The 72,089-nt window shown below is 40.4% G+C and overlaps 5 protein-coding genes across 7 annotated transcripts; 4 read left to right on the top strand and 1 right to left on the bottom strand.

The window, feature by feature from the left end:
* The first annotated feature begins 459 nt into the window (after positions 1 to 459).
* On the top strand, positions 460 to 1,171 carry LOC119654475 (transcription factor MafK-like). The gene is made up of 2 exons (XM_038059893.1): positions 460 to 618; positions 679 to 1,171. The coding sequence occupies exons 1-2, from the start codon at positions 580 to 582 to the stop codon at positions 1,042 to 1,044; spliced, it is 405 nt and encodes a 134-aa protein (XP_037915821.1). The 5' UTR covers positions 460 to 579; the 3' UTR covers positions 1,045 to 1,171.
* A 17,238-nt stretch (positions 1,172 to 18,409) lies between these two features.
* LOC119654624 lies at positions 18,410 to 19,026 on the top strand. The gene has a single exon (XM_038060096.1). The coding sequence runs from the start codon at positions 18,431 to 18,433 to the stop codon at positions 18,863 to 18,865; it is 435 nt and encodes a 144-aa protein (XP_037916024.1). The 5' UTR covers positions 18,410 to 18,430; the 3' UTR covers positions 18,866 to 19,026.
* Positions 19,027 to 19,311: 285 nt separating this feature from the next.
* Positions 19,312 to 28,002, top strand: LOC119655387 (transcription factor E2F2). Its single transcript, XM_038061258.1, has 6 exons — positions 19,312 to 19,579; positions 19,805 to 19,914; positions 26,818 to 27,088; positions 27,152 to 27,271; positions 27,332 to 27,587; positions 27,724 to 28,002. Exons 1-6 carry the CDS (start codon positions 19,454 to 19,456, stop codon positions 27,822 to 27,824), a joined length of 984 nt encoding a protein of 327 aa, XP_037917186.1. The 5' UTR covers positions 19,312 to 19,453; the 3' UTR covers positions 27,825 to 28,002.
* On the bottom strand, positions 27,915 to 43,347 carry LOC119655386 (probable ATP-dependent RNA helicase DDX47). The gene is made up of 4 exons (XM_038061257.1): positions 43,140 to 43,347; positions 42,824 to 43,082; positions 28,526 to 29,153; positions 27,915 to 28,463 (listed from the first exon to the last, which is right to left on the bottom strand). The coding sequence occupies exons 1-4, from the start codon at positions 43,278 to 43,280 to the stop codon at positions 28,049 to 28,051; spliced, it is 1,443 nt and encodes a 480-aa protein (XP_037917185.1). The 5' UTR covers positions 43,281 to 43,347; the 3' UTR covers positions 27,915 to 28,048.
* A 312-nt stretch (positions 43,348 to 43,659) lies between these two features.
* LOC119653918 (intersectin-1) lies at positions 43,660 to 69,366 on the top strand. 3 transcript variants are annotated; one of them, XM_038059077.1, is made up of 13 exons: positions 43,660 to 43,807; positions 44,152 to 44,488; positions 44,555 to 45,262; positions 45,315 to 45,736; positions 55,490 to 55,763; positions 55,822 to 55,969; positions 56,025 to 56,282; positions 56,351 to 56,928; positions 57,066 to 57,366; positions 57,457 to 57,690; positions 57,753 to 58,026; positions 58,104 to 58,277; positions 68,229 to 69,366. In XM_038059077.1, exons 2-13 carry the CDS (start codon positions 44,322 to 44,324, stop codon positions 68,237 to 68,239), a joined length of 3,549 nt encoding a protein of 1,182 aa, XP_037915005.1. In that variant the 5' UTR covers positions 43,660 to 43,807; positions 44,152 to 44,321; the 3' UTR covers positions 68,240 to 69,366. The 3 variants fall into 3 exon arrangements, with proteins under 3 accessions (XP_037915005.1, XP_037915004.1, XP_037915002.1); XM_038059076.1 differs by lacking the exon at positions 68,229 to 69,366 and having other exon boundaries at positions 57,460 to 57,690; positions 58,104 to 58,600; XM_038059074.1 differs by lacking the exon at positions 68,229 to 69,366 and having other exon boundaries at positions 58,104 to 58,600.
* Positions 69,367 to 72,089: the final 2,723 nt, after the last annotated feature.

Genomic DNA, 72,089 nt, shown 5'->3' with positions numbered 1-72,089 from the left:
CAAGTTTTTTTTATTATTTCAAATAATTAATCGCTGGAAACACTGCATAATTAGACTCAGATAATAAATAAGTCTATACATATTTACTAGATTTGTATAGTGGGCAAGTAGTTTTCCAAGGAGTTTACTGCACAATATAAGCACCAAAACCGTGAATTCCACTTCTACTGTAACCAAGTTTCTTATCACCACTGTATTAGCTACGCGAATAGACCCGAAGCGAATAACATGTAAAATCCTCTTTTCAGTTGCATCATTTATCTCCTTCCATTCCACTCACCTAACCAAAAAAGTAAATATCCAATTATTTTTCAAAAACATAAACTTAATCTCTCCACTATTTTCATCAGGACGATGCCAGTTACCATTTAAATAGAACGATTTACCTGAACATTTTATTTTATCCAATACTCTGTCGTCCATTCGAGCCAACCAATTATTTAATTTTCGTTAATTCAAGAAGAAGATGGGTGCCAAACATAGTTGACATTTCATTGTTAAGAGAGAACGACTTGGAGTTTTGCGGAAATTCTGTTTCTGATTATATCAAATTTTATTTGTCAAAGTAATACGCAAAGCATGCCACACGACCATAAAAAAGAACGGAAGACCTTCTTGGTAAATGAGAAAATAGCCCATCTAATCACTCTTCAAGTTTTCTTCGTCGTATCTTTCCAGGCCCCGTTGTCACCATGCCCAATTCCCGACATCAGCGATGACGAGTTGATTTCGATATCTGTACGGGATTTGAATCGAACGCTGAAGCTGCGAGGGCTCACACGAGATGAAATCGTACGCATGAAACAACGGCGTAGGACACTGAAAAACCGAGGATATGCGGCCAGTTGTCGCATAAAACGGATCGAACAGAAGGACGTGCTAGAAACGGAGAAGTCTCAGGAATGGGTTGATCTAGAACAAATTCAGGACGAGAACGACTCAATCCATGGCGAAATCGAATCATGGAGGAGTAAATATGAAGCGCTCAAGAAATTCGCAACTGCGAATAAAATTCCATTGCCGCCTGAATTGGAGACGTGCTAGTTTCGAACATTTTAGATAATTCCTTATTGGGTTACTAACTGTAAGTTGAATAGTGTAGGTGAAAATCTTGAAGTAATTCTCACATTTTTACACCTAAGTAGATCTAAATAAAATTAATTATGGGAAAGCCCTGTTTTCATGTATGGCCATAGGTGGGTGCGATGAATATCGTGAAACACAGTCGCGCTATCCGTAAAATTTATAGCTCAGCAAAATAAAGAGTGGTTCTAAGATGAAATAATCAGGATTTATCGTTTTTATGCTGGCTACTCATGGAGAAACACCGTGAGAAGCATCGCCCTCTTTAAATTGCATTTCTGGATCTAGAGAAAGCGTTTGACCATGTGCCACACGAACTCATGCTTTACGACAACACTAAGTGTTAGAAGAACTCGTGCGCTGGATTCAATTGCTCTACCACGATCCGAAAAGTAAAGTTCGAAGTATGACGGGTGTATTAAAACCGCTTCGTGTCTCTGTTGGTGTTCATCAAAGAAGCACCCTCTCACCACTCCTCTTTGTTCTTGTTATGGACACCGTCACACGAGATATCCAACGTCTAGCGCCCTACACACTGCTTTATGCAGATGATGTTTTCCTAGCATCTGATAGCAAAAATGATCTCGAGCAACTTCTCCGAAAATGGAATGATTGCCTCATGCAACACGGTCTCAGATTGAATCTAAACAAAAGTGAATTCTTGACGGCCGATCCCCATGAAACAGGCACATCTGCCCAGAACTGAGCGATTCAAATACCTCGGGTCAACGCTATCAGCCAATGGAGAACTGCGTTATGAAATTGCTTCACGCATTAACGCAACCTGGATGAAGTGGCGTTCCTCAACTGGTGTTCTTTGTGATCAAGGTCTCAGGTCTAAAATTTACCGCAATGTCGTCCGTCCTGTCGCTCTCTATGGTTCTGAGTGTTGGCCGACTATAAAAGACAATGAACAGCGTCTTGCGGTAATGGAGACGAAGATGTTGCGTTGGGCTAGTGGCGTCACACGTTCTGATCACATCCGAAATGAGGATATCCGCGATCGTTATGGGGTTGCACCGATCGTGGAAAAATTGCGAGAGAGGTGTCTTCGATGGTATGGTCACGCAATTCGTGCTAACGAGAATTCACTTGCCGAGATTGGTCTAAACATCGAAGTCGATGGTAAAAGGTAGGCCTAAACAACGGATACGCTTGATGAGGATTTAAAAGCCTCAAGATTGTTCCCAGAACAGGCATTCGATAGAGCCAAATGGCGAAACCGATCACGACGAGCCGACCCCGCTTGTGAACGGGACAAAAGCTGAAGAAAAAGAAGAAGATTCCCTTCAAGCATTTACAAAAATAAGACTTTTGCCATTATGGAATGTAGACCTCACCAAGTGCACATAAATATGCTTAAGAAATATAGACCAAAACAAACTAGTCGGGAAACCGGAAGCTCGGCGCTTCAGGTAAGGTTTTCGTTGATGATTCATGTGATAATATTCGGGTACACGATGGTTTGTTTATACACAGCTCGTAGTGGAAATACGTTGAACGTACCCAATATCGAATGTGACTGACATTTTGTCTCTTATGGAGTACCAATCTTACCCAAAAGGGCAGCTTTGACCTACTGTACTAAATGTCATATAGGAGCGTCATCATGATTATTTTAGGATTTTTCTGGTGGGCAGTTGCTAAGAATGGCCCCTTTTTGACCCCCTTACGTCTCCACCTCGCAATTGGCTTCGAAAATAAGATCTGCTTTGGGAAGTACTAATCGAGATCTTTCATTTGATACCCTACATGACTATATTCAGCAAAAAAAATGTACACCCCTCTTTTGCATAATGGGGACCCCGTTTAGGTTCCACATAGAACGATATAACTCCCTACATGCGTGGACTTCACAGTCACCACATTTTATTATTAATCAGAACAACAGTTTCTGAGAAAGATGCGTGTGACAAACAGACAGTAAGTCAATTTTAATTTCAACAAAACCTTGTTGCTCCGAATTTGTTCGTTATTTCAAAACATTTCGAGAGAGATATTGTAAAATGCGCCAAATAAGAGAAGATATATACAGTTTCGTGATGATTGTGTAAGTATAGAGTAGTTCACGGAATTTCGAATGACGTGGAAAGCGAATTCCAGGATTCCAAATAGAGGCTAAAGTAACACTGAGGTGATGTACATAAAATAGTAAGGGAAGTATATTTTTTCTTTCGTTGGTAGATGTTAGATCTCACAAACAGAAATTTATACAGCATATCAAAAAATTTATAATTACACTTAAGAAGCAACTAAAAGTTTCATACAAGCTACTTTTAAGTTTTCTGACACTATGGAAGAACCGAGCCCTTTAATCATCATCAACGGCGCAACAACCGGTATCCGGTCTAGGCCGGCCTTAATAAGGAACTCCAGACATCCCGGTTTTGCGCCGAGGTCCACTAATTCGATATCCCTAAAAGCTGTCTGGCGTCCTGACCTACGCCATCGCTCCATCTTCGGCAGGGTCTGCCTCGTCTTCTTTTTCTACCATAGATATTGCCCTTTGCCCTAGACTTTCCGGGCTGGATCATCCTCATCCATACAGATTACGTGATCCGCCCACCGTAACCTATTGAGCCGGATTTTATCCACAACCTGACGGTCATGGTATCGTTCATAGATTTCGCCGTTATGTAGGCTACGGAATCGTCCATCCTCATGTAGAGGGCCAAAAATTCTTGGGAGGATTCTTCTCTCGAACGCTGGCCGCGTTCACAATTCTTCTTGAGAAGAACCCAAGTCTCCGAGGAGTACATGAGGACTGGCAAGATCATTGTCTTGTATACCAAGAGCTTTGATCCTATGGTGAGACGTTTCGAGCGGAACAGTTTTTGTAAGCTGAAATAGGCTCTGTTGGCTGACAACGGATTTCATCAGCGTAGCTGTTACCGGTTGTGATTTTCGACCCTAGATAGGAGAAATCAACGGTCTCAAAGTTGTATTCTCCTATCTTTATTCTTCCCGTTTGACCAGTGCGGTTTGATGTTGTTGATTGGTTGGTTTTCGGTGCTGACGTTGCCACCATATACTTTGTCTTGTCTTCATTGATATGCAGCCCAAGATCTCGCGCCGCCTGCTCGATCTGGATGAAGGCAATTTGGACGTCTCGGGTGGTTCTTCCCATGATGTCGATATCGTCAGCATAGGCTAGTAGTTGGGTGGACTTAAAGAGGATCGCACCTCTTGCATTTACCTCAGCGTCACGGATCACTTTCTCCTGGGCCAGGTTAAAGAGGACGCATGATAGGGCATCCCCTTGTCGTAGGACGTTGTTGATGTCAAATGGTGTTGAGAATGATCCTGCCGCTTATATTTGGCCTCGCACATTAGTCAGGGTCAGCGTAGTCAGTCTTATCAGTTTCGTCGAGATACTGAATTCTCTCATGGCCGTGTACAGTTTTATCCTGGCTATGCTATCATAGGCGGCTTTAAAATCGATGAATAGATGGTGCAACTGTTGTCCCTATTCCAACAGTTTTTCCATCGCTTGCGGCAGAAAGAAAATCTGATCTGATCAGCAGATTTGCCTGGAGTGAAGCCTCTTTGGTATGGGCCAATGATGTTTTGGGCGTATGGGGCTGTTCGGCCTAGCAAGATAGCGGAGGATATCTTATAGTTGGTACTCAGCAACGTGATACCTCTATCATTTCTGCACTGTGTGGTATCTCCCTTTTTATGTTTGAGACAGATAATGCCTCGTTGCCAATCGTCAGGCATTGACTCGCTGGCCCATACCTTGAGCATCAGTTGATGAACCACTTGGTGTAACTGGTCACCTCCATATTTAACCAATTCGGCTGTAATTCCATCGGCTCCTGGCGACTTATGATTTTTTAGCCGATGAATTGCACGGACTGTTTCTCCTATACTTGGTGGTGGTAGTATTTGTCCGTCGTCTTCAGTTGGCGGGACCTCCAATTCGCCGGTGTTCTGGTTCTTCCGTAGCTCATGAAAGTACTCAACCCATCGCTCTAATATGCCCATTCCGTCAGAAATCAGATTTCCCTCTTTGTCTCGGCAAGATGAGCATCGAGGTATATAAGGCTTCATTCTGTTGACTTGTTGGTAAAGCTTCCGCGTCTGGTGCGGTTGCTCCCTGTGCTTTTCGAGTTCACAGACCTGTTGGTTCTCCCAGGCTTCCTTTTTTCTGTCTGTGAAGTCGCTCCTCCGCTCGACGGAGTTCGTGATAAGTCTCTGCGCGTGCCCGGGTTCTTTCAGAATGCAGCATTAGTGGGTATGCGGCATTCTTCCACTCTATTGCTAGCTTACATTCATCGTCAAACCAGCCGTTCTGACTCCTTTTGCGGCTAGAGCCCTCTAATAGGGGGTAAAATTAACAAATATTCTGCACAAGCACAGGTCAATCTGTAGAAGGCCAACGCTCCCCACTTAGTTTCTATAGAAAATGTACGTTTGTCGCTCATTTGTCATATTGGTACATAGCTACAGCAGCTGCCTTCCTTGTCTGCGAAGTGTTTCCATTTGATGTGTTGAAAGTTCACATGAAGCTACGAAACCATAAATGAATAGAGGGTGAATTAGTTGTTTGTAGCAAAACAGTTTTGTGAGTATATGAAGTAGGGAGAAGCAAAGTCTCTGAGCACTCAGGCCGTAATTATCCATCACACTCGATTCCTCCTTCGGAATATCCTAGAGATGTATCGTAGCATTTCCATTAGTGGATGTGATGCGTTGGAGCACATCAGCACCAAAAATATGATATCTGATGCGTCCATAGGCGGGGTACTCACATAGCAAATGTTCCGTGGATCCCGCTTCCTCATTACAGGACGGATATTCTGAACATATTATATCTCCAACTAGTGGATTGTGACCAGTAATGACGCTCACTATACACCTGCAAGGTTTCCTGCTTTCCGACAGGATAAACTTTGAAATAGTAGCATTAAGGCTCTGCTACCTGCCATTAAGGGAAGCTTGCTCCCTGTTTTTGACATTCGGCATTGACTAACGCTGCTGACACCACAATTGCTGGTTTTGGTCCGGATATATGAGAAATTGAACCCCCTTTTGCTTAATCATCAGAGATTTCGTTTCCCTCTACACTACATTACAATCACCCAGGTTGCCGTCCTTAGAATTACATACTTCTCGTTTTCAGTTGAAAGGTAGACTTCTGCTCCAGAAATCTGTTCTATTTTTGAGCCATCGATGTAGAAGTCGGTTCTACCAAACAGATGAATTGCGATTCGAAAATCAGTAGGCAATGTGAAAACTAGATTCATTTCTCCCAGTAACTTTTTCAATACTCTGGGCACTCGACCTCCATTGTTTCCCCGTAGATCTCGAATTATTCCATGAGCTGCTCTCATTGCAGTGCTCTAAATATTCAAATCGAAGGGCTACAAATTAAGTAAAGGGGGAAACATAATATCGGAATGAATGCGCAGTGAGAGAGCTGTCAAATGAAGTTCATTACACGGACTTGTATGAAGCAATATACAACAAGTCGGATGCGCAATAGCGGCACGCAAAAAAATTCGGAAAATTGAACTTTTGCGTGACAGATAATAGTCGTGTTCATGCTTCACGTCATTTCCAATTTGCCGACGCTTTTCGTTGCCGGCTGTTACTTTTGAGTGAATTCGTTTTAAAAACTGCGGAAAGCATTATATGCGTTGCAAGTGCTAATTATTAATGTTACTTGCATTAGTCTCGTCGCTTCCATTCGTAAAAACTGGATTTAAGCCGCAGGTATGTGCACACTTAGTGGCATTTATTGTAGGAATTTCATAACATAAAATATAGGAAGATGCATGGACTAATTGCATAAACTTGAAAATTATGTGCAATGTCGTGATTTTGTACGCGGACAGTTGACTTGCGTGTATATTCAGTGCGTTTGTTAATATAATTTTAATGTCATTGTCTGGTCCAGAAGGTTTCTTATTATTTCTCGTGGTAATACAAATTGTATAAATGTGTCCGGATAGCTCAGTGGTTAAAGCACTAGGCTGTCATACGGAAGGTCGTGGTTCAAACCTCACTGGTGGCAGTGGAATTTGCATCGTGATTTGACGTCGGATACCAGTCGACTCAGCTGTGAATGAGTACCTGAGTCAAATCAGGGTAAAAATCTCGGGCGAGGGCAATGCTGACCACATTGCCTCCTAGTGTACCGTTACGGTCTTGAATGAAGTGCTCTAACACACTTCAAGGCCCTGATCCAATATGGTTGTTGCGCCAACGATTATTATTATTAATACAAAGTCTAACTCCTTCGATGGCGCTACAACCCAAATCGGGCTTGGCCTCCCAGATGCATCGCCTCCAATTATCTCAATTCAAAGACCACGTCCTCCAGTTAGAAAAACTTAGAGCTGATCTACAATCTGTGTCCCCTGAATCCTCCCAACGTTTCCTTGGCTTCCCTTTTAGCCGACTACCACCAACTCTGTCTTTCAGCGTTCATTTCGGAATTCTTCCTCGTGCATTCGTTCGATATGGCCAGTCCATTGCGATTTCCGGATTTTGAGTAGTGTCAATACTGGGTCGTCAAATAATTCATACAATTCATGATTGACTCCGGAAATTTTTCGGAGGACTTTTCTCTCGAAGATGTCGATTTGCTTTTCCGATATATATGTCGAGGTCCATGTCTCCCATCTACAGCACAGCAGTATGGGACGAATTAATATCTTGTAGGTGCGTAGCTTATTGCGTCTTTGAGCATTTCTTGATCTCATTATGGGGAGGATCGCCTAGCCACCCCGGTATCCTCCAATGATGTTGCCTGTATACTCTCTCAGTCGTCGTTCGATTATTATTATTATTATTCTGTTAAGGGCAAATCGCACCGCGCCCTTGAAGAACTATTGTGCCGCTTTTACTGGTTATAGTGTACCTATTGATCATAGTATCTCAAGCAGGCCTATAACCGTTAGGAACTTTAGTATGTTCCCTACTTCCAGACCTTCAACCTTGCATCTGATAGTAAGTGTTCTCCCAGATGCCTCGACCTACTTTGCACAAGTGCCGGACACTGTCCGAGGACGTGTATAGAGGTTTCGTCCTCCTCCTCACAAAACCTGAGGTGATAGTTCAGCCGACAATGACCAATGAGAATTTCCACTATGATTAGGAGGTTCTTTTTGGTGAGGTTTAAGCAATACTATGTGCATATGGGTTCGTATCCCCCGATAAGCACCCTGGACTGCTCCATCCCAGGTAGGCCCGCCCAGTATAGTTTTCTCAACCTTTCCTCTTCATTTCTTAGATTCATAGCCAACAAACCGTTTCCGATTCCACAGAAGGGTTCCGGCCCGTGTAAAGGCGTCCTTGCTCCCTTCTTGGCTAGTTCGTCCGCTGCCTCGTTGCCTTCCAACCCAGCATGGCCTGGAACCCAAAGTATCCAGACCTTGTTGGACGAGCCGAGTGTATTCAGTGTATCAAGGCATTCCCATACCAGTTTAGAGTTCACCTGGTTGGATCTAAATGCCTTGATCGCTGCTTGGCTGCTCCCCGCCTCACTCATACTACCGGCCATCCTGAATGTTGCCTCCTTGCCTGTATCTGTATGTGCAGATGGAGAGGGGTTAATCCCAGAAACACCTCCAGGGATGCCGTTGGGCATGTCCTCATTGCCCCACTGATACACACGCAAACTAGCCTTTGGAGCTTATGTAATTCTCTGGCTTGTGTGCTGAGTCCGGTTCTTTCTGCCCAGATTACCGCTCCATAGGTAATCATTGGGCTTACTATTGCAGTATTATCCAAAGTAGTATCTTCGGGGTGCAACCCCATTTTTCCTGCTATGGATCTGCAAGTCATCGGAGCCCTCGTGGCTTTCCGACATGTGTATTCCAGAGTAATTTTTGGTCTAGTGTAATTCCCAAATCTTTGACCTCTGTTTCTCGTTTCATCTCCATATCATGTAATATTATGGCTCTCAGATGATCAAGCTTACGCCTCCTGGTGAATGGTACTATGGTGGTTTTGGCTGGGTTGATCCGCATTCCCACCTTCCTGCACCAGGCACTAGTAACCCTTAGTCCAGTTTGGATTCTATCACATAGGGTATCTTCAGATTTGCCCCTACAGATTAAAAAAATGTCGTCCGCGTAACCCTGGACTTGTATTCCAGTATTTGTAACACGTCACGGAGTTCATCCACTACCATACTCCACATCAGCGGCAATAGCACCCCACCCTGTGGACAACTTTGGGTGGTGATCATGATAATAGAATTTGTACCTCTATTGCCTGTTTTCTAGCATTTTGCCCATCCAGAATGCCAGGGTGTTTCCCACTCCTTTGCGGCTCAGGGCATCTTGTATCTCTGTGTGCGATGTGTTGTCGAATGCTCCTTCGATATCCAAAAACGCGCATAGTGCAATTTCTTTTGTTTCTATGGCATCCCGTAGTACCTCTGTCAGCTGATACAGAGCAGTTTCGTTCGATTATATTCGTCAGCACCTTGTAGCACGTGCACAGCATTAAGATCCCCCTGTAATTTTCGCAACGCAGACGACTACACCTTTTGTACACTGAGAAAATTACACTTTTCCTCCAGTCTTCAGGTGTTTGTTCAGTTGTCCAGATTCTGCTGATAAGTTTGTAGAGTCGATTGGTGAGCTCTGTTTCCCTTCGTTTAAGAGCCCGGCTGGGAGGTTTATGTGATTTTAATTTGAACAAAGCTGTCTTTACTTCGTACAAAGTCGAAGGGGTTTGGGTCATCCGGAATGATAACGTGAAGGAAATATGTCGTCGTTACTTTCAAGGAAAATACTGAACCCAACCCCCATAGAGAGAAACGGGAGAGAGAATAATAATTGGATACATCAATAAACATTATAGCCTTTAAATGATCATCCTGGACATGCCTGCAATTGACGATCACTTAACTAGCTTGTGTTTGTTGATTTCGATGGACAATTTCCTTCGTCGATATTAAATAGTTTCTCCGGATCGCTCTGCATTATTTCTAGGCTCTCCCATATATCCAATGTGTCGACCTTATTCACATGTAATCCTCGCTTGTTCACTTATGTACCACTGAATTGTATGCCGCCATCTTATGTGTAGTAGTATGTGCCGGAATCGCTGTTATGGTTCTTTGTGTTCCTGTAGATTTCCTATTAACTTTGAGTTTGGCCTTGTTGTTCATAATCAACAATTCGAAAAACTGCTCCGTTTTCTTCTATTTTCAGGGTAAATTAGAATCTCGGCTAAAATGTTTTGTACTATAACGAATACGCTACCGATTCTTAACTTTGTGGTGTCCTTAAGATAGTACCTGCTTATTTAATCGGGCATTGGTTCCTTTTGCAAGTCCTCTTTGTGCAATTTAGTAGACATGGTCTTATTATATTCAATTTTGTCTATAATAACAACGTTATACCCATTGTTACCTAAGATAATACAAGGATTTTCCTCTTCGTTGGCGGGTTATATTTAGGTCTTTGCGATCGGAGTTGGCTCTACGCTGCTTTGTACTCCGAATGATTTTTGATATCTCACTTCGTATTTTATGTTGGGTCTCGTTACCTAGTCCTTTTATCCCCTACTTCGAAGTTGACCACGGTTTCTTCAGATGATAATATAGGGCGTAGCTCATTCTGAGTGAGTGCTCTTTATTTTTTCTAAGTGAAAGCCAGTCGATGTTTCTTTAACTAGTTTTAGGTACGATAGTCAACCCTAAATCTGCAAAGAACTTGTTGCAAGCAGGCCTTTAAAAAAATGGTTTGCTTACATACCGCAGTGGTATGTATGGTATCCCGTATACTTAGAAATATTACGGAAGATATTGATGATGAAGAGGTAATTATAAATATAATCCCTGCAAAGTGATGAGCGTGAACCATTTAAAGCGTAGAGTGGAAGGGAATAATTTTGTAAAGACAAATTAGTAAAAATATAATTTGAAGGGCAAGATCTCCCGCGAAAAGTGTGCATAGGGTACTGCGTTAGGAGTGTAGGATACTATAAGAAAAAAATACTTCAACCCCAAAAATGGGCACACTTGGCCACAAAAAAAAAGCGGTATCGTAGCATCACTGACATCTGCCAGTATAGTAGAGAAACACATGATTTACATGAGTCCTGCAAATAAAGAAAATGCCTTTTCTGTGATAGCAGTATTCACAAAGCAAAGGATGCCTTATAGCCAAAAAATAAAAAAAAAAAGAATTAATAGACTTATTGGAAGCTTCTGGGAAATTCAAAAGAGATCCTATGAATTGGATTTTGCCGCTTTCAAAAGCAAAAAACCAAGATCGTGACCAACAATATCAACGACAGGCAGAGGGTATTGTAATCCCTCCTCATTATATGCGCTGGTTACCATTGATTCAAATTCATCCAAACGTGAACTTCTCCCACAAGTTCCAAACACTGCAGGGAATTCGACCCCGGTGAGCAAACCTTTTTAGCCCTGGTAGTTCAGTAAAAGCAAAAAGGATGTATTGGAAATGATTGACTGGTTTTCCTCTTTCGCTGGTATTTTATATTGCGCATTAATGCCGATTCCGATATTTCGGGAATCACATGTTCCATTCTTCAGTGCTGTACGTCTGCACGATTTCGACCAAAAGGTTTTATTTCAAAACTCAAAATGTCTCCATTTCGGATGCCGGTCGGATCACAGATACTCTGGAAATAAAAAAAACCTAACAACAAGGAAATATGGAAAAACTTTTACAGATCATTGATCTGCTGCGAAGCAAGACAGATTAATTGCAAGAATATTAATATGATAACGTTCATAAATAACCTTCATTTTTATTATTTAGTTTTTTACTATTTATAATACGAATTGTAACCATTCACTAAATCTCCAAGTATTAAAAGCCACAAGAAAGCCTTGAACTTTATTCTTTCACAAACAAGATAGATGTCGCCTTCCCTCAAGAAACACATATTAAACCTAATGAAAGCCCCTTTTTTCTGTATTACTCCTTCTATAGTAGTCAGACAAATAAATTTTTTGGGGCAGGTATTCTCATCAGTAAAGCTCTGAGAGGGTATCGACTATCCACAAAAAGATTGTTACCAACTACCTTAGTTAAAACTACTAACATAATATCTAATGCTATGCTAACTATTGTACATATTCCCCCTGATATGAATATCAATCTAGTTAGAAAGGGACTCAATACCGTTCTAGTAGAGTGGTCAGGAGAAAATAATTCAATTTAGGCGAGGGATTTCATCATCATCAACGGCGCAACGACCTGTATCCGGTCTAGGCCTGCCTTAATAAGGAACTCCAGACATCCCGGTTTTGCGCCGAGGTCCACCAATTCGATATCCCTAAAAGCTGTCTGGAGGTATTTCAAGTCAGTTTAATAAAATGCGGTGTAGCTAGTAAACTACAAACCATTCTTGTAAATTCGAAGTCGCTATCGTCGCAATTTCAGGGCAGCTAATATCCATATTAAATCTTACCTTCTCTTCTTCAAGGTACCTAGTATCTAATTTACATGCGTTCCTCTCCATCCAGAAATTCAAATCTCAAAATTGTTAATTTTTATTTAGTTGAAACCGATCTAGTAAAAATCCAGGGTATCTTCTAGTGTAGCAACAGAAGGCTGCCACTATATGGTGCCTAGGCTCCGAAATACCCCATACCAATATCTGTTCAAATAAAGTTCATAATAGTATATTACTAAAATATTTAATAATTGGCTGCAAAACCCCCTTAAGTTCGTTCTAGCACCACGAAATTCTGCAATAATGGGGTATGATATAGAGCACGGTCCTACCAAGTTTGACGGAAATCGCACTATTATTAACAAAATTATGATAAGTCAAAATTGTCTTTTCTTTGCAAATTCAAGACTGAATGCCGATTTTCTCACATAATATTTGACTTGAATCGGATAATTCTAAGTATGTTAAATAAAGCGTTAAAATTCGATCACAAATACGACATTACTTTTTCCCCAACCCAATATATGTATATATTAGGTGCCACGTACTAATGGGTTAGATGCACACTCAAATGTCTTTATAAAAATATGCAAAAACCTTTCATACCTGAAATGTCCAGCTTCCCACTTGTTTCGTTTTCCAGTTCTTTCTCATCAGTTTGGTAAGTTACCTTCGGCACATTATCTAATTTTTCGTTGCAACGAACCCACGATTTCCTCCCCCTCCATTACGGTAGCCTAGGACACTTTATCATTTGTTTGGTTGATATTGAATTTTATCAGAATTGGCGCTTTCTCTGTTTGGGTCCATCTTGTTGGAATTTGGCCCAACGTTTTTCAATGATGTTCTTGGAAGGATCGACCTCTGGAGTGAGTGTATTTTCCAGTGTAACTGTGTTTATCCATTACCATCTAAGTATGACGGATTTCACTTTAATATAATTCGCACTCATATCGTGTTTGCGATTATACATAAATGTTACGATTATCATCTGTCGCCGCGGGAAAAGTGTGGAGAAAAGTTAACAGTGAACTGCAATCAAAGAAATATGCAGTATATGGATTTTGGGGATACATGCCAGCAGAAGGAGTTGAAAATATGTACATAATCGACGATATCATGGATCAGCACTCATATCTAAATATCTCTATATTTCTATACAGCTAGGTATCGAAGAGTTTTCCAACTACCGACAAGATAACCACATACTGCAAAGTTTGTTCAGAGTAGCCCGAATAAACTGAAAACACCACTACGGAGCTTCAATACGAAATCCATAGAGCAAAACTACTGAGTCGACTTTTTAAAACTTGCCACGCTTCTTCAATACATAAAAATGTAGAGTTTAATCTATTTTTTTTTTCGTTTTATATTTTTAAGGTTTTCTGTAAAACAAAACCTTATTAAAATTGATTTACTGTCTACCACGATCCAAACGAAATTTGGTGGACATATGGGAACATACAATGGCTGACGTATATTTACGTGGAGGGAGGGAGGATACATGCAAATTGGGATTTAAAAATTTGTTTCACCGAATAGGTTCAAGTGGAGTATTAAATGAAAGGCCTCGATCAGTACCTTATGAAACTGATATTAGTTTTTTTCCTGAATTATAAAGTGCACAATTAAGGTATCAAAATGTGCGCAATTAAAATGAGACAGGATTCATTTTCGGAAAATACCCAACCCAAAAATCAGGGTGATGCGCTTATACGAAATCTCGGCCTTAAAATAAGTCTTATTCCGATATCTGCTCAACTTACTAATAGTATATTACCAACTTTTAAAAATTGACTAAAAAACCCCCTTCAGTCCATTCTAGGAGTACTGCACCAGCATAGAGGACAGTATTGCGCATCGTAATTTTTTATTTTTTTTTTCCAGAGAATGGTCATGTGTGGTGTCGAATGAAAGAGCTCGATTAGTACTTTTCGAAACTGATCACATTTCTGATATAAAATGAAACATAGGGGAGTGAAGGCTCAAGATCTGTGCCCCAAACAGGTCTCGTTCGCAGAATCTATTCAACTGAAAAATCTGAAAAAAAATCACAATGACGAATCTATGCTAAATCTAGGCCTCAAAATACATCCCGTTCCAATATCTGCACAATGAAAGCTAATAATAGTATATTACCATGTTTCAGAAATTTACCTGAAAACCCCCCTTAAGTTCATCCTAGAAGTACAAAATTTGATGCGTGAAGATTTATGTTTTTAGTAAGTATGTGCATATGTATATTTTTTGGCAATATATGATGGAATATTTTGCACTCTTAGCTACATATGAATGGAAAAACGTTCATAGAGGGTTGCTCATATAAAATGGACACAAAACTTTTATACCTGAAGCGCCGAGCTTCCGAGTTCGTCACTGTTTTGGACACCGCAAAACATAAAAATACATTTTTTGCAGCTATTTATAACATAACTGTATAATATTTTTCAATGAGAAAATTACTGAAAGTTACTCATTGTATGCAGTTTAATGATTGTTCAAAAAATTTTCGCAGTTTTCTTTAAAAAATCATGAAAATGACTTATTATTATTATTTATCGCAACAAGAGGGGTTTGTTACTTAACGCAAGATTCGATTTACTGAGAAACAGATACTTATAGGATAGTTTATATTCCCTGAAAAAAAAACCTAACACCCACGTAGCTCTGGGGAGTTCTTATCAAATATGCAATCTCCATCGGTCGATAGATCAAATACAAGGTCGACTATAGAAGGCCGACAAGAAATAATTATGCGTCCAACTCAAGAAGATCTTTTCGACTAAACTTTTCAGGCGCCTACGCTGACAATGATGCGTTGAGCATTCCGATAGTGTGATGCCAGTCGAGAGAAAGCCATCGTTGGCTACTAAAGGCCCTACTATGACCTCGACGGAATGAAGAACTCCAAAAATTCCGTCATAACTGCAGGGAGATATTATTCTGCACATTCATTCACCTAGTAAACCGCGAGTATCCTGGAGATTCGACCGTCACATTGATGCGGAAGTCATCCCTTGAGGCCAAATCATTTTGGTCACAAATCAATAACAAAGAAATCATTTTCAGCCACATGTTCCTCTAGCGGTCAAAGGGTAGCACAAGACCAAGGGCGAAACGTGCATTGGTACCCACGATGGAGCATAAAATCTGGGAAACGCCTGCTGAATCAAAAACAACAGCTCTACTACCAAACCATATCTCCACCTCTCCACGTAGTGACCGCTAGGAGTTCTTTCTTAATGAGAAACTGCAGACGGAGAAGGATCAAGGCGAGTCTCCTGCGCCTAAAAACGGGGAAAAATATACCAACTGGTCCTCCAGGTTGGGGGTTGGGTAGGGCTGGCAACCCTACACGGAAAACTGAAACCGAACCGAACGAGATTTTACAACGACGAAAACGGAACAACGATTTGCGTACTTTCTAATGGAACATGCGCCCCCTGTACAAACCGAATGCTGCTCAGCAGCTAGTCGATACCCTGTACCAATATAACACTGAACTACTTCGCTAGAAATGCGCTGGATATGGGCCGGTTTCCTGGAGAAGAGCCACTACACCATACATATTACAGCGGCCATCGAGTAAACCATGTTCTCGGAGTAGGTTTCCTAGCCAGCCAAAAAATGAAACCTGCTGTTATCGAGTTTGAAAACATAGCGAAGTACAACGCACTCTTATTAAAAATATAAACCTCATTAACATTCACGCCTCTACAGAGTAGACTGCAGATTCGGAGTAGAATCCCTTCTGCAACTTTGAGACCGTTGGGAATTTTTCCTATCTAAGGTCGAAAATCACAACCGATAAAAGAAATGACACCTGTTTCAGCTTACAAAAACTATTTGGCTCGCAATGTTTCACCATAGTGTCAAACTACAAGATTATGATCTTGCCAGTCCTTATGGATTCCTCGGAGGCCTGGGTTCTTAGCAAGAAAAATTGCGAAATATCCTCCGAAGAATTTTTGACCTACCTGAGGATGGGCGATTCCGTAGCCTACATAACGACGAATTTTATGAGCGATACCGCAACCTTCTGATTGTGGATAAAATTCGGCTCAACAGGTTGCGGTGGTCTGATCACCTAATTCGTATGAATGCGAATGATCCAACCCGGAAAGTCTATCTTCTATAGCTGTGGTAGAAAAAGAAGACGACGCAGACCCTGCCTGAGATGGAGCGATGGCGTAGGTCAGGAAGCCAGACTGCTTTTAAGGATATTGAATTGGTGGACCTCGGCGCAAAATATGCTACTGCAGCAGGCCTGGGTCGAACACCGGTTTTTGCGCCGTTGATGATGATGTTCCTCTTTTGCTATCGCTTCGAAAAACATTATTATGAAGGAGGTGAAAACTTGTCAGTTCTGCGTTTAGAGTGAAACGCCCTAAAATCTGGAATGGCCAATCGATGTGCATTAAACTCTATTTCGATGTAGATATAGCCCTCTCTCTCTCTGGGTACTTTTCTGCAACAATTAATGTGAAGCCGACAATCGTTGCATCCTCTGCGACGGAAACTACAAACACTCCATTCACAACATTCCCCAGCAAGAGATCCAGTAGCAAACCCTATAGTACCCCTGTTATCACGACGTACTCGTTGGAGCCTTCACCCTTCCTGTACTAGAAACTTCTCTCTGATAGATGATTCCCAACCAGACTCGCCAAATATCTAGGAATACCTATATCTGCCAATGAGCTTGCAATCCGATTGCAATTGCGTTCATCATAGAGTGGACTCGTTGAAACCCATACTAGCGTTCCGATTGCGGCTCTAAGATGAGTAACATCGTGTTGATGATGACTCTTTCCACCATCTTCCCCTTTGTACCCAAAAGGCAGATCGGATGATGTGATGATGAATCTCCAGGTGATTTATTGAGTTTCTGCTTTCTGCACTGGGCAGGGAATATTCCTTCTTTTAGGCACGTTTCGAAGATGTTGCCGAAAACGTCGGGCCTAGTCTTCACTGTTAGATTCAAAGCTCTATTAGGGAAACAATACAAACCTGGGGCCTTATTGCCATCGATCTCTTAACATATTTTTCGCGGTTTCTCTCCGGCAACTGGACATATCACGCATTCGTTGACCTATACCACCGTTTGCCGTCTATTTTTTCAGTGGCGAGGAAGCAGGGTGTCAACATTTTTTCTTAAAAAGGCGCGGACAGGTTACCTGGAATAATCTTCGCCGCTTCTTCAGTACCACCTTGTAAGTCTGATTCCAAGGGTTTATATCGGCATCTTTGCACAACTGTTTAAAGCAATTTCTTTTACTTTTGTGAATCTCCTCTTGATCGTCGTTATCTTGTTTTCTTCTAAGCCTCTGGTAAAGCCTTCTTGCCCGGAAACATATGACCCCTAAACTTGCGATTTTGTTGTTCCAAAAGAAGTTGAGTTGCCTACTAAGAGCAGTCGCTTTCTGGACATCACCCATTCGGTGATCTAGTTGACCTTTTTTATGGTCATACCACTCAGCGACATATCGGGTTTGAACGCCGCAAAGAACGTGTCCTCCCTCGATAACTTTTTTGGAACCCAATTCAGCCTTAATTTTCATGAGATTGTTTCGTGCTAAGCAAGTCTTCTGACTAAAACGGCACTCATGAAGGCCCACTATACGCCCCCGGCCCCTACTTCTGAAAGTGTATGATCTACCTTGTCTAGCTCTGAATGTTCCAAACAGAACACGTCTTCTAACATTTGTTGTCCACCTACCTCATTCTAGTGTCCCCACTTGAAGTCACATACTCCCAGTTGTTTCACAAATGCTTTCCATCGAATCTATCTAGAGAATTATGTTGATTTTTAAAGTTTATCGCAAGATAGAGATGGCATCCATAACGATTAGAGGAAATCACGGGTTCTTGTCACTGCTTGGCAGAAACATAGTTGCCAGTTTTCGCTGCAATACTCGGCAAACTTCACAGTTATTTACAAAACAGGCTGTCAATGTCAGGAACCTTCAAATTATCCCTTCTCCCTGCGGTACTTCGGAAGCTTTTCCGTAGGAAAACAAACGAAATGGAGAATAACGTGAATATCCATCCCCAAGATGAAGAAATCATTGACTGGCGGGACGAGGCAATTGCAATAATCAACGACGTAAAGCCGCATGTGAGCGAGGTGTTCATATCAGAGAAATTGGAGTCGAACAATTTCCATATCTTCCTTAATCTCCGGACACTCGAAAACAGGAAGTGCTGCGTGAAAGTGAGCGGCTCCGGGTTCCAGATAGCTGGCGAAGAATATGACACCACTGATGCATTGACGGAAAATCCAGAGGATGTGTTTGAGACGCCTTACGCCCTGCTAACGACAATCAGTGAAGGTTATGTCCAGTCATTCGCGAGTAAGCTCGCGGAGCGAATGAACGCTTTGGCGTGATGTTCTTTCCTTTAACCCCAGTCGGAGCAGGTCGCACGTTCTTGGTTCATATTGCCAGACTTCCCATTTTTACAAGCTACAGTACAATTTATCAATATTTGTGTGACAGTTAATGCAAGTATTAACATCTACAAATGAATATAAAAGTATTAAAAATGTAAGACCTCTTTTATTTCCTTCTTTTATTCCAATTGTGGGTCTTCTGGGGGTATTATGTGTATGTTTTTACGTAGCAGTAAAAGTTGCTACGAAATAGACACTCCAGAGAACCTCGGCCCGGAATTTTACTTCCTACGTAGAAACGATCATCGTTTAAATGAGATTGGAACAAATCGATTCCAGCAAGGGGTTAACAACAATAGATATCCAATTGCAAATTAACTTCTGCACTCTATCGATCATTCCGCGCTCTGACGACAAGAATTGCAACGCAATGTCATTCGTTTGACGTCTGGGCGACTCATCAGGCAATTCAAAGGGAAATGGCGGCAGTGTTTGATCTGAAAATATTATTTCTTAGCATTCATTAGTTCTAGTATGTATTCAAGGATTTGTGATTGAAACGCAATGGTCTTTTGTGATTAAAAAATGAGCAATTTGTCAATTGAACGTCATTTGGCCTACCGACGGTCGACGTCATCTCTAGTCAGTCTGACACGGAAATTTGTAACTTTACTGCGAAATGCAAAATACGGAGTTTTAGATCTTAAATACGTAAGTGCATTCACATTTACTCCTAGTGCACACAGCAAACGAACCGTGTGATTATTTCTCAAATAGTAAGAGTTGAGGGTTCTGATTTCAAATGAAGATTTGCCGCCAAGTCTTCACAATCTATGGATGATGATGGGCGCGAAAATTTCAATTGGCCTGAAAGCCTGTTTTTGACATATTCAGGTTCTTATGCATTTTAATCTTGGAATTTTTGTTTGTTTGCAGGCAGCACAATTACTGGGAGTTCAGAAAAGACGTATTTACGACATCACAAATGTTTTAGAAGGAATCGGTCTGATCTCGAAACAAAGTCACAGTAGCTGCGTGAAATGGAGGTGGGTGTGCTTGAATTTTATTGATTAATTTGACTTTTGGCGGAAACTGAAAGAGAAACTATGAATGGAGTTATATGCGATTGTCTAGCCAGGTTGAGAAATGATTAATGGATATGGAAGATACCAATTGGAATCGTAGAGAAAGATAAGGACAAAAATCCAACAACAATTTCTCATTGCCCCGGTCTTAACTTCAGGTGGGGAAGAGCGGTTCCACTCAGGCAATGAGGAAATGGTGCAAAGACAAGCTGGGAGAAGTGACCAGATAATTTTGGATTGAATTTGACTGCGAGTAAAACAAAACCTTATTAAAATCGGTTTACTTTTTTTCTGTCATACGCAGTTTTCTCAGACATGGTTTATCAGAGTTTGAGGGGGGTCAATGGTGCATGCGAAAGGGGAATGTGCATTTTTTTGCAGAATATAGCCATGGGCTATCAAATGATAGGTCTCGGTTAGTACTTTCGAAAGCCGGTGTTAGTTTTGGCTTTATTTGTAAAGGGAAGGGTGCGGAGCTGAACTCAAAAATCTGAATATAATCATGAAGTTGACACTATGCCGTGTCTAGGCTTTGTAATACTTGCTCAAATAAAGTAAATAACAGAATATTACTATAATTTCTAACATAGTCGAAGCTCTCTAAGTGAAACTTCCTCTAAGCCGAATTATTCTCTAAGGTCACGGATTCTATGGATGCGAATTCTGACAAAAATGTATTTGGACGAGTACATCCGAAACGGATCGGATTTTCAATTATAGACTCTCAAGAGTGAGACTGTTCGTGGAATCTGTCCTGCAATGAGCGCAATTTCTATTATATATACGCACCTCATATATTGCTCGTTGTGACTATATAGTAGGCTTGAGAAATATAAAGCTTATAAGTTAGGAAATGCATCTTTATTTAGGTTTAGAACAACAGCAAACAATTAACAAAATACATCTTCATCCTTTTAAGGTTTTGTGTAAACACATACATGCAAAAGGGGCATGTGGGGTATCAAATTAAAGGTCAGGTTAAAGTTGGTCTTAGTTTTGACATCTGTTTGAAAAGTGGTGAGTGCGGGGGGTTGAAAGTGCTCATTTTTTAACAAACCCATTCTCTGAAACTACCCAACCGAAAAATCTGAAAAAAATCAGGAGGCTGCCACTGTATGGTGCCTAGGCTCCGAAATGTCTTCAGTACCGATACCTGTTCAAATAATGCTAGTACATTGCTATAATTTTTAGTAATTGACAGGAAAGCCCCCCTTAGAATCACGAAATGTAGGCTACAGTGTAGGGCAATTTATCAAATTTGGCGAAAATCGCACCATTACTAACAAGGTTATACTAGGTGAAAGCGGTCGCTTCTGTGCAAATTCAAGGCTGTGAATGTCAATATCACTTGAAAGTGGATATTTTCACATAATATATGCATATATTACTTGCTACATTTTTCTTTCGCAATTTCTATATACCCACCTAATAAAACTGACTAGGCTGAGCCTGACCAATGTGCCAGGCCAGATAAAAGCAGCAGAATCACTCTCAAGACCATTCGACATCAACAACGGTCTACGACAAGGGGATGCCCTATCATGCGTCCTCTTTAACCTGGCCCTCGAGAAACTGATCCGTGATGCTGATATAAATGCAAGAGGTACGATCCTCTTTAAGTCCACCCAACTACTGGCCTATGCTGACGATATCGACATCATGGGAAGAACGACCCAACACGTACAAACTGCCTTCATCCAGATCGAGCAGGCGGCGCGAGATCTTGGGCTGCCCATCAGTGAAGGCAAGATAAAGTATATGGTAGCAACGTCAGCACCGAAGACGAACCAACCAACAACACCAAACCGCACTGGTCAAACAGGAAGAATAAGGATAGGAGAATACAACTTTGAGACCGTTGATAATTTCTCCTATCTAGGGTTGAAAATCACAACCGATAACAGCTACGATGATGAAATCCGCGCACGGTTGTTGTCAGCCAACAGAGTCTATTTCAGCTTACAAAAACTGTTCCGCTAGAAACGTCTCACCATAGGGTCAAAGCTCTTACTGTACAAGAGAATGATCTTGCCAGTCCTCATGTATTCCTCGGAGAGGGTTCTTAGCAAGAAGAATTGTGCTCGAGAGAAGAATCCTCCGAAGAATTTTTGACCCCCTACATGACGATGGACGATTCCGTAGCCTACACAATGACGAAATCTATGAGCGATACCATGACCGTCCGATTGTGGATAAAATCCGGCTCAATAGGTTACGGTGGGCGGGTCACTTAATCCCACCCGGAAACTCTATAAGGGCAATATCTATGGTAGAAAAAGAAGACGAGGCAGACCCTTCCTAAGATGGAGCGATGGCGTAGGCCAGGACGCCAGCCAGCTCTTAGGGATATCGAATTGGTGGACCTCGGCGCAAAACCGGGATGTCTGGATTTCCTTATTAAGGCAGGCCTAGACCGGATACCGGTTGTTGCGCCGTTGATGATGATGAATTTCTATATACGCACTTGCACTCTTAAGCCTATTGAAATGAACGCATTTTGACTAGTTACTAATATTTTGTTTTGCTCCCATTGCTCTTGATGACTTCAAAAATTCGATTTGGCGTTGGGGATATTAAATTTTTAAAGTATTTTCTTCGATTTGGTCCCAGCATTCTAAAATTTTTTTCTTTAACTTAAATACAGAGTTATATTGGCGTCCTTTCGTATAGACTTTCCTTGCAAGTATCCCCCATAGATTCTCTGTGGGGTTCAGATCAGGACTTCAATGTGGCCACTTGAAGAAGCACAAATGAGGCTTAAGAAATCTTGAAAATTTATTTTGTTAGCTCAACAGGTAAGGTTCCGTTTCAATACCATCGAATGTAATGATCCATAGCTCTACAAGTCATGTTCTTGACTAATAGAATATGAACATAAATTCTAATTGTTTATGTAATTAATGTAAGTCCTACATGAAAGCAAAAAAATGTACTTACTGCTAGTGTTGGTTTCTGAAGCAATTTGCTCTCACTTACACCTCTAAATATTTCTATTGTGTTAATTTTTGTCTCCCATGTCCTAGAACAACCGTAAGACAAATCAATTTATCAATATCCATTGTAAAATTTAACAAAGATCCTCCATATTGCGCCCAGGTCCCACTGAAAATAGTCGCAGATCGCACGAAAATATCAAACTTGTTTGAACGCTCAAATGATTCTGACCACATCGTGACTCTGGAATTTCATTGGAAAATAGGCGTTTGTTTGGACGAATTTGTCACAATTTGTCAGAACTCGCAACCCTTAGTAACCGAAGTCTAACTCGGAATTTTTGGCCTTTCATTGGTATTCCAATCTATTTCCTATATTAAAAGTCCTCTTATCATACATATCATACATTACAATTCCTTTAAGTCGAAATCGAAAGATCGATTGCACGTTACATGTCGTATTTATATATGTAGATTTATATTCACGATATGACGTGAGGCTTAGAAACTTCAATGAATAAAAGGAATAATAGTGGTGTATTTTATCTCCCAATTGGGTAGGTAAGGGCAGCATGCAGAAACCGAACGGTTAGCTAAAGCGATTCAAAAACAGATATACGATTCTATGGAAAACTTATATCTGGAGAAGTGCTGTTTGACTGCTGAAGATATAAATGAAAACAGTCAAAGACGAAGGAACTAACAAGAGCCCTTCGGAAAATGCGCATTGATATTTGCACTCTACAAGAAACTCGATGGTGCGGGGCCAAAAGCTGCGATCTAAAACGCAAACGCAGTAAAAATGGCTATAAACTTTTCTATTTTGGTACCCAATACACTGAATATGGTGTCGGCATTGCCAGGCATCTCAGAGGGTTTCCGTGATGCCATTAAGGAAGAACGATTTGATAATCGACTGATGAAGCTCACTATTATATCAGCCGATCGCATGATTCATTTCTTCATCGCATACACACCACAAACAGGTCGATCCGATGTTGAGAAAGATGCCTTCTGACAACTTCTCCATACAAAGATGTAATTTTGAGTAACTTTAACAGTCATGTAGGTGAAGAAGCGGATGGCAAATTTGCATGGCAAGCACATTGTTTTCCAAGCTGAACTATCAGAAGGGTAAAGAGCTTGCGATTAGCTCTGAACGATAAAACTCAGCAGAGTATGGTAACCTACCTCAAAGATTTAATGCTGACTATTCTTTTGACATCTGAAAATGCAAAATATTCTCCAGCCTTGCGCCAGGAAATGGTCATTGAGCTCTTAGTGATGTTGCTGCAGGTAACTCACTTAGAAAAGATGAAAGAAATCTAATGAAAAATAAAAGCTTACATTTGGAAAATGCTCGCTTTCGTCTGACAAAAAGCATCATCAGAGAACTCGATCCTGAAAAAGCATGTACCCACGACAAAGTACAAGCAAAATGGACGATGAACACATAATTAAGACGTTTAATGCAATCGCAAGGTTTGGTTACAGACCGTTAATCATAAGTAAGGTGGCAAAAGTCAGCAAGCCTGTCTTCTGTCCTATCAGCAATATCTGAAAAACTGCTGGCATCAAAGATCCTGTCGGTTCTAACAAACAAACAAAACAATCCATATTGAATCAGGGCATTGAAGTGTGTTAGAACACTTCATTCAAGACCGTAACGGTACACTACAGGATTACAGTACCCTGTAGAAAGCAATGTGGTCATCATTGCGCTCGCCCGAGACTATTACGCTGATTTGACTCAGGTACTCATTCACAGCTGAGTCGACTGGTATCCGACGTCAAATCACTAGTGAGATTTGAACCGCGGCCTTCTGTACGACAACCTTGTGCTCTAACCACTCAGCTACCCGGACACACAATAAACAAAAGTTCCCCTTTATGTTACAAATTTCATTAGCACATATATATGCATACACATGTCTGTCTCGAGTAATTCATACTGATATGCAAATAACTAAAAAATATTCACTTTCGCGTGATACACTCAGTCTTGAATTTGCACGGAAGCGGCAACTTTGACTTACTATAACTTTGTTAATAATAGTGCGATTCATCAAACTTAGCAGGATCATGCTCTATGTTGTAGCCTACATTATTGCAAAATTTTTGGATTTAAGGGGGGTTTCGCAGTGAATTACTAAAAATTATAGTAATACACTATTATTAACTTTATTTGAACAGGTATCGGTATGGAGGGTATTTTGGGGCCTAGGTGCCATACAGTGGCATCCTTTTGATTTTTTTCAGATTTTTCGATTAAGTAGTTTCTGAGAATGGGCCCGTTAAAGAAATCAGTTTCAACCCCCCGCACCCCCATCTTTCCAACAAATGTCAAACAGGGATTTAATTGCATCTTGCGGTCCAGAAGGGTTGACCCCTCATCCAGGATGATAAGTAATTGAAGAAGTAGAAGGAAGACTTTGCCATGGTGCTTAAGCGTATCACATTCGGAGAAGCTCCGCCTCTTGTGAACGCCATCGTAATATGCCAGCACGAACTGCTCCTCTAAACATAAAAGAAATCATCTTGGTCATCAATGTTCTCAAAACGAGTAAAGCCGCTGTGCTTGACTCGACCAGAGAATAACAGAATGTGATGATCTCCAAAGAAGGGCACCCGTCTTTAGTACAAGAATTGGAGAAGTATCTACGTAAATTGCATTAAAGGATATCTCGAAACTTTGATTATCAAATAATGTCGCAAAATGTCACCTACTGCTCCGAGATAAAAGCAAAACGGAGTCCACCAGGGCTACATTTTGTCACCGATATTATTTCTTCTCATTCTCGATGTCGTTGTTCATGGTGTGTTATCTGGAAGGCTTCAATGGACCACGACGTTTTTCCCCACATACCTCAACTACGCTGATGGCTTTGGATTTGGACCACAAAACCACTCTCCCCATATGTATTAATGGGTAGAGTATCGAAGGTATTGATCAGTTTATATATCTAGGAAGCGTGGTTTCTGTCGACGGTGGCAGCGAAACTGTATGTCGCTCGATGCACTAGCGGCGCCAAATCCGCTTTCGTTGCCTTGTCTAAAATCTGGAAATGCAGTTATTTCAGCACCAAGATCAAGTTCAGACTGTTCTGTGCTAATGTATTATACTTTCTGTGTTGCAATATGGGAGCACACGGAAAGTGATCACCACTGTTAATGGAAAGTTCTAAGCCTTCATCAACAATTGTCTGCGACGTGCCATCGGGGTACACTGCCCTGATACTATTTCGATCAAATAATTTGGTCGGTGTACAGACCCGTTATCCGTAGGCGATTCATATAATATAATATATAATTATACATGAATAACTCACACATTAACGAGGGTCCGCAATTCCCTTGTTGATCCGCCATGCGGTGGAACCTATTACGCTAAGTTGGCCGACGAATGAGTTAGCCCAGTAGTACTTGGCACAGAACAGTAGAGTAAGAGTGAAGGGTTCTCGGGAAGTTCTGGAAGGAGTTAAAGCGCATTTCTGTACTGGAATTTCGTAGTAAAAATCCTATGAATAATCGATTTGCTAGATAAGCACAATGATGGAGGAGGGAGAAGAATTCTCTCCAGAGCCGGGGCATCTCAAGATTCTTAAATTGGAGAAAGCGAGCAATATTATTTTCGAAGAATGTGCGATGGGGATGACGGGCACGTATTTTTGAAAAACTAATCTTCATCTTCAAACGATAATCTAGGATCGTGTTAGTTATCCAAGGTGATGACAACGTTTTTTTAAAAAACCGAATTTCAAAATTTGCAAATTACTGACCCCCACCCATATGTGAATTTTTCACCGTCTAGCTGTACATCTTTTCATAACATTCCGCTCCAAGGAGCTAGAATCTATCGCGACAATATACATTTTTCCTTCGTTAATAATTTGCCAATTCAAAAGTTTTCATTTGAGTTTACTTTTTTCAGTGGCCAGGAGGAATCACAATATGAAGATGAAGACCATTTAGCAACAGTTCTGGACAAGGTAGAGAAAAAACGACTGCAGCTTAAAATGGAAGAGGAAGAATTAGACCGACATATAAAGTACATCATCCATGACCAGCAAAATGTGAGGGCTTCGCCTGTTAATCAATCTTTCGCATATGTCACAAGGGACGATTTAGTAGAGGCATTTGGTGATACAGTTATTTTAACAGTTCAAAACTACGATAAATATGAAACACCATTATTGCAAATAGTAAGTCCGAATCTTCAAGAAGGTATTAACAGCCCACCAAAATAATCGTTTCATATGTTTCAGAATGATAGCATAATTGCAAACCGCTTCTTGTGCATTACCGCTGAGACTGGTAGTATGGTAGATGTAAGATTAGTAACTAATGACGGTGATAGTTCGGTTCCAAAGGAAGAAGTCGAGAAGGTAATTTTCGAAATAAACTCTCTTAACTCACAATAATAATTTAGAAATGATATTCCCTAGATTAAGTCGCAGAATCAAAGTCGAGACGGCGCAATTGAACAGGAGAAAAGCTCTAGTGAATCAGATGAAGAAGAAAGACCGCGTTCCCGAAAGCGACAAACGAGTAGAAGTTTGGCGGCACGGCGGGCGAAAATGAAAAAGATTGCGGAGGAAAAGGAACAAATAGAGCGAAATTTAACTGCTAAAATCTTGCTACGAAATGACAAATCAGATCATTCACTTCGTAGATATTTCCCGAATGACGACACGTCCGAAAGTAAGTCTAGATAATTATTTTATGTGCAATATGATAGAAGTCACTTGTAACTTATTTCTGTGGAGATTAAATAAACGGGTTTTTAATGTCAATGTCCTTGATATCTTTTTGACGTACATTCTTCTTCTCATTTCAGCTAACTCTCCTTTGGTTCAAATAAATCCCCCTACACGCGACTTCCTATTCGTTTTGAACAAAGATGAGGGGGTATCTGATCTTTTCGACTTTTGTAGCTAGTGAAGTAGTTCGATGTTTAGAGCATAACAAATATTTATATATGATAGGCATCAATAGGAGTAAATGTACAGTAAATTTAAAGAACAGATATTTAATTTGGAGATGTTTAATCAATATTGTATATATTAAGGGAATATGACCACGTCTTTTTAAATAAAACTCAAGGTTGTTAAAAATACATCGAATCTTATTTATTATTCACGTCGTTTTGTATTGGGCTAGGATTATTTCGACTTCTTCCAATTTTTACTTTTGCTGCCCTTGCCAGTTTTGATGCGTTTTCTGGCACCAGTGAAGTTTTCTGAATCATCAAAGTCATCGTTGAGGCCTCTTTTCTTCCCTTTGAAGCCCTTTTTGTCCTCGATATCCTTCAGTTCTAGTTTCGCAGTTCGTTGAGCCTCTCCCACTCTTTCTTGCAAGGCCAGCACCTCATCTTCTTCACATTTGTACAATGGCAATTGTTTGCCTAAGAGGTGTTCAATTCGTTGATAGAGTTCCACATCATATTGGGTAACGAAAGTGATCGCTTTTCCTGACCGGCCAGCACGAGCTGTTCGCCCAACTCGATGGATATAGTCTTTGCTGTGCGTAGGAATATCGAAATTTAAAACAACGTCGACGTGCGGAATATCTAACCCTCTGTAAAATATAGAAATGTTGAAATTTCATCACCGCTGACATTGAATTTATTCGCAACTTACCTTGACGCAACATCTGTTGAAATCAAAATCGAACGACTTTTCGATTTAAATTTATTAAGAGCGGCCAATCGTTTATTCTGTGACATTTGGCCATGTAATGGGATGGCTGCTAGTCCAAGTGATCGAAGCATAAGAGCAGTTTTCACTGTATTATTGCAGGTGCTGCAGAAGATCATGAAACTGTTGCCGGACAGCTCATTGAGAATGTGCACCAAATACACGTCCTTGTATTTAACGGGAATGAAAATATAGTACTGTTGCAGTTGTTCAACTGTTTGGAATTTGTTTGATACTTCCACCTTGACTGGTTCTTGAAGTGAAGCCCTTTGCAGCTTTTTCACTTTTTTTGTCATAGTTGCACTGAACAGGAAAGTACGACGTTCACGCGGAATCACTTTCAGAATTTTATCCATTTCAACTTCGAAATCCATATTTAAAATACGATCTGCTTCGTCCATCACCAAATATTTTATTGCTTTCAGATTAAATCCTTTCGTATTTTCCAAGTGATCTAGCAATCGGCCGGGAGTCCCAATGAGAATATGAGGTTTCTTTGCTAATTGTAAGGCTTGAGCTACCATGTCCATTCCGCCAACAATTACACAACATTTTACTCCTATGCTGCTTCCTGACGTAATAAATGGAAAAGATAATCATTTAGAAAACCCATGAAAGTTATTTCCAGTATTCTGATTCAAAGATACATATATTTGAATTAGTAGTGTATATCTCTAGTAAGTCCCTTGAGAAGCATATTCAAAGGCTACTTGTTACTTATTTCTAACTTTACTTTTTGCGAGCACTTAGCTCCACTCAGCAAGGACCCCCTTTTCGGCATATTCTCATTCCATACTGCTTTTAGAGTGCAAAGCTTAGCCCTACCTTAAATATTTATCTAAAGTTTTCTAACTATAAAAAACTGGCCGGATTTGAATAATTTCTCTCTAGTATATTGTGATTTGACGTCAGATACCAGTCGACTCAGCTGTGAATGAGTACCTGAGTCAAATCAGGGTAATAATCTCGGGCGAGCGTAATGCTAACCACATTGCCTCCTAGTGTACCGTTACGGTCTTAAATGAAGTGCTCTAACACACTTCAAGGCCCTGATCCAATATGCATTGTTGCGCCAACGATTATTATTATGATATATTGTGACAATAATAAACTGCATAATAAAAAAAAAGGTCAAAATGATTGCAATGTGCTTTGGTACAGTGCTAAAGTCTATAAGGCCATAGAATAATCGTCCACAATTGCTATGAACGCCTGCTTCAATGATTCTAGGTTATGTTGACGTCTTCTACAGAGCGTGCCCTCCCAAACTGACCACAATTTGTGATCGATTCGAGTGGGCGCAGAGTCCTGTTGAAATATCTGTGGTTTATTTTGAAGTTTCGTTAGTCCATTTCACAATAAATGTAGGGATATTGTTGTCATAGGATACTCCCCACCAAGCTAACACTGAGGCGGGATAATGACCTCGTTCAATCCTTGGAGGATTACATACATAATTCTCTTTATCAACCTTATTAAAAGTCCCTTCCGCCAAGCTCAGTTCAGAAAAGAGGATTGCTGAGTTACTACATTCAGAATGGTGGTGTAACATTCAGGCGTCTCAGGGAGTTAGTAATATTATACTCCACTGGGGCAGTAACTGCCCTTTATGTTAGAGATTAAGAATTAACTCAAAGTATTCTCTGTCGGAAAAGGCGACTGAAAAAAGTAGAAATTTGTGATCTAGTAATTAGCAAATTTCAAGATCTTTTTCGTAGCCAAACGTTATCCACGTCTTAGACGAGAATTGAGTTGCCGGTTATGACCTTCGGCTGTTTGGTTTTTGAGTTGTGCGTGCGCTCCTCGACAACGATTTCGGGACCCTCAGAATACTCGAACCTGTGCAAGAATTCCAGCGCTACAAGCTGCATATTCTGCAGTTAAACGAGGTTAGGTGGTTGGTCTATGGGGAGCATTTTTTTCTGCCATGGTATTCTGGCATGTGATATTATGATGATGATGATGATTCCTAAATGTGATATTATGATGATGATGAATGCAAAACGATAACAGTGGGGGGAGTCAATTTCTGTAGCTTCTACTGCCTCATCATTGACGAAGCATTGCTAATGTAAAAGGCTAGCAACAAGCTCAGTTACGTTTCAACTGATCGTCAGCGTGCGAGCAATCAGATCATATTATGTCTGCTGCTTTTTGCAAGATTGGAGAGCTTTGACCATTCTAGTTCAACTCTGATTTGCTACCTGATTTAGCAGAATTATCTTGACGGTTGCAGAATTTTCTTGCTGATCGGACAGCAGATGGATAGCCAGCCTAAGAATATTTATGAGTACTGGGTTGCCAATAAAAATTGTTTTTCTTCAGCTCGTTCGGAATCTCGGAACTTCCCGAAAGGATCTGGCTAACTACGTAGTCGTGGACGCGGGTCAATGAATGTAAGGGATTATACGGTTAATCGACGACTGCGAGTGGTGCCTAGCATGGTATGAAATCCATTCAATGCCGTTGGGGGATTGTAGGGTAAAGTGCGCTATGGTAAAGGAAAATTTACTATTACACTGGCCCGAAACGCAGAAGCTGCTGCAAATTATAACCAATTTCATTAACGATCGGCTTCTCATTCACGATAATGAGCAGCTCAAGAGGAAGGAGTACTTCAATCCGTTTCAAAACATAATATCCGACAAAGTGCACATCTTTAGTTACCGTTACATGCGGATACGGACTGCTTCTCCAAATAGATGCAATATCATCGCCGCCATTAATGCATTCAACCGGGATTAAAGAAGGCTTCCTCCCGGAATTGTTCATCAGAGCTCCTGGAGTTTCTGACGAGAGCTGCTACTTATCGGGGATGATTGTCAAGATTCTGGAAAAAAACACCCGTCTTGAGTGAGTGAACTTTACTTTCGGTCGCGAAGACAATAACTAACATAATACTAGAACCTATCAAAGACTACCACGAAAACATGATCAACCGGAAGGATGCTTGTTTCCGGGTTGGACCCACCTGCACTGACCATATCAATATATAGTTGGCCGTTGGTGTTATATGGATGCAGTACATTATTACGGGAAAACTCCAAGCCTTCGTTAACACCTATCTTCTACTTGGCTTAGGGATATTCTAGCCCGACACAATCACGAGTGAAAAACGTTATCGGCGTTCGAGCCAAATACGTCGGACAGTAAAAGAGAAGTGTAGGTAAAAAAATGAATGGTTCTATCATTTATGAAAGGTTATGAAAACCGATACATATGAATCAATTAAATCGATATCTGATACGGTCAGTCAAGAATTTTTATAGATAGATACAAATACTTCTTTCAAGTGACTTAAATGTTCCTGACAGTAATTACAACAAAGCAGGAAACCGAAAGCTAGACGCTTCAGGCATGGAAGTTTTTGTGTATTTCTTTTGTAAAGATATTTGACTACATTTGTTTGTTAGTAATGGTGCGATTTCCACTAAATTTGGTACAATCATTACAATTGCTGCAGAATTTCGTGGTGCTAGGGTGAACTTAAAGGGGTGTTTTGCAGCCAATTACTAAAAGTTACAGAAATATACTATTATTAACTTTTTTGAATAGATATTGGTATATAGGGTATTTCGAAGCCTAGGCACCATATAGTGGCAGCATTTTTTTTTGCCTGGGCAGTTTTTTAGAATGGGTCCGCTAAAGAAATGATCAGTTTCGATCTAGGCCTGCCTTAATAAGGAACTCCAGACATCCCGGTTTTGCGCCGAGGTCCCCCAATTCGATATCCCTTAAAGCTTCCTGGCGTCCTGGCCTACGCCATCGCTCCATCTCAGGCAGGGTCGTCTTTTTTTACCATAGATAGACTTTTCGGGTGGGATCATCCTCATCCATACGGATTAAGTGACCCACCCACCGCAACCTGTTGAGCGGGATTTTATCCACAACTTGACGGCCATGGAATCGCTCATATCATCGTCCAGCCTCATGTAGCTGGCCAAAAAATCTTCGGAGGATACTTCTCTCGAATGCGACCAAGAGTTCGCAATTTTTCTTACTAAGAACCCAAGTCTCCGAGAAATACATGAGGACTGGCAAGATCATTGTCTTGTACAGTAAGAGCTTTGATGCTATGGTGAGACGTTTCAAGCGGAACAGGTTTTGTAAGCTGAAATAGGCTCTGTTGGCTGCCAACAACCATGCTGGAATACTGACGCCTAAAACTAAGATGACACCATAACATGGGTTTAGTTCAATAGCTCGGTAATGCTGGTAAAATCGACGGATAAAATCAAGTCAACCGAACATCGCAAAACGAGTGAGTGAAATTCCAACGGATTCCCGATGTACTTGCTGAGGATTGCCTTCAACGCAGCTAAGGGAATTTGTGCTATAATGAGACGTTTTAAAGGCTCTCACTTGAAACTTGAACATTCTTACCAAAGATTGAAATATTAAAGAAAATTCTGCATCATCCAATTACTTCCATTCGTCCAAATTTCATATGGCACTGTAGCTAATGTTATTAATTATTAGGTTGTTGCAAATGAAATGTCGGATTTTTCAATGAAGTGAAGTTAGTTATGATTTTAATGTTTAAAACTGCCGCAAGGTGACTCTGGTGGTATGGGATAATTGAGTATAAATAGTCGTTCGTTCGATCAAGGAGTCATTTCAGTTTCAATCGTCATTGAAGTTCCAAGTAAAACTCAAAGAAAAAAGCATGGAAGGGAGTCAAAAGCGTCTACTTTTTCTATATGAATTTAAACTTGGTCACAACTCAGCGGAGGCAACCAGAAACATTTGCAGAGCATTTGGAGCTGACGCAGCAAACGAACGAACGACACAGCGGTGGTTCGAAAAATTCCGATCAGGCGACATGACCCTCCAAAGTGAACCTCGTGGACACCCAGGACCATCGATCGACAACGACGAGTTGCGTTTGATAGTGGAATCTGATCCCAGATCATCGATTCGTGACATTGCAGAGAAAATAGGCGTACACTATTCGACAGTATCTCGGCACTTACAACAGCTTGGAAAGGTGAAGAAGCTTGATAAGTGGGTTCCGCATGAACTCAACGAGCAAAACATGGCGCTGCGAATGGAAATATCCAGTTCTCTACTCAACCGCAACAGGAACAATCCCTTTTTGCGCAGAATAGTGACATGCGATGAAAAGTGGATATTGTACGACAACCGTCGCAGATCAGCGCAGTGGCTAGATGCCGATCAGCCTCCACAACACATACCAAAACCGAGCCTTCACCCGAAGAAGGTAATGGTAACTGTTTGGTGGTCTGCATCTGGAATTATTCATTATTCGTTTTTGGAGCGTGGTGAAACAATTAATGCAGAGAAATATTGTGCCCAACTTGATGAAATGCACGAGAAATTACGTGTTCAGCGGCCTAGATTGGTCAACAGAGATGGAGTGATACTGCTCCATGATAACGCCCGACCTCATGTTTCCAGAATGACGGTCCAAAAATTAAATGAATTACGATATGAGACTCTTCCTCATCCACCATATTCACCCGACCTCTCGCCAACCGACTACCACTTTTTTAAGCATTTGGATCACTTTTTGGCAGGGAAACAATTCAGCAATGAAGTAGCTGTCAAAAGAATTTTTTAGCTCTAGAAACCCAGACTTTTACGAAACTGGAATAAATGCCCTTGTATCTCGTTGGGAGAAGTGCATTGAAGCTGCTGGTTCTTATTTTGACTAATAAAATTAATTTTCATAAAAGTTATAGTTTTTTGAAATTTTACTCAAATATCCGACATTTCATTTGCAACAACCTAATATATGGCAAAGCTACTAGATTGTAAATGCGCAGAAAATTCTAAAACAACTTGTTCCAAAAGTAATGCACAACCAATAAAGCCAATTGATAGATAGCCTACCGTCCTATAGAGTGGTACTAAATTAACCATTTTGGGAAAACGGGCTGACGGGGAGAGAATACTACCAAATCTTATATTGCCGTATTCGTATACCTGCCACAATTTAGTTCTGATGTTAGCAGTGTAGCCTCTATAATCCGCTTCAATAGATTGCGGTGGGTGGATCACTTAATCCGCATGGGTGAATATGATTTAGCTCGGAAAGTCTATAAGGGCATATCTGTGGTAGAAAAAGAAGATGTGGCAGATTCTGCCTCAGATGAAGCGACCGTGGAGGTCTGGATACCTGACAGCTTTAAGGGATATCGAATTGGTGGACATCAGCGCAAAACCGGGATGTCTCGAGTTCGTTACTAAGGCAAGCCTTGACCGAATACCTTTGCTGATGACGACGATGATGTCAACAGCATTAGAGCAATTTCTATCCAGAAGAGAGTTCGAAATTATTATGCATAAGACCAAAAAATGGACGACCAAATAACCACAATCCTGGGGCATCACATTCCCCATCCAGCCCGAGTCATATCGGTAAAACTACACATTGCGAAAACCTTTGAAAAATCCCTCCTTAAAATAGAAGAAACGTACACCTCCTCACCTCAAATTGAAGCATGCTTAAACAACATGAACATGTTGATATGCATGCTCACTGACACGGATAATCAATGTACAATCAGAACAAGATAAATTAATTCGTCTAGCAACAATCAAAATGAATAACTCTTTTGCTGGCCAACGACAAATACTCAAAAGGATCTGCAAAACTACTAGAACTAATACAGTCATTTCTGTGAATGAAGTATTTTAAAAAAAAATATCTATTCATGCATAAGAACCCTTCAACGCCCTTCACTTTGCAACGTGGGGCATGTTAGCCATTTGCAAGGGGGACATCGACGTGTATCAACAAATCTGCCTGCAATGAACAAGGGGCCAATAGCACCACGAAACTGCTGCAATCGTAATACTGGAAACACATTACGCTCTTTTCATCAAAAGTAGAATTCACTTTGCAAGCAATGATTTTCCTCAAGTTTCTCGAAATTTGTCACTGAATTAGAGAATGAGCAAAAATTATACATATCTAAACCACAGTAAAGTTTTTATTCATAATCAAACTTCGTTTCTTTCACGATCACTTCTGGTTTTCTTAGCCAAATTACCCACCTCAAGAATTGGTAATTTTTGTTGTGGCGTATGTAGCCCCCCTACATGAGGATGGACGATTCCGTAGTCTACATAACGACGAAATCTATGAGCGATACCATGACCGTCCGGTTGTGGATAAAATCCGGCTCAATAGGTTACGGTGGGCGGGTCACTTAATCCGTATGGATGAGGATGATCCCACCCGGAAAGTCTATAAGGACAATATCTATGGTAGAAAAAGAAGACGAGCAGACCCTGTCTAAGATGGAGCGATGGCGTAGGTCAGGACGCCAGACAGCTTTTAGGGATATCGAATTGGTGGACCTCGGCGCAAAACCGGGATGTCTGGAGTTCCTTATTAAGGCAGGCCTAGACCGGATACCGGTTGTTGCGCCGTTGATGATGATGGCAAGAGCTTTAAGCAACTATAACAAAGATACCCAACCATGTTTGGTCCATCGTCCCGGATAAGCGACATTTGGAGAAGAAGTCTGACAATACATTTAGAACTTCAGTAAATTGGAAGTAATCGCAACTGGTTTATCGTCACTTGGCAGTATCACGATTTTTAAGGAATTATTGAAGGGGGAATTTCCTTTGTAGTGAATTCAACCGTTGCAAACATCTAAAATCGTTTTTGATAAACGCCATTCGAGCCTAAAAGCTTGCACATGTCACTGATTTTGTTTCTGGCCTTATGATTTTGGAGGAATTTTAAGAGCAGGGCGTATCAATATAATAGAGCAAAAATCAAGTGACGAAGTGGTAAACCCCACGACAAAACTATAGGACATTACACATGCATTTAAGAAAAATAGAGAAAAAATGAAAAATTTGTGGAATAATTCAAATTCAAAAGGGCGATGTACACAGTAAAATGTGCTTGACTTGCGGCAATTGCTTTTTATGTCCTGATATTTTTTAATGGTGAGGCGAGATGCGTTTAAGCTATAAGACACTGTCGTTCTTAAGGCGTTAATTGCAAATATATTATCATCGTATCATCATTACATTATCATCAGTAACTGAAATAGCGAGAAGATTCAGTATTGTTGGTAATAAACCAGAAGAAAACAGAAAGCTAATTAAAGGGAAGGCCGACTAATTCTTCAAATGTTTCGAGAGGCTCGAAACTACAACCTTCCAAAGTATTTTTGAATGGCGCAAGAGACGCTGGCGTTGAGATATACACTATGCAGGTGTTTGCATAAAATGCAGGAGACCAGCTAAAAAATTAACAGGAGCGATGTGGCAACGTCGACTTTTAGGTGTCCGCTTACACGAGGATTACACTCTGAGCTATTGAAAGAAGGTAAATTGGTTAAAAATACTTTTTTGTAGCTAATTTTTAGTGACGACTGTCGTCTAGAGGCGGTAACTGAGGTGGCAAGTTATGAAGAAGAAAGGGTCTATATGGTTAAAAAGATTAAATATTCACCAGTAGTAGTGATTTGTAGCTGCGTTCTTGAAAAAGGACCTAGTCCAATACAATTTATTGAAGATACATCGCGATCTGGCCAGTACATTAATGTAATACATAGGATCTTTGTGTCATATATCCATAAATCAGTTTCTGCGTACAGAATATGCTTTCATGCAGGATGTTGTCCCTTCCCATACATCCACCACGAGCATAAATTATCTAAATTCACTGGATCTGGATCTACTGCCCTGGTCCGGCAATTCCCCGGACTTAAACGCGATACAAGATGTTGGGTTTATCTGAAACTCAAGATATTTCAGCGAAGAAACGCTACGTTTACAAATTTCAAAGGAAACATTAAGGATATAAGGTATATTGACGTTGATTTGAAAATAATGATTAGAAATTGTATTCACAGTATACCTGATCGCATGAGCACAATTAAAATAGGGGCAGGGTTGCAGAGTATTAAATGTAAAGAGATGTTGGACTTCAACAATATTACACACATGTCACTCAAATAACAAATGTTTGCTAATCGAAATTCAAAACTTTGGTCTTTATAGCTGCCTAAAGTTGAAACCCTACATATTTTCCTAGCGTTCATAATTCAGATACTGTATATGTAGGCACCAGTATATGGTAATAGGCAGTGTTTGTTTGCTTAAGATGAGAACAATATTTATATCTTTAATATGCATGCGCATATGTATATTTTGTCGGGCAGTATATGACAGAATATTTTGCATTCTTAATTATGTACGAATGGCAAAACCTGCATAGAGGATTCTTCATATAAGACGAAGCGACGAGCTTCCAAACTCATCAGGCACGGCCTTACATCTGCCCCGGGAGCAGCGTGATCGAAACTGGAAACAGATTGAAATCACTTCTTTTTATACAAACGTAAATATGACGTGGGTGCACATTATACCAAATTTACAGCCACCAGGACTTTAAGCCCAAGCTAGGCCGAAGCAAAATTTTTTGTTAGGGATATGAGAGATTGGCCAAATATGGCAATATCCACGAAAATAGGACGAAATCATAGAAGCGTTTGTAATTTCAGAGAATATCGACTCAAAATTAATTGAGCTGGATAAAAACACTTGAATGTGCCATGACAGGTTAACCCGCAGTTACATTTCGACTTAAAAAGCTCAAAATTTAATGGAACAGCTTTTACCGCGATTGTTGTCTTTGCGAGCGCCGAATGGTATACGGCTAATGAAGCGGAACTTTCGGGGAAAGTGGGATAAGCTGGTAACCGCGGTGAACTCTACACTGGACGCTGCAGACTCTTTAGTTAGCAGCAGCTGTTCTGGACATATTAGACTCAGAAAGAACATAAAGGTTAGTCAAATTGACTTCTGTGTCCAGGTTCTAGCTGCGGTCATCTTACAATACCAGGTTAATAGTTAAAGAAAAAGTGCCATAATTGCCTCTGTGTACCTACTCTATGATTTTCGTGGACTCCTCCGCAAGAATTATGCGATTGGGAAGTACAAATCTTAGAGGAAGGATCACTTCAGTTATTCTCATGAATGGGAACATGGTATATGCCTCAATGTTTCTTGAGCCAAGGAGAAATGAAGTAATTGACGTAACAATTTGTATTTTATAAATCTTACTAGGTAATAACAAATTGGCAGATGTTAGATGCATTCGCACTACCAGTCCCCCGTTACTTAGAATTTAGTCTGAAGCGAATAGACTGTAATACAAAGAATGAATCATAGGAAATCGAATTGGAAAATTTCAATGATTTTAGTGAAAAAGCGAGATTTGCTGTACTGTGATTTGAGCATCCTAAAGCACCTGGCATGTATATAGCAGCTAGCAGAGTGACTTCTAAAAAATATCTTTCTAACAAGATTTGCTCTGGACTATGTCCCTAGGTCTTGGAAGACCGCTGAGGTATCTTCATACCGAAGACTGGGAGAAATGACTATTCAAAGTCTCGGATGTTTGACGTGAATGTCTGCCATGTAGGCATAACCCCAGGGGTCTCTTCGAACACAGGTTGGTTTGGAGACCATAAGGAGAGCCTCGCTGTGACAGGCATCACGGTACTAGTTTATGCGAGGCCTATCTAACAGAGCACAATTTTAACCTTAGAGGACAATTTCCCCATGATACTAGATTACCTCCGGTAAGGCTTCGTGGCAAGAGCAACTTGAGATGGGTTTTTTCAGACTCGGATCTGATCGCTCTCTTCGCGTATGTGGGCATGTCAGTCTCCAACGAACTGACTGGAATCAGTTCGGTGTTTAGAATGGCAACGAAACTTTTCCACCAGTCAGATACCGCTCTGCTTAGAATGTTACACATAAGGCATTACAAAACAACACTAAACACATGGAACTGGTGGCTCCACCATTCGGCCATTCGCCAATCATACTACAGATGAGGCAGCGAGCGGGGGTCAGCGCGACCCTTAAGAGCTTCGGTACCGTATATAGCGCGGTTGCAATCCTTTCGAGGTCGAGGGGCCTCAACGATAGATTTCTCCCCTTCAATGATGTGCAACTGAAAAGGTGGAAGGAGCACTTCACCTCGATCCTGAATCGTTAACATTCGCCCTCGATGGCCGACGGGAGGGTCGCCCTGAAACCACATGGCGTAAAACAGTGAGGAAGAAGTACAAGCTTCTGGGAAAATGAGTAGACAATCGAAGCGCATTGCCAGCAATTGAAAGCGGTGGTGCATATGTGTAGCCGTCGTGATATGTTACACAAAGGAGCTTATATGAACCATATATCTGTAAACATACATACAATATCGGCGGTCAAAGGGTAGTATAGGTCTCAGGGCGAAACATGGATTGGTACCCACGATGGAGCATAAACCCTGGGAAACGCCTGCTGAACCAACACCAACAGCTCTATTACCAAATCGCACCTCCACGTGGTGATCGCTGGGAGTTCTTTCTTTATGAAAAACTGCATACGGAGAATGATAACGAGTCTCCCGCGCCTAAAAACGGGACAAAATGTACCAACTGGTCCTCCAGGTTGGGGGTTGAGTAGGGTTAACAACCCTATACGGAAAACCGATGTTACGAAGCCACGAAAGGAGCCTCGGACAGGATGGATCTTACAATGGCGAACTCGACAACGGATTAACGGTTTGCGCATTTTCTTATGAAGCGTGCGCTCCCGTACAAGGAGACCGAATGCTGCTGAGCAGGTAGCCGATACCCTGTCCCAATATAAGGCTGATGTAACAGCGTTACAAGAGATGCGATGGACAGGGACCGGCTTCCTAGAGAAGAGCCGCTACACCATATATTATAGCGGCCATCCAGTAAACCATGTGCTCGGAGTAGGTTCCTTAGTCAGCCAAAAAATGAAACCTACTGATATCGGCTTTGAAAATATAAGGCTGTGCACTTTGCGTTTGCGAGGCAAGTTTAGAAATATAAGCCTCATAAACGTTCACGCCCCTACAGAGGAGACTGCAGAGTCGGAGAAGGACTACGAGGCAGTTGAGCGGACACTCGAAGCCTGTCCCAAATATGATATCAAAATCGTACTTGGAGATTTCAACAGTCAAGTAGGGACGGAGCCCATATTCAGGCGATACGTCGGCTCCCATAGCTTACATAGGGATACCAATGATAACGGATTAGGCATTATCCAGTTAGCAGTATCACACAAAATGGTTGTTGAAACTACCTGGTTTGCTCGGAAAGCATAAACATACGTGGGCCTCTCCAGACGAGACCACTTTCAATCAAATTGACCACGTGCTGATTGAACGCCGCCATCTCTCAGCCTTAATGGCCAATATAGACTCGGACCACTATCTCGTTGGCATGGTGCTCCGAGCTCGAATTACGACATCACCTACAATCCCCTCTGACAATCAGGTGAGAGTGAATTCTGAAGCCATCCACAACACAACCCTCCGCGACACCTATAAGAGAGAAATGGATGCCGCAATAACCGCAGTCAAAAGAGGTCCTGAAGATGAAGCGTCAACAAATGACCTTCACAACCAAATGAAGAACGTTATTATTGATACGGCCACAAACATACTTGGCCCCAGCCGCGAAAAAAGTCGGAACGGCTGGATTGACGATGAATGTAATTTATCAACGTAAGTAATGTTGCATTCTCATGGTACGCGGCCACGCACAGAGACATCACGAACTCCGTCGAGCGGAGAAGCGACTTCACAGACGGAAAAAGGAAGCCTGGGAGAACCAACAAGTCTGCGAACTAGAAAATTACAGGGAGCAACCGCACCAGGCGCGCAAGTTTTGCCAACAAGTCAGCAGGATGAAGCCTCATACACCACGATGCTCATCTTGCCGAGACAAAGAGGGAAATCTGATTTCCGACAGAATGGGCATATTGGAGCGATGGTTTGAGTACTTTGATGAGCTACCAAACAACCGGAACTTCGGCGAGTTAGAGGTGCCGCCAACTGGAGACGACGGACAAATGCTGTCACCACCAAAAATAGGAGAAACAGTCCGTGCAACTCATCGGCTAAAAAATCATAAGTCGCCAGGAGCCGATAGAATTACAGCCGAATTGGTTAAATATGGAGGCGACCAGTTACACGAAGTGGTTCATCAACTTGTGCTCAAGGTATGGGACTGCGAATCAATGCCTGACGATTGGCAACGAGGCATTATGTGTCTCATACATAAAAAGGGAGATATCACAGTACAGCAATTATAGAGATATCACGTTGCTGAGTACCATCTATAAGATATTTTCCTATATCACTCCAGGCAAATCAACAACAGATCAGATCTATTCATCGACTTTAAAACCACCTATGATAGCATAGCCAGGGTAAAACTGTACAGGGCCATGAGAGAATTCGGTATCCCGACGAAATTGATAAGACTGGCTAGGCCGCCCTATCCAATGTGCGAGGCCAGATAAAAGCAGCAGGATCACTCTCGAAACCATTCGACATCAACAACGGTCTACGACAAGAAGATGCCCTATCATGCGTCCTCTTTAACCTGACCCTCGAGAAAGTGATACGTGACGATGAGGTAAATGCAAGAGGTACGATCTCCTTTAAGTCCACCCAACTACTGGCCTATGATGACGATGTCAACATCATGGGAAGAACAACCCGAGACGTACGAACTGCCTTCATCCAGATTGAGTAGGCGGCGCGATATCTGGGGCAAGACAAAATATAAACCGCACTGATCAAACAGGAAGAAGAAGGATAGGAGAATACAACTTTGAGACCGTTTATAATTTCTCCTATCTAGGGTCGAAAATCACAACCGATAACAGCAACGATGAGGAAATCCGCGGCCGGTTGTTGTCAGTCAACAGAGCCTATTTTAGCTTACAAAGACTGTTCCGCTCGAAACGTCTCACCATAGGGTCAAAGCTCTTACTGTTCAAGACTAAGATCTTGTCAGTCCTCATGTATTCCTCGGAGACTTGGGTTCTTAGCAAGAAGAATTGCGAACTCTTAACTTCTTTTATGCACAAAGTAAATCGGAAATAGGTGTACGACCAATTTATATAGAATACATTATTCGGTAATAGACAATATTTGTTTGTTTAGGGTGAGCATGATATCTATATCTCTGAACACAAAACCTTTATACCCAAAGCGTGAGCTTCCGGTATTTCGACTTGTTTAATTTTTAGACAACTTTGAATAGATTTGAAGCAATTTTTGCTGCGATCGTCAAAATCATTGCATATTTCCTATCAAAATGAGCAATAACTGAACTTTCAATGATAGTGATTTGAAAAGGTTTTGCACCTAGTCTACTATTTAAGGTGGTGAGGTGCACCCCCATCCTCTTATTGCCAAACGCAACTCACCTAATGCTTCGAACTGCTCCGAAATCTGGAATGCTAATTCTCGGGTAGGAGTCAAAATCAGAGCGAAGTACCTTTGCGGATTTTCCAGCAAAGCCTGCAAAATGGGTAAAGCAAAGGCACCAGTTTTTCCCGAGCCAGTCTCAGCAAGTCCAATGATGTCCTTTCCCTGCAACGCCACTGGTATGGCTTCCTTTTGAATTTTTGTTGGAGCTTTCCATTTCAATTCCTTGCATGCTTCACATAATGTATCAATCAATCCCTGCAGTAAATATGTTTCCAGTTAAGCGCAATGTGGATCTAGCTTAAAATAACTTACCAGGTCTTCCCACGTCGAATTTTGGGCTTTATCATCGTCTTTTTCGCCACTACTTTCTCCGGATTGGTTGGAATTTTCCTCGTTTTCCCCATTATCTGATGAGCCGCCAGGTTCACTTTCGTATTCACTCTCACTACTCATCCTAAATTTTAATCGCAAACTCCGTCCACTCTTCACGCAAAATGAAAACAGCGTGCCCTAACCTAGAACTTTCTGACGTTTAAGCCGGTGCTGCCACCTCTTTCTTTCATCCCTCTACCCATTAAACAGGCTTTTATCAAAACTCACAACCGGCAAGAATGTATTACAGACGTCTTCGCAGTCAGGTTAAGTTTGGTTGACCGTTATTTAATTAAAAGAAAAATAAAGATTCGTTCTGCCAAAAACATCATTTAATCTATTTTCCATCACGCATATTGGCAGGGTCCCGAGCTAATACTGAAACCTTCTCACGGTACTCCTTGGCCATCTACCTGTCAACACAGGAGAATGGCGAGCGCCTTCGTCGTCGTCGCATACGGCAACACACCAGTTGTATTGATCAGTGAAAAGTGACGTTTGAAGTTCTTAGGTTTTTTGGCTGTCAGAGAGTTCTCTGCGAGACTCGGTCGAAAATCCTTGTCCGTTTTGTAAATCTCTCGTTTTGTGTATCCAGAAATCGACCACAGGTAAATTCCCCTACAACCCATGCCAACTCGCATGCACCAATCACCAAATTTTACTCGAAAAATGGAAGGGTTCCGTCTTCGATCCGGTGAAGACATTTGAAAACTGACTCCTCGACAGCAAGACTTATCGACTTTTCCATCGTCGCCCTGTCCGTTGTTGTTTTTCTCAATTTACGAGCCCATGATTGCGTGTTTTTCCAGATTTCATCTCGCTGACCGGAAGGAGACGCGCATACATTTCATTTGACTGAATTGTAGAGTTTTCAAGAGCATTACGCCCCAGTGACGACAATGAGTTGATCGAAGTCTCATGTAATTTGTCTTGTCTTGTTCGTTCTGTTTAGATTCGGCTACACTTGGACGGCGGGCGTCGGGCGGACACGGACCGCCAGTTGTAATATCTGCTTCGGACGCTTCTGTGATAATCAGCGCGAGTGCGACCGCTACAGTGCATTTCACTTGAATGCTAGTTGCGTAGAGGAGAAGCTTCCGCCTGAAAGACTGCATAGCGAAAATGAATATAAATAACGTAGACATCTGGGGGATTACGGCCCGCGAGAAGATTAAGTTCCAGCAGCAGTTCAAGTCGCTTCAGCCACAAAATGGAATTGTTACAGGCGCACAAGCGAAAGGCTTTTTCTTACAATCACAACTTCCGCCGATCGTGCTCGGACAAATCTGGTGAGTACTGCGCTCTGCCCCTTAAATACGCCCATTCGTTGACCTAATTTTCTTTTGAATGCTCAGGGCTCTGGCTGACACCGACGCGGACGGCAAGATGAATATCCAAGAATTTAGTATAGCGTGTAAACTTATTAATCTAAAGCTGCGAGGTTTCGAATTACCAAAAGTGCTTCCACCAGTTCTTCTTGCCTCGCTATCGTCAGCCAGTGGCACTCCCTCAGCAACGCCCACGGGCAGCCTGAGTCCCTTGGATCCACTGAAGAAAGTGGACGCAATTGGGACAGCGCCTTTACCAACCGCGATTATTCAGCCCCAACAGCCGCCGCTCATCCCACCCATGGCAGTCGCTGCCCCGATGGGGATGCCCCGGCCAGTCCCGCCAATGGTTCCACAACAACCGCTGGTCCCGGGAACGCACCCTCCACTTGCTGGTGCTCCTCAAATCCCGCTTGCACAATCAGTGGGCATGGTTCCAGGCGTAGCGTCAGTCCCTGCTGGAATGGTACCAATACAACCACCGCTCGTCCCGGCAAGCACCATTGGAATCATGGGGGCGGCCACGGTTCCTCCTGTAATCCCGCCTGCTATTCCGCCGCAGCCGACAGTAATGCCCACAGCTAATGCGTCGCTTATTGATACTACTACAAAAATAGTTTCACCGCCCACCGCAGAAAACTCAAGTGCACTACCCGCACCGCCGACACCACCACAAAGCAATCCACCGAGCCGGAACATGTCGATTTCTGAGCGAGCACCATCAATTGAGTCGCCGTAAGTAGTGACATTGTTACGCCGGGATGTAATAAAACTTGCTTATTTACAGACAAGTGGAATGGGCCATCAAAGGTCCTATCAAACTCAAGTACACGCAGCTTTTCAACACAACAGATCGCACAAGAAGTGGCTTCTTGACCGGCGCACAGGCCCGTAATATTATGGTTCAGACGAAGTTGCCCCAAGCCACACTTGCTCAAATTTGGGCTCTCTCTGACATGGATTCCGACGGTCGTTTGGGCTGTGAAGAATTTGTCTTGGCAATGTATTTGTGTGAAAAGGGGTTGGCAGGTGAAAAGATACCAGTCACTCTACCACCTGACCTTATACCACCAACATTCCGGAAGGGGACATCACGACAAGGCTCAATAGCAGGATCCCGCCATGGCTCGCAGCCTGGATCTCGACACGCTTCAATTTCGTCTCAAGGCGCGACAGCAGAACCAGATCCAGCTGCTGGGTTGCCTCAAAGTAAGTCGAAAGTTTTTATGAGTATTTTTAAGTCATTCCCTTGCATCATATCCAAATGTTATATGTTACTAAGGTTAAATTAGACGAAACTACGATACGCAAAAGGAACGTTGACCATATGCTTTTAGATTTTTCTTTTGGCCCTTGTAGGGCTACCAAATTGTTCTAGCCAATCTTCTGATCCCCGGAACAATTCTTTAACGGAGATGCTTGTGAGTAGTGTCTTTATCCATGTGAAGTGAAAGTTTCGTCATTTCCCATCCGGCACTCTTTCAATTTCTCGATGGCTTCGAGTGTGTTTCGTGCAGTTGTATTCTTGTAAATATTCCCAATTTGCTAAATTACGTAAATAAACGATTGCGCTATGCTGTACGCTGAGGAGTTGGTATCTAATATTTCCCTCATCTAATTAATTTGTTTGTGCATTTTTGATTGATACTTAATACTTCGTAGGGTGAGTTGTGCGCTCTAAGTTTTCCCACGTTATTTAATTTACTTTCCTTCAATACGAAATCAGTATCCGGAAGAAACAGAAACATTCATTGACTTAAGTGAAACTTTTAATTATGACTTGTTATATGGTTGGAGCAAAACAAGCCGAATACATCATATAATGATATCTCCCTAATGCGCGAAGCAATTTCATGGTGTAATTCATTATTAGCTTAGCGACAAGGAGATGACTTCATCTAATGCAAGGTTGAAAATTTCAAAATTCTTTCATATGTTCCACTCCCACATCAAGGCGCATGTCAACTGATCACAACTGTATTTTTCGAGGGGTTATATCGGTATACGTACAGTTTTCGATCATACTCTCTCGCATTCCAGAAGATGCAACAACTACCTCGAACCCATATGTGGATTTTCTACAAATCTAATTGGTGCAAATAATTCCAATTAGGAAAAACTGCTCAACCGATAAATTGCTTCATGGCGAAATCTACAGTAGAAGATTTTGGCACTCCTCTGAAAACCCTATCGTAGACTTCGCATCTATTCCCGATACAGGCCTTTGACTGCGAGACGTTCCATCAGATATATTTAATTTAAGTTCAAGTTCATGGCTTCCAATGAAACCTCTGAAGGGGATACCCTATCCGAACGGATTAGTTTCCAGGGAATGCCAATTGAGTGTAGTGTGTGGATTCTCCGCCAGCTTGGTGGTATTTGTGGAAAGTTGTGTGGAAGTGAGGACAGACTGACAAGATCATTCAAATTCTTATTGAAAAAATATTGGGTTGGGGAGAAAATGATGTCGTATTTGTGATCGAATTTTAACGGTTTATTTAACTTACTTAGAATTATCCGATTTAAGTCAAATATGCACCGTTTTATTCGCAAACTTGTTGACATTTAGAAGACAACTCCATTATCCTCCTCTTATAAAACTCCCCCTCCTTATTTGCAAAAAGCTCAAGACAGCCAGTTTTCGCAAGCCATAGCTTCTGGCGGGTCATCAAAGATGTATGAGGCCGAGCGTTGTCCTGATGGAACACAACATCATTCCTATTGCCCAATTCTGGCCGCTTCTGATCAATCGCCTGCTTCAAACGGTCGAGTTGCTCACAGTAGAGGACCGAATTGAGGGTCTGGATGACGAATTTTTTTCTTGGTGGGTTCCATCTTTGACGCGCTATAACTTAGACTGAAATGTACGATCATAAAACTGTCAAAGAGACACCTGTAGCCCAGATTGTCGTCATCAAATCGCCGTATAGTATGACCCGATGCGATAAGTACAACACAAGATATGTTTAAGTAAAAAGAAAGATGATAGACAGTGAGCTGCCAGATTTATACGACCTGGAAACCAATATTCTACAAACAATTCTCCAAACTCCACCCTCTATTGAGCACAATAGGTTGCCCTCTATCATCAAGGAGGCAGCAACCAATATCCGTTCTAGACCCCCCTATTAGTAAGGAACTTCAAACATATCCGTTTTAAACCGAGGCCCATCCGTTTAATACCTCTGCTGAGCTGTCTACTCTCCTGGCACACGCTATCGCTCCATCCCAGGTAAGCGTTGCCACGTCTTCTTTTTCTACTATAGATACTGCCTTTATAGACTTTCTGGACCGGGTCATGTTCACACAAGTAACCCATTCATCCCAACCTATTGAGCCGGTTTTTATACACAACAAGACGGGCATGGTACCGCTCATAGATTACGTCGTTATATAGGCTGCGAAATTGCCCATACGTATGTAGGGAAGCAAACATTCTCCGGATGAGTCTTCTCTCGAATGCGATAAAGAATTCGCAACTTTTCTTGCTAGGAGTCCAAGTCTCCCAGGAATATACGAAGACTGGCAAGATCATTGTTTTGTACAATAAGAGCTTTGAACCTATGGTGATATGTTTCGAGCGGAATAGTTTTTGTAAGCTGTAATAGGCTCTGTTGGCTGGCAACAAGCATGCGCGGATTTTGTCGTCGTAGCTCTTATCGATTATGATTTTCGACTCTAAATAGGAGAAATTATCAACGGTATTAAACTTGTATTCTCCATTCTGGTTTGACCAGCGCCATTTGATGATGGTTGTTGGTTTTTGGTTCGGTTTTTGGTGCTAACATTTCGATTATGTACTTCCTCTTACCTTCATGAATGTGCATCCCAAGATCATTTTTCCAAGGCCAGGTTAAACAGGACACATGATGGGACTAACAAATGCAGAACCCATTGTGCATACAGCACAGTGCAATACTTCAGTCAAAACATTGCTTACATTGCCCAGTGAGATGCCTAGGGCTTCTACTAAATCTCTTTCACTGGACGATTTTCCAATACGATATCCTTTTTTTCTACGATTTCTGGTGTTGATGTTGTTTTTGGACGTCCTTGACAGGGATCTTCACGGTTTGTTCGACCACGTTTAAATTCAACAAACCCACCCATCTCAATTGAAGGGTAAGAGTCCTTATACACTTTCAACATTCTTTCATAAATTTCCTTTGCTTTTAAACCTTCCAAAAATAAAAATTCAGTCACTACACAATACTTAATTTTTTCCATTGTAAAAAAAATACGGTAATACGTCGATACTCAATGGCTTGTAAACAAAAAAACTGACTTGACAGATTGAAATGAAACTTCACATACTTTGATATGAAGAGTGAATCAACGTTACGTTGGTTAGTAGCACCGACCTCTCTTATCGAATCGCAAAACTTATTAAACAACCTATTAGCCGCGGTTATTGCGTGATCCATTTCTCCCTTATAGGTGTTACGGAGGACTCTTTTATTCCTGGCTTGAATGTTCACTCTCACTTGATTGATTCGGGACACAACTTCAAGAAAAAGAAACGAAAGAACCGTTACACTCGCTAAATATGGCAAATACTGCAATGCCCGAAACGAGAGTTAGCTCTTTCCCCGAAATCTCGCTTGCTAAATTAAACCCGCTTTACAACATAAATGTTCCTTACACAGAATTCAGCGTCTTAATTCGAAAAAAGTGTCAATTTTCTAGGCGAGTTCCAATATTTAAAAAAAAAAAACTAAAACAAAACTCAAAGGGTCAATCAAATTCTAAAAATACACGTCAACTGCAAATAATTTCTTAATGTACCCTATTCTGTGCTGGAATATCAAATTATTTGTCCCGCTAAATAACAATTCGAAAGTCAGTGTAATCCACGATATTCCAATCGAACTTAGCGGTTTTGAATTTTGAGAATCGAAATAATCATTTGCTTCAGCCGGGAGAACCCTGCCTGCGATGCAAACAAAAATTATGAAAGTCACTTTCTATGGATTGGCAATCTCCTTCCAAATTAAACTTACTTATTGCATCCACAAAGTTGAGTACTATTACCTTAAACCAAAGCAATGCACGAACCCGTGGAAGGTTAAGCCGCATTAAAAAATAGTGTAATCCAGACTGCAAAACTAAACGGTGTACACTCTGTAATAGCGGGAGCGCACAGCACTCCAAGGAATATGACCCATAGAAGACGTAGGGAAGCACATCATCCAAATCGTGATTCTGCCAAATATGTTGAAGAAGCAAGCTCAAAAAAGTTGCCTCAATTCAGCAATAGATTCCATATCTTAAAAGTCCTGTCTGACGAGTAAACCATTTACCTAGAGTTCTCGAAGAGGAGAGAATATGAAATGCCGTCCTAACACTAATATCTCTAAAGATCCATCAAGCTGACCAAAAAGAAGACGTACGACCAAATCACACCCACAAATAATAGAAAAATCCCCCCTCCAAAAAGCTAAGCTAAGTTGATGTTGGTGTTCCCTGAAAAACCTAAATCAGGAAAGATCGAATTAGATCCTCAAACCCCCTTCAACTCAAGGGAGCTGCTTAACATAAGCCCCAATAAACAGGACACTGCTTCTATCAAATGCCTGATCTGGATGCAATCGCGAGGCCTTGAAATCCCCATCCAGCGTATCAAGCCACCTTTGTTTCGGCCGGCCTTTTGGTTGCTTATCATCGACTATATTGTCATTGACGCGAAATGCGTGGCCATACCATCGAAGACGTCTTTCTCGAAATTTTTCCACTATTGGTGCAACCCCATATTGATCGTGGATATCCTTATTTCGGATGTGATCAATGTGTGTCACGCCACTAGTCTAACGCAACATCTTCGTCTCCATTACCGCAAGACGCCGTTCATTGTCTTTCATAGTCGACCAACATCCAAAACCATAGAGAGCGGACGACACTGTGGTAAATTTTAGATTTGAGACGTTCGTTGATGCGTCAATCACAAAGAACACCAGTTGTGAAATGCCACTTCATCCAGGTTGCGTTAATGCGTGAAGCAATTTCATAGCGCAGTTCTCCATTGGCTGATAGCGTTGGCTCGAGGTATTTAAATCGCTCAGTTTTGGGCAGATCACTGCCGCTGACAGTGATTGTGTCTGTTTCGTATGGATCGGTCGTCAAAAATTCAGTTTTATTCAGATTCAATCTTGAACCGTGTTGCCTAAGGCGATCATTCTATTATTGGAGAAGTTGCTCGAGATTATTTTTGCTATTTGAAGTTAGGAAAACATAATCTGCATAAAACAGTGTATAGGGCGCTGAGCGTTGGATGTCCCGTGTAACAGTGTCCATAACTAAAACAAAGAGGAGTGTTAAGAGGGCGTTCTCTGATGAACACCAACAGAGACAGGAAGCGGTTTTGCTAAGCACACTTCGAACTTTACTTTTCGGATCGTGGTAGAGCAGTTGGACCCAGCGCACGAGTTCTTCTGGCACGAAGTGTTGTCGTAAAGCATACCAGATGAGTTCGTGTGGCACACAGTCAACCGATTTCTCTATATCTAGAAATACACTTTAAAGAGGGCGATGCTTCTCACAGTGTTTCTTTATGAGTAACCGATTAGCGTGTATTGCGTCGGTAGTTCCGCAGTTCTCAACAAATCCGGCTTGATTCACGGTTATTCAACGATTTCGCGAATACTGTTGTGAAGAATGCGTCCAAATATCTTGATGATATGGAAAAGTAACCGAATCGGCCCGTATTTTGAACATTCTGCTGGATTCTGATTCTGCTGGACTATCTCTCTTTTTTATGTGAAACAAAACCTTATTAGAATCGATTCGATATCTGTCTGTCTGCCACACCCGGAAACGAAAATTGGTGAGAGCGTGTGGTCTGTTGTTCCCTTTACATACAGTAAGTGACGTCATTTTGTGTTAAGTTTACACCTGTATGGCTCACCATATATTTGAGAGATGGTTGCACATTTTTTTTCACGCAATGTGGCCATGTGGGTAATCAACGGCCAATGTCGATGTGCGATGATCTGATAACGAACGGTTTTGCAATCAGTGACGGTTTTAAAATGTCGGCGTCTTATGAGAATATAGTCGATTTGCGTTTTACGATTTCCACTATAAAATGTAAGAAGATGAGACAATCGTTTGATGAATCATGTATTCATAAGTACAAACTCAGGGGTGTCCGCAAAATCGACTGAATCCTCGTCACTCTCATTGCGCGCTCCAAATCCCTTCACCTCATGGTGCCTGTCACCGTTTACCTTTTAACCCACATGACCATTAAGGTCGCCGACAATTATGGCATAGTCATCAACGGGCACGTTGCAAGTCTTTGCACCGAGGAGTTGCCAGAAGGCATCTTTCTCGGCATTAGGTCGACCTGTCTGCGTCGCATACGCGCTGAAAAAGTGAATAGTGCGATCAGCTGATATAATGGTGAGTTTCTCAGCCGGTCATCAAATCGTTCCACTTCTTTAATGGCCTCACAGAAACCTTCTGAGGTGGTATTACCAACAACATTGAGTGTGTGGGCTATCAAAATTGAGAAGCAACTAAACGCCTTCCACGTGTAATAGCAGCGGGAGATTTCAATGAACACAGTATAACATGGGCGAATCAGAATAATGATGCAAAAAGTAAAATCATTCTGCATGCCATTCATCAACATAGTTCCAGGTATTAACCACCAAACCCCTATTTTTCTAGGCCCAAGAAGATCAAGTTACGATGCATCATACTCCCACATCAGCATGTGCCGTCACCAATCTCAATATCATCTCACTTCTACCATTCAAATCCCATTTTTTTTAACTGAAGATTTCTGAAATTGCGGCCTTCATAGACAAATACCATATTCTGATTGAATCCATACAGAAGACGTTAATTCAATCCTTAATGTACATGTGCTCCGAAAACACCGAATTTTCAAGGCTAGTGAAGGACTCGATTTGGTAATTGACCAAATAGTTAGCTGTTACCCGAAATCCAATAGGATGTCCTCGTGGCTTTCTATAAAGTCGATATCTATTCAATCGATGTGGGTTAAAATTTTCAATTTGCACATATCACCAGTAACTAGCTGCCCATCCGGATGCAAATCCAATACTATTGTCTGGTCACCATCGTCTGTTGCTTGGCATTTTCAACGCTCACCATGAGTTGTTATGAGTAACTAAGTAACGAATGTCAATCGACTTTTTATTACTGAACAATTGGATACGAGGGACTTGTGCCTGCTGAACGATGTCATTCCAATTGGTTTTAGTGGTACGTGCACCGAAGTTCACAGCTCCACATCTCAGACTGAGTAGCCCTTTGCACTCTCTTGCTTTGTTCGGTGATCAACTTTTCTCTTAGGTATTTTTCCAGCACCTCGGCTAATTTCAGAGAGGTAGACGCTTCACAGTAAATTTCCCCAGGTGTTATTGATTAATCCGGCCCTATCTACAGGATATTCTCGTTCCTTGGTTGTTTAAAGGAAGTTTGGAGAACTTATGCGGATCCCCTAATTTGGACGACGTTCTTTTCAATAGGATCGGCGGAAGCCGGTGAATGATGGGGTTGCCCATGCGATGGAATAAGGATCCCCCTTTTCCTCGCCGATTCATATCCTTTATTTGCATTTTGGGCTCCAGGTAGATTTTTCCGGATATGGTTATTCTCTTCATTTGACACCTGTCGTTAACAATTATTCCGATAATTAAAAATGATGCGCTACACAAAGGAAGAACACGTTGCTGATGTAAGAGCCTTTTATAAAAATGGGTAAAGTTCCGTTGAGAATACTAGCGGTATTTTCAGTCGTCGAAGTGCACCTAATGTACCAACAACAACAACTGGAAAAGCAATCAACAATTCAGAAGGGACTTGGTGGATTATAGACGCTAAGTCTTCTGGGCGCCAAAGTACCGGGCAGTCTTTAAAACAAGGTTGTCGCTGAAAACCCTGACTTAATTCGACATCATTCACGACAGCTTAAAATTTTGCAGGCTATATAGCGAACAGAAGACTGAATGGCGACGAATTGGCATGGTCTCAATTGAACGGTATGTGGCTTCAGAATTACTCATCTAGTAATCATGAATCAATCGATGTATTGCCGAAACTTCAATGTCAACTGATCTCCAAAGTCGAACGATTTCTTTGAAGTATCGTGAAATATCTGGCCTACGCGAATAAATCATAGACAATTAGTGAGCTCAAGCCTAAGAAACAACGTATCATCTGTGAGATTAAATCACATATTTGTCAAAATGTCATCGAAAATTTCTTTACGAGCTGGATGGTCAACTCACTTGGAAAGCTTTTCACATGCTAGTTTTGATCATTTGAGTTACTTGTTTCAATTTCAGCAATGCGCCTTCTAGAGATCATGACATGGGCGCTCAGCTTTTTTTTGTACCTCGCCTAATCTGCCCTTCCCGTATTCAGAAATGGAGTAGTTAGAGGTATATCCATGTCTACTTCGAAATTAATACGTCTATGATCTGAGAGCATGATATCTTTGGATACCTTTTATTCGCCGACAACAGCTTCTATATCAAGGGATGCTGCCGTGATGTTGATGTCCTCTCACCTGACTGCATTGAAGAAAGCGGACTCATTACTTAAGATTTGGAGTTCAGTTTTTACCAGATACTCTAATAGTTCCGATCCGCTCGTTGAGATTTTAGAACTTCCCAGCAGATATGGTGGGCATTTTCACCATACCCTGCTATTATCCCCATACCTATTCTCTTAGAATATTAGGTACCTCTAATGGATACTCCACTAGGAACCTTCTCCTCATCATAAGGAAAATGAGCAAGGCATTAAAGAATCTTCTTATTTCTTGATCGATCTATGTAATGATGACACCACAACAGTCTAGTTTGCCAGAAAATTCAATATTCTGGTTAATTTGACTGTTGTGGTGATTGTTAGCCAAGATAGCCTGGAGGTGTTTTGAAATCACCCTCTGATTTTCCCATTAATAACCAATGGCTCTTCTATAAGGTAACTTGGTTATTGCCGCAGCTTCTTAATATCCGGCTCAAGAACGACAATAGTAAGTAAATCTCCCGGCATATCGGCTCTCTCCTGGTGTGCTACCTATTAGAATCCAGGTGAAGATGTTGAGTTTATTCCGGATACCAGTTCCAGAGCCTCGTTGTCATTTCGCTCCTCCTCTGGAGGCCATAGAAAGCAGTTTTGAACGATGACAGTTGAGAGACTTTCTTCAACGTTAGTTCCGCACCCTCCCCAATATCGTTGAGGGACTAGTAGTACTGTCTGAGACAGTCGTTCGTTTAGTTAGTTAGCTGTAACATTGTACATTATTCACCTACCGACTCAAAACCAAATTTGATGCGGCGGGATGCCGGCTGAATTTGGGGCCCAGGAGCTAGAATCCGAATGCCGTTTCGGTTTGCCATTAGTCACAGATGCCCCGGAGGATCTTTCCTCTCATCTTTGGCACAAGCCGAAATTTGCCCGAAGGCAATTTGCCTGAAAGCGGTTTGCCAGAAGGCGCTTTGCCTGAGGCGGTTTGCTCGGAAGCGTTTTGTCCAAAGACGGTTTGCCTGGAGGAATTGTTTTACTAGAAGGCGGTATGCCCGGAGGCTGTCTTTTGCTCGAAGACCGACGCTTACCCGTGGCTAAGACTTAGCAATTGCCGCTCGAGCCCACTTTGTTGTTGTTTAGGCTGGGGAGTTAAGATCACCAAAGGACTACTGCCTTGTGTTTGCCTTTAGCCATTGCTTTGCCAGAAGGCGGTATTTCCTAGAAGATTTCCCTTTCTGAGCTCCTTCACAACGAGAGTGTAAGTATCGCCGAGCAAGGTATATTTTGGGTCATAAGAAATTCGATATTTAATTGAATGCTAAAGAAATCTTGGGATTGGTGATCGACCCAGAGTGAAATTTGAATTTATCTAAAATTGTTTTTGGATCGAAAGTTGTGAATGCTGTTTAGTAAAATTGTGGATATAGCAGTAATTGATTGATCCATTTTTTATTCAAGCTTCCTTTGAAGATAAACGAAAAGAAAATTTCGATAAAGGACAAGCGGAATTAGATCGACGACGAAAATTACTCTTGGATCAGCAGCGCAAAGAGCAGGAAGAACGGGAACGGAAAGAACGTGAGGAGGCAGAGAAACGCGAGAAGGCACGCCTTGAAGCGGAACGCAAACAGCAGGAAGAATTAGAACGTCAATTGCAAAGACAACGTGAAATCGAACAGGAGAAAGAAGAACAACGTAGACGAGCTTTAGAAGCCAAAGAGGCCGCCAGAAAGTAAGTTCTTAACATAGTGCACATCTCCGTGACAATAATGTTTGTTTTATTCACGTAGAGAATTAGAGCGGCAACGACAGATAGAATGGGAAAATCAACGCATAAGCGAAATGCAACTGCAGCGCCAGCGTGAGCAAGAGAAAGTGTTGAAGCTGAAAGCTCAGAATCAAACTTTGAACATAGAATTAAGTACTTTAAACGAAAAGGTAATTGGTCAATTAAAACAAAAATTGCTTATTCAGTTTTGTTTCTCAATTTTAGATTAAAGAACTTTCACAGAAAATTTGTGACACACGAGCAGGAGTGACAAATGTAAAGACGGTTATTGATGGAATGCGCTCGACCCGCGACACCCAAATGAGCGAAATGGCCCAATTCAAGGCTCGAATAAAAGAACAAAATCAGAAATTGCTTCAATTAACTCAAGAGAAGGCTAAATGGGATTCGAAAATGAAAATGAACCAGTTCGCTGATGCAGCTAACCAAGAACAAATGAATGCTGCGTTTGCTAATAAACAGGTACGAATTGAATATACTTTTTCCAATAATTTGTATTCACTAAACCAAAATCCGATTCACATTTCCAGATTATAATCAATCAATTAAAGGACAAAATTGAAAACATTAAGGTTGAAATTGAAACGAAGAAAACAGATATTGACTCTAACAACGTTCAAATGACAGAACTTAAGGCTGAATTAGAAACATTAATAGAAAAATGCGAGGAATTGTATAAGACCTATGATCAACATCGTACTCAAGTGCTGGAACTGAAGAATAACAAAAAGAACGAATCATACAATGCGGCATGGGAGACGGCGGCAAATGCTTGGCCAACAGAACCTGAAGTTACTACAAACAATATGAATGTTTCGTATGCCGAACCAGCGCACGAGATACCGAATCATGAGGGATACATAAAACACCGCGCTATATATGAATTCAATGCACGCAACCCAGATGAGATCAGTTTTCAACCAGGTGATATTGTTTATGTGCCGATCGAACAAAACGCCGAACCTGGGTGGCTAGCTGGAGAAATTAATGGACACACTGGCTGGTTCCCCGAATCTTATGTAGAAAAAATTGACGATACATCGACTAGCAATATGCTAAGTAGTATTAATACTCAGGACACATACATTGACAATAATCGACATTTAGAGTGAGTATTTTGTTATAATATCGTTACCGTCATTTGAACGTATAATAGCCACGCTCATAGAGTGGAATTTCAGCTCATCAGTACCCTGAATATATATGTATGTATAATAATATTGTAAATTTGCCTTTTATATTTAGTAACATAGCGGAGGTAACAGAAACGACGACAATATCGAACGTAAATGCAAATGACCAGGAACAACAACAAGAACTCACATATAACGGGGATGTAGAATATTATGTAGCAATGTATCCATACGAGTCGGCGGAGGTGGGTGATTTGAACTTCAATGCTGGCGAAATAATTATGGTTACGAAAAAAGAAGGAGATTGGTGGACGGGAACGATTGGCACACGCGTCGGTATTTTTCCATCGAACTTTGTACAAAAAACAGACGTAAGTGATAACAACGCTACCCCGGCAGTACAAGAAGCGGAGGTAATGACATGATTATTTAATATTAAACGATTAATTCTTACCCAAACTATTTTCAATGGCTCATACCAATAATTCTAATTTTATTCAAAGCAGATAACAACGAATAATACCACGACAGAAGTGATGGAAGAGAAAGTGGAAATCCACGAGAGTAACACTGGCAAAGAAAGTCTCCAACAAATCACTTCTACGTTGGCGGATGACGCTAAAAATCAGGAGGATCTGGACACGGAAGTTTCACAAATCAATACACAACAAAAGAATGCTGATCAGACACAAGAAACGTATAGTCGACCAATGTCTAGAACTTCATCCATGACTCCAGTATGTTGAAATGGTTTTTCAAGTCAACCATCCTGTTCTTCAATTGTTTTTTATTCGTACAGGGCATGCGTGGCAAAAAACCTGAAATAGCCCAGGTTATAGCTCCTTATGAGTCCACCAGTCCCGAACAGCTATCACTACAACGTGGGCAGTTGATTATGATTCGTAAAAAAACCGATTCTGGCTGGTGGGAGGGTGAATTACAAGCCAAAGGACGACGTCGGCAGGTTGGTTGGTTCCCTGCGTCGTATGTGAAAATTTTACAAGGTGGCCGAAACAGTGGACGCAACACACCCGTTTCAGGAAGCAAAATTGAAATGACGGAGACAATTTTAGGTAGGAAATAAAAATAACTTTTTTTCCTTTGCTTTACTCTAACTAATCGGAACATTTCTATCCGTCGGATGATTCAGATAAAGTAATTGCACTATATCCGTACAAAGCACAGAACGACGATGAACTTTCTTTCGACAAAGATGATATCATAAGTGTTCTTGGAAGAGACGAACCGGAATGGTGGCGAGGGGAATTAAATGGACTGACAGGATTATTCCCAAGCAACTACGTCAAACCATTCGTTTCTTCGGGTAAGAAAACTGGCTAGAAAATTCATTTCGTTTTCCATTCCTTTTCAAACTAGAATTTCGATATATATTTTCGTTTTATTATAAATTGACAAACATAAATATCTATTTTGCTCGAGCTCGACATTGCAATTCTTATCATACCTAATTAGTATGTTTTTCTCTGTTTGATCCTCAAATGGTGAAAATACTTGATAGTAGCTGTTTTTCTTTGGTTTCGAATCGTTGTGATAAGCTACATATGAGTAATTTTTATTTTATTTTATAAGATTGTAGATACAATGTACTATGGTATTAAATGCGAATATAATATTATTTTTTTCTAAGTTTTGTTTGCAATGTTTGTTTTGCTTATCATTTGGTGAGTTCCTCGAATGCAGATTTAAGTTGGCCATCAGAAAATAGCTTTTGTTTTGTTAATTGTAAAGTGGAAGGGAATGAATAGCATTACGTATTCCGCAGCTGATTGCATATTTTGTCATCTACTAAACTCAGCGGAACTAGGAGTACATAATCAAGTGGTGGCATATCAAAAACCTTTAATATTTACTTTGGTTTTTGTTGTAGCACATTTCCTATAAAACAGATACCATATTGTATAATATTCGAAAAATTATAGGGTTTTGGAAAAAGAAAATTACATTAGTTGTTACGCAGCGTAAGCTTGTGGCTCGAAGTTGAGGATAATTTTCTACGAGCACTGGAATGCAATCCTGATAGGGCTTTTGTGACATGGTAATGAGATACTCTAGAAGCAAAGTAGAATCTACTTACCTTTAACTAGAACATATGGCACAGTGTTGCAACCTTGAAGACCGTAATAAGACCTAGAGTTTCCAACAACATATAGCATTTCGGCAGCAAGAGAGGTCTTTATTCGAGAATTATAAACCCTAGTTGGCTTTCTACTTCTACCCAAACTTCGGGTGCTCAAATTTAACAATATAATATTGACAACATTTCAAGCAAGGGCAATTAAAAATGTCGGTGGGTTCCATTCCCTGCAATCCAAATAGTTTGCTGCACCTGCAACCACCGACGGAGGATGTAATTTTAGGATAGTAGACTTCATATATGTCTTGTGGAATCTCATCTTTGGTGGATAGAGTGCCTAATCTTCTTTCTTAAAAAGAATGCAGAAATTAGCAGTTTTGCCACGCTCAGATCTCAGTTGTCACATGAAGTCTCTATATTCCGTATAATATGATTAACTCCTTTCATAATTAGTAAAGAAACATTTTCTTTCTTCTTTGGGACATATTTTAAATGGAAGGCTACTTCGGCATTCGGGTAAGATACCTTCTGAGTTGGTTAGAGGATGAAATTGATGATGAAAGGTAATGGAATGCCGTAATCAAATAAATCGGTGTTTCAGTTTCCTAAAGAACAGAAACGACGGTGATAATTAATTTGATTTGAATAGTGATCTTTCTGAAAGGCGCTAATTCTATTGACACAAAATTTGATGGGGTTTGTACTATGGATTCCACGCATGCGATGAACGACACACCTTGAGTTAAAAAAAGCCAATTTTTGAAAATTGTTTTCTCAGTTCCTTTATTCGATATAGTCACGCAACTTTTTTAGCAATTAATCTATCTTTTGAGAGTACCAAATTTGTTCTTAATTCTCATCATTTAGATATTTTATGTTGACACGGTGAAAAGTAAGGCAAAGCAAGGCAGGTCTGTACCAGAAACTTGAAAATGAGTTAAAAGTTAAAGGTGCCAATACACTAACTTGACATAAAAAACGACCCCTTTTTTATTTTCTTTGCACCCAAATACACAACATTTTTTCCGAGTTTTTAGTTTAATTGTTGTAGAGCATCTTAACAAATAAAACGCATTAAGATTTATTCAAATCTGGTTGAGTAGATCTCGAGATTAACTGGGGGCAGTTGAAAAGGCGTCATCTTGAGAAGAAGGCATTTAAAGTTTTTGATGTTTTATTTTCTGAGTTTCTTATAATAGAACTTTATCACTTACAATTGATAAATCTGCTATCCATGGGACATGCCAAAGTAAGCCCTCTTCTATGTAAGCTGATAACAGGAAAAATCCGTATTTTAGAAAAAGGGAACGCCCAATCGGGGCCGTGCGAAGAGTGGAAAACATGCTCACGCCCAAAACCATTTACACTGCTTTAAAGTTCAAAATTTTCCAAAATGTTTTAAGAAGTCGTTTTAAAATTGGTATTTTCATCATGCTTAGTGGTTTGAGCGCTAGACTGTCGCCGTCGTTAGGATGTTGAATGAAGTGCTCCAACACAAGGTCTAGATCTAATTGGATTGTCGCGTCAACGATTATTATTAATGTAGACAGAGAAAAGGAGATTCCGAGAAACCCAGATATAAAATATAACGGACCACCTTCTCATAAACTATCCACCCTTTTCAATATACAGTATAATCTGGTTATGACGTAACTCAAGGGAACTACAAGTAGAACGTTATAGCCGATAATAGGCTTAATCCGATATATGAAAAAAGTTATATGGCTTTATATGCGTTTTCTGTTTTTAATTTGTGGCTTTAGAGATAGCCATCTATCATAAAATTATATTATGTTATATTATGTCAAAGATACATCTTCCGCGAGCTCATTTGTTGCTAAAAATGTTATCAGGGCTCGCTTTGGTAGGTAGCTTTACTTTTCTGCATTTTTTTATTTTCGCAAATACATATTCCTCCTTTCTTCTGAGTTTAGCTTTTAAATCATTGAGAAGCTACCATGGATTGATATAGAGAGTTTAATGGATAAAAAATTAAATAAGTAACATTAAATTATCCCCCTCTAATTGAATTCGATGTAAATTGCAAGATAGCGGAACTCGAAAATTTGAAAAAGAAATCAGGGTGATGCGCATACATGAGAACCAAGCGATCCCGATATTTACTCAAATAAACTTAAAAATGTTGTATGTATTATCAACTTTTTGAAATTGACCGAAAAAAGCTCTTTCAGTTTCTTAGTAGCCTGAAAGATAGTATCGAGCGTAATACTAGGAAGTTTCGTGAAAATCTTGCTATTAGTTGCAACAATTCAAGCTTACCAATTTTGCACAAATTTACTGCATCTTAAACCATAGAAATAAGATGCTGACTGTTTAGATGAATTTCTGCCAATAATGTTGAACTGTTAGTGTGAAGAGTATGAAGTTGGCTATTATCGATACAGTCCTTTTCAATGCAAATTATTTGTGTAAATGGCTGTTGAAAAGGAATGCATAATTCGATGTTCAACTGCGTACAAGCGCAACTATCATGCATTCAAGGTTCCTCATATAAGGAAACACAAAGCCTTTCATATCTGAAGCACTCAGCTTCCGGTTTGCCGACTTGCTTTATCTTTTTTTAAGTAGGTCTTTTTCACTATCTGGTTGGTTTTTGGTCGTAATGTCTCGGTTGCAATTGATAACTTTTACTTAAACATTTCCATAATTTTTTTTATTTTATGGAACTTGTTGGACATTGCCCACTTGTTTAGCTTTGTTGGCCACATATTGTCTCTTGTTTTCACTTAATTGTTCGATCGCTTTCTCCTGTTATATCGAGGGCATACATTTTTCCCGATCGAAACCGGCCTTTATTAGAGCATATTGTAGAGCCTATATATCATTGAGCTATTTTCTGTGCTGTGGTATGTGCAGAAATAGCTATTATCTTTATCTGAGTTGTTGTATTTGAGTTTGCCGTTGTTATTTATAATCCGCAGGTCTAAGAATGGTAGTGATTTATTTTCTTCCGTTTCCATAGTAAATTGGATTTTTGGGTGCATTTTGTTAGTCTTGGCTGAAATATTATATTTGCAAGCTTTTCCGCTTGGACTATGGCACGTCGTTGACAAATCTCAACTTTATTCTTCTTACCCCTCCGCGTGGTTCTGTAGAATTTCCCTCTGATAGTAAAATAAATTTTATTCATAAAAAGTGATGATAAAGTTAGACATGTTTTCACGGTTCTTCTTCATTCTAATGTTCTACCGAGTTCGCTGAGCGAGGCTAGTAGGTATCTTCTTTTTTTTCTTTAGCCTTTGTCCCGTTCGCAACTGGGGTTGGCTCAACGTTATCGGTTGCGCCATTTTATTTTATCAAAGGCCTAAACTGGATGTAGTTGTGAGGGCTTCAAATCACCACCCAGTGTATCAAGTCACCGTTGTTTTGGCCGGCCTTTTGGTCGCTTACCATCAACTTCCTTATGGTGTGTTTGCTGTATATATCTCCTAAGGCAGCAAATTCACGGAGTAATCATTTTGCACTATTGTATTGTATTGTACAGGCTCAGGCAAGAGCACCCAGGAGGTAAGCAATTGGAATGCCTGTATATATATATAGGGTTGAGGAAAAAGAAATGTCGTATTTTGTCAATAGGTGGCGACACTTGAAAATATCTTGTGTTGTACTTATCGCATCGGGTGATTCTATACGGCGACAATCTGTGCTACAAGTGTCTCTTTCACAGTGTTGTGATCGTACGTTTCAGTCTCAAGTTATAGCGCGTCAAAGATGGAGTCCACCAAGCAAGAAATTCATCATATTTTACATTTTTACTGCCTGAGAGGTAAAAATGCAACGAAGGCGGCCCGAAAAAATTGTGAAGTTTATGGGCCCGATACTGTAACGATTCGCACCGCACAGCGTTGGTTCCATCGATTTCGTTCTGGTGTAGTGGATGTCGAAGATACACTCCGTACTAGTAGGCCAATCGTCGTAGAAACCGATAAAATCGTCGAAACCATCCAAGTAAACCGGCATGTGAGCATTCGCTCGATTGGCCAGGAACTGTGTATAGACTATAAAATCGTTTGAAACCATTTGCAGAAGATTTGATTCCAAAAAAAGCTGGATGTTTGGGTGCCACATGAGTTGACGTAAAAATAATCTCTTCGACCTAATCAACTCCTGCGATGTACTGCTGAAACGGAACGAATTCGATCCATTTTTGAAGAGGATGGTGACTGGTGATGTAAAGTGGATCACGTACGACAATCTCAAGCGAAAAAGATCGTAGTCGTGGCGTGGCGAGCCGGCTCAAACCATCGCCTAGCCCGGATTGACGGCCAGGAAGGTTTTGCTGTGTTTGGTGGGATTAGAAGGGAATCATCCACTATGAGCTGCTCAACTATGGACAGACTCTCAATTCGGTCTCCTACTGTGAGCAACTCGACCGTTTGAAGCAGGCGATTGACCAGAAGCGACCAGAATTGGTCAATAGGAATGATAATTGATGACCCGCCAGAAGCTACAGGAGCTCGGATGGGATGTGCTATCGCATCGAACTTGGCACCAAATTATTACCATCTCTTCTGGTCCATGCAAAACGAACGCTCTTGGTGCTACTACGTTGCGCATATTTAACTTAAATCAAATAATTCTAAGTATGTCAAATTTCGATCACAAATACGACATATATCAAAACGTGAAAATAAGCTTCCCATATGGACAAGTGGAAAAGCGTAAAGGCCACTAGACACCGAATGACAGAAAGTCAAAACCAAACAAACCAAACCAACCATACTGCAAAATTTGTCCTTAATTTTCAAATGTAAAGGTAATCACATTTTCAATGGTATTGCCACAAGAAATATGATTACATAACGTCATTGTTTTCTAAAACAGCATAACGTCTGTAGATCTTGAAGGTATCGAAATTAAATTTCTGGAGTGGTGAACACCCGAATCCAACCACGACGTGTGGAAATTCATAGGCGTGGCTACAGCTACGGCCACATCTCTAAAATACAGTTTCCTATAAGAAAGCCATGAAAAAAGAGATTTCCTAAAAGGGGAGAATGTGGAAGAAAAAAGAAGTGGTTTATCATCGGCCTTTTCCGCAAGAGTGAAAAGAAGGTCCGAGCAGTTGAATGCTCCACGAAACTCGGTAAACAAGTGCCGATGCTAACTGTACAACGGTACATTCGATCAACCGAATAGAAACTTTCGCAGTGTTCCTATTAATCCTGTAACACTTAGATGCTGCAGGGGTTTCAGGAGATGCCTACACACCACCACACAATAGTTCAGCTAGAGGTCAAAACTCGAAAATATGCATAGTATCTAATCTGTGATTGGTTGACATCCAATCCTTCTCTATTGGCGATACTTCATTGTGGTATAAATACTTCCGCAACAAAAAAATTTTTACCTGACTTCCTCACTCTCGGAAGTTGACATTTCACATTTTCCGTGAGTACCGGGTTATCTGTGATTCACTACCTTTCTTCTTCTTCGAATGCTTCTTTGCGTTCGTTTTGTGGATAAAGTGATATTTATTCAAGTTACTTAGTAATGGAAATTCATGATGCAGCTATGTACTCCATTTTGAGCAATAATTAATTAAATTTATTAGGTTTTATTAATTATACCGATGCTACGCGTTGTCTACTTTACCCTTAATTTCTGTTTTATTTTTTTAAATAAACTTTCAAAAACCTACCCGGACAGTGCGGGACATGATTTTTTTTAAATGAAAACTCATTTTCTATATATTAAAATAATATATGTACTAGCTGCTCCTTTTTGCTCCTTTAGTTTATACACACCTGCAACAATATAGGCGTCACAATACTACGCACTCTACGAATCGGGCCTTTACCTAAATTTGCCCTGTTTTTCAAGGTATAAAGTGTTTGAAATTTGGCGTCTCCTGAATGGCACAGAACTAGATAAAAGGAAACAATTTTAGAAAACATGTTAGCGGAGTTGCTTGATTTAGAGGATGTGCACGTTAGTGATATTGATTGCCGCGTCAAAAACATATGCAAAAGGATTGTTGGGTTTTGAAAAAACTGTTGTAGATCAAGAGAAAAAATGAAAAGCAAGCATTCAAATTGGTTGGATGTGACGGAAATTGCAATTCTGCCTAAACATGCAACATGTCACAGACGGCATCAACAAATGACCGGTCTCATAATCAGTGTCGAACTGGTCAACTGCTGAAGCGTTTTGCGGTGTGCAGTCAACGTTATAACCGAAGAAGATTAACGCGATTGGCGAAAGTGACAGTTCCATTCAAAGATCGATTGACTATAATGCTCTTGTATTTGGTTTGTCGCCCTTGCATGCATGGATAAGGTTTTTTGAAAATTTGATCCATGTTGCTTACAGGATGGAATTTAAAATGTGGTAAAGTATATCCGTGAAAAACCAAAACTTTTTCGAATGTAGGAAAAATAAACTACAAAGTGATTTTAAAGAAATCTTAGGCCTGAGAGTAGATAAATCCCGAGGCGGAGGTAACGGTACTTGGAATGATGGAAACACAACAACGGTATCTTCGCAAATAACTGGAATTCTTAAAGCCTTAATTAAAAGATGTGTTCCTACTTAAGAGTGTTTGTCGTCAGATTACAAAATATATACCAGCAGATATATGAGTTTGCTATAGAAACAGAGCAACTCCTTGTGAAAGAATTTCCGTGGTACATCCTTCCTACACAAGGTTTTACTACATGGCTATACCATAAGAGAGCATGCCCTATTACCAATTGGAGAGCTTCCCGAAGAAGCAGTAAATTTAACTAATAAGGATTTCAAGGCTTTTAGGCACGATCATACTCGTAAAATGTGACTTAAAACAACTAAGATCTCTTGAATAGGCTTTTGTTAAACTCTGATCCTTTTATTGCTAGCTTAAGAAAATTCCCACGAAAGGAAAAGCCTATTTCAAGGAAAACAGCTCTTGAATTATTATTTGTATTCTGTTCCTTTTGTGTGTACACTTTGTCTATTTCCATATTGTGTAATTTTTTAATTATTGTTTATTGGGAATTTTCAGGGTCTTTCGTATACTTTATTAGGATATTTACATTAGGTTTTGATGGTTCTTGTTAACTGCTACGAAGGGTTTTGCCATTTTTTTTAACTGGCTGTCTGTCTGTCACTGGCACTTTTCTCAGAAACGGCTACACCGATTGACACGAAAGGTGAGAAGGTGGGAACTGTGGACCCCCAGACATGCAGTGAGTGATATCCTTCTACGTTGAGATTTAGGGGGGCCCATACATGTAAAAGCGAGGTGTAAAATTTTTTTTCACCGAATATAGTCATGTGGGATGTCAAATAAAAGGTTTCAGGATCAATACTTTTCGAAGCCAGTCTTTTTTGTTTTGAAATTTATTAGAAAGGCGGGGAGTAGGAGGGGTGGAAAATTATGATTTCTTTAACGGAGCCATTCTCAGAAACTACCCACCCGAAAAATCTGAAAAAATTCATGAAGTTACCTCTATGTGGTGCCCAGACGTCAAAATACTCTCCATATCGATACCTGTTCAAATTAAGTTAATAATAGTATATTACGTATACATAACGGGCTGCGTACAAATGGGATAGTTCTATACTCAAATATACTCACAGAAGAAGCAAACAAAACCTTTCATACCTGAGGCGCCCAGCTTCCGGTTTCCCGACTTGTATAAATATGTATAAGTTTCTATAGTGCATACGCATTTTACTTACACAGCCTACCACTAGAATGCAAATAAAATTATTTTAAATAAACCATAGCTCAAATTCAACCGATAATTAATTATAACCTTACCGCCAAAGGAGTTGAACCACCGTGCATCAATTCTCTTTCTATTTCCAGTTCGTAACTAACCTATGCTCTAAAGGAGTCTTGTTTTGAACGTTTTACGAATCTGTTATGTTCACGCTGTGAGTTCCGGAAATTAAACCAATTTTCAATTTTCAATCTTTTTACAAGCACGTTGGCATGAAAAAATAGGGCAAGCCTTTTCAAAGAACTCCAAAAGTGTACGATTCAGAATTTCCAATTCATCTTCTAACGCCAAGGAGTCCTTAGTAGCCTAGAAAGCTGCACTTTATTGCCACGAAGTTCATTGAACTTTGTCCAATCCGTTTTTTTAGGGTTCCGGCTGTGTATTACTGACTGTTCACCTGCAGTAGACAGACTGAATTCTTGGTATCAGTAATCCTACAGTGAAACTTCGTCTAGCACCCGTCAGTCTGTAACCCTATAGTGAAACTTCGTCTAGCACCCGCCAGTCTATAATCAATTTTCTATCTCCCTCTCTCTCCACCATTGAAGTACAGATTGTTAGGTCAATTACTTCACATCTAATCGATCCCACGAACGTAGTGGCGCACCCTATGTTTGCAGCTGAGGCTAGCTGAAGTAATGAAATCAAATAGCTTCTCTCCTATGGGATTGCATTTGATACTGGCCCAACAAATATGTTGAGCGTTCGCATCGTTACCTATGAAGAGTTCGAGACTACTTGATTCTGCATACGCTAGCAGGTCCCATAGTTCTTGCGCCGGTAGAGAATACAAAGAATCATACTGTAAACAAGCAGAAGCAACTATCATGTTTTTCCTCTCACTCAACTGATTCAATGCCACAGATTCTATTAAATCAAACCCATGGCTTTTGCACCAGGAAAATATAGAGGTAGTCCCACAGCTTTGTCAACCTCGTTGGCAGCAGATAGGAGGAGGCTTTGCCACGCTGCAAGTGAATTTGACTAACCTTTTGCTTTTAGACATAAGTTTAGCTTAACGTATAATGGCAAACGGTTAGAACCGTATGCCATGTTTGGTGTGCGACTGTGTTTTGTCACACCATACCCCCAGAGATTAGATCCTTTCTTTCTCTGAGTTCCCGTTACGCAGAGCATTCGTCTGTTTTCCACTTAACACGTTCGGCGGTTTGCGTAGATCCGATTAGTTCCATTCACGTCCCTTTTTATCAGCCTGCTTCGTAAAAGGTGTAGGAGAAGTTACTAACAGATAGGATTTACTCGTCGCCAGTGCGTGATCGCTCGCACTGATTTGATCACCTCCCGGCAAACCGGTCATAATTCCCGCGGGACGCGCGGATATGGGCTCTGGTGCCGAGCACATTAAAGCATTGCCCACCAAAAATACGTTGGTTAATTTCAACCCCAATATACGGTAACTTGCTTTTTTCAATATATATTAATTTCATTCCAGGTAATGTGTAACATGGACATTTGGCCATCCGTAGATCTATCCAAATATGCAGAAATAGGATCGTAGCATGATATGTTTTCATCTGAGCCATGCAAAGCATAAATAAACTGAACACAATATAATAATAATCAGCGCATAAAAATCTTCCTACAGAGAGCGAGATAAGAAAAATATTATACCCTTAACTAAAAGAATGTTGTTAGAATGTTAGAAATCGTTCATAAAGTTAGTTATGTTCTGTAAAATAAATTAAAATTCACGTATAATACTATTCATTTCCATAGAAAGTTGATAATATTATATGCCGTACTCATATGTATACATATGTACTTATATCAGTAGTGGACGCCTCAGTTTTATTTCAGAGTGTTATCGTTACATTGAAACTATTAATCATTTCTTGGATAAGAATGCAGAAAGAATTAACGGAAAGATGTTCATCGAATCGTATGTTTACAATGAACTAACACACTACATGTTTTATGTTCAACGTCTTAAGACCTTGTTTTGTCATTCTATGAATATTATCAAAGAATTTTGAACAGCGCAATAGTTGATTGATACACACATGCGAAATTCCGTTGCTATCAGTAACATGTTCAGCATTTTAGATTGTAAAATAGAATTAAAACATATGATTATACTTAAAGTAATAAAAGAATTTCATTGAATTAATGCTTCAATCCAAAGTTATGTAATAATACATCTTCAAAAAATATAATATCATAAAGTTATATTGGTCGGTATATTGGGAGCAAAATTATATCTAGAGCAATATTAGATTTGGCGATCCTTATATATATAAAATGCGTCACTCTAACTATTGTTTAATCATTTCAATTCAGAAAAATTATTAATTAATATTTTATTGTTACATGTTAATTGAATATATGAATTCTCCTCATGTATCGTCGCAAAATATAAGAATAACGCAAAATATAGAATTTAACGCAACACAGCAAGCTGTCTACCGTTATCTGTATGTCGCAAAAATTACTCATGATTATAAAAGAAGACATAGCAAAGGAATTTCCCAATTCACAATGCTTTGAATTGACAAAATTACATAAACATAGTCTTGTTAAACGTATTATGTTATAAGCTTAAAAGGTAATATGATAAATATCTGCAAAATCGAATATAACCACTCCTTTATTCCCGAAACAAATGTTGAAACACACTCCAGTATGCGTAAAATGATTCCAAAAGTCATCAATGTCGTTTATGTACAATTTATACCTAAGGTTAGAAGAGAACACAGAGAAGTTCACAGAACGATATAAATAACATATAACTTGAACAAACACAAAAGTAAAGTCAAAGAAAACCATAATTCACGATATATATGATAAATACAAACCACATAAAAGCAGTTTTAGATATTGTGCGTGTTACTATTGTACGTTAAAAATGATTCTATATACCATATGCTATAATATGAACAATATTAAAGAATATTACTCTGTATGATAAACTGCTAGTGAATCACTTAGGGAGATGAAAAAGATGTCTCTGTAATTATTCTACCTTACCTGAAGGCAAAGAAAGTTTGTTAAGTTTATGCTACTCTGTTTTGTATATACATAATGGTTTATTTTACGCAATGTTCACCGAATGAACAAAATGTCATTCATTTATTGAAACGAGAAAACCTTTACAATATTCTGCCATCATTCCATCTGCGATTTTCACTCTTTTTACTATATGTCATTTTAAATTAAAATAATTTAACATCATTCAAAGGCTAAGTGGGCCGTTATATTGAAAAAATGAGTGTTTGTTTTAATATATAATGGCTTATGTGAAATTTAGGCTATAACAATTCTGCCTCAACTCAATTCATTTCTCAGTGCCCTATTGTTTTATATTCACTTCAAAATATCCGAATAGATAAAATCGACTAAAATGAATGTAAACAAGATAATAAAAAACTTAATTAAATGGTATTAAACATCTTTCATTTTGTAACATCCTTCAAATTTAAAAACTGAAAATTTATTCTTATAAACAGGCATTCTCCAGAATTCATAACCTAGGCCGGAAGTATGGTATCTATATTTAAAAGTTAACCCTATGCCGTCATCAATTACTATATATGGGTTGTTTATCAAGAAAACGTGTAAACAATGGGTGGCATACGTTGAAAATTCAGCGTCAAGTAACCAAAATCTGCCAAAGTCTTTTCGACTTTCCAACAAGAGTCGGCTTCAGAAAAGCAGTTTTCTGGAACTCTAAAACCGTCATCACAAAAGAAGGTAGTAGCTTCAACTGTAATTTAATTTTAATTGATCCAAAATTAATCAGTGAAAATGTTACAATCCCCAAAACTTCAACCAAAAGAAAAAAATCATTTTCAATTACTATGTTATGATTTCTCGCACAAACAAGGGCAGAACAGCTTACATTATTTCTCATCTTACTATTCACTTTGTTATAGGATTTCTACAGTGCACATAGGTTAATGTGCAGGATTTAGTCGGCCTGAAAACAAATTTCAAAAGTGCAGTAGAAATGCAATAAAAATTGCAGAGGTAAAGGACAATCTCAGCAAGAAAAACCCACCATCCATACTCCTTAATTTGTTAACATCTTCGTGTAGGGGAGTACACGTTCACGTTTTGTTCCCGGGGCTCTCAGTGTGAACATTAAAATAAAGTGAAATTTTGAGTTGTCTACCTGACATTGGGATAATTTAGGTAAAAATCAATGTTTCTTGATATATTTAAATAATGTTTAACGTTTTTAATACTATACCTAAAACTTCGAAAAGGAGCTGTTTTAAGAAATTTTTATGCTCACGAGACTTTTTGTTATATTATACCCTCCGATCGCCTAGTGTTGATTGTTGTATGATTTAACTCACGTATTAATAGGGTACATGATGACGCAGCTTAAGCAACACTGCAAGCTTCACAAATACCTAAAGAAGTAAGTAACTCTCCAGCTCGTACAGGGAAATACAGAAAAGTTTACAGAAAATCTGATTAAGAAATTACTTACATCCATGTAAGCACTAGCAATGTTCGTGGAATCGGATTTTATAACCGACAATATGAATTTATTAGAAATACGAATAAATCCTTTCATCCGTTCGAAGATTGTATGAAGGTGACAAGTACTTGCCCAGAAAGCAATATACAAAATTTTCTAGACAACATATTTGAGAAGAAACCCTTTGTTGTTTTATTATAGTTTGTCATATAAACTACTTACATTATAAACGGCGGAATTAGTTACGCTGAAAAATCTGCCAAGGAATAAAGGCCTATTGAACTAGTTTTACATAGAGGAAAATTCATTTTTGAACATATCTTCAAAATGACGATGACTAATGGAAAAGTGTATAACGATGTAACTGCTACTAAATTAACAATCCGTTGTTATATACACTGCCGCTCAACTGAATGTGTTCAACTTCCACGCACAAGTAATTAGCTTTACTTGTCTAATAAACAGGAGGATTTCGGGATATCCGGATAGCGGAATGGTTAGAGCACAAGGCTGGCGTAAGGAAGATCGCGGTTCAAATTTCACTGGTGGCAGTGGGATTTGTATCGTGATTTGACGTCGGATACCAGTCGACTCAGCTGTGAATGAGTACTTGAGTCAAATTAGGGTAATAATCTCGGGCAAGCGCTGCTGACCACATCGCCTCATACAGGCTACTATAATCCTGGAGTTTACCGTTACGGCCTTGAATGAAGTGCTCTAACAAGGCCTTGATTCACTTGGATTGTTACGCCCACGATTATTATAACAGGATTTCACTGAAAAAAATGTTCATGTGTATAGTGATCAATTATTAATAAAACATGAGTGCGGTTTCAAACACACATTGTTATTTATTAATATTTTGTTTTC

The sequence above is a fragment of the Hermetia illucens genome, chromosome 4 (assembly GCF_905115235.1).
Source record: "Hermetia illucens chromosome 4, iHerIll2.2.curated.20191125, whole genome shotgun sequence".
NCBI lineage: Eukaryota > Metazoa > Arthropoda > Insecta > Diptera > Stratiomyidae > Hermetia > Hermetia illucens.
This window is presented reverse-complemented; position numbering and strand designations above follow the sequence as displayed.

Coding starts and splice junctions, on each gene's coding strand:
- LOC119654475 (XM_038059893.1), top strand. CDS start 580: ATGCCACACGACCATAAAAAAGAACGGAAGACCTTCTTG. Junction 619..678: donor AAGAACGGAAGACCTTCTTG/GTAAATGAGAAA, acceptor GTATCTTTCCAG/GCCCCGTTGTCACCATGCCC.
- LOC119654624 (XM_038060096.1), top strand. CDS start 18,431: ATGTCAGGAACCTTCAAATTATCCCTTCTCCCTGCGGTACTTCGGAAG.
- LOC119655387 (XM_038061258.1), top strand. CDS start 19,454: ATGAGCAATTTGTCAATTGAACGTCATTTGGCCTACCGACGGTCGACG. Junction 19,580..19,804: donor GAGTTTTAGATCTTAAATAC/GTAAGTGCATTC, acceptor GTTTGTTTGCAG/GCAGCACAATTACTGGGAGT. Junction 27,272..27,331: donor CAAAGGAAGAAGTCGAGAAG/GTAATTTTCGAA, acceptor GATATTCCCTAG/ATTAAGTCGCAGAATCAAAG.
- LOC119655386 (XM_038061257.1), bottom strand. CDS start 43,280: ATGAGTAGTGAGAGTGAATACGAAAGTGAACCTGGCGGCTCATCAGAT. Junction 43,083..43,139: donor ATTCGACGTGGGAAGACCTG/GTAAGTTATTTT, acceptor TATTTACTGCAG/GGATTGATTGATACATTATG. Junction 29,154..42,823: donor GGAGCAGTTCGAAGCATTAG/GTGAGTTGCGTT, acceptor TTATTACGTCAG/GAAGCAGCATAGGAGTAAAA.
- LOC119653918 (XM_038059074.1), top strand. CDS start 44,322: ATGAATATAAATAACGTAGACATCTGGGGGATTACGGCCCGCGAGAAG. Junction 55,970..56,024: donor TAAGTACTTTAAACGAAAAG/GTAATTGGTCAA, acceptor TCTCAATTTTAG/ATTAAAGAACTTTCACAGAA. Junction 57,691..57,752: donor GAACTTCATCCATGACTCCA/GTATGTTGAAAT, acceptor TTATTCGTACAG/GGCATGCGTGGCAAAAAACC.